We start from the raw sequence: 54,225 nt of genomic DNA, 5'->3' as shown, positions 1-54,225 counted from the left end.
TCCAACCTTCAAAGTCTCATCCTGTTTTTCTTTAAATAATTCAAAACAAAAGCATTTTCCATGGGAAAGGTTCTTATAATTAATTCCAAAACCTTAGTTCAAATCCAATTGGACACTTAGTCCATTTGTAACTTTCCAAAATCAAAGCTCTAACCACTCTTTTGCTCTTTATTCCAAAATAATTTTTTAAGTTCTTAAACTTGTATTTAAATTTTTTACTCCCAGTGCTGTAAAACCTGTCAATCTAAATCAGACATGTCAAACTCGTAATGTCATGTGACGTCGCACAACATATCAGGACGGTTTTGCCACTGCCGACAATGGGGTGGGCACGGCTTCCGCGTGATAAATCCGGCCCGCGTGCTGGCAGTTTGACACCTCTGATCTAAATAGCTTCTAATAGCTGAAAAGCAGTTAACAATTTACAAAAGTGATTAGAAAAGGAAATACAGACTGTTCTTGACTTATCGCCAGTTACTTAGTGACCAAAATCAAAGTTACGACACCCCTTCCCCGCAAAACTTATTTATAACCCAATTTCAAAATACCGATGTTGCCCTCTCACTATGATCACATGGCCACATTTTAGGGTCTCAGCAACTAGCCCACATTTACAACTGCTTGGAATGCCCCATGGTCGGCAAAGGACTTTGGATATAATGTAATTCTTGAACAATGGGAGAATATGTGGACAAAAGGTCTAAAGTTCACATTAAATTATAATTTAAAAGAAATCTTTTATAAGATGATATACCATTATAAATGCATTTCAAATGAAAATGCATTTGGAAATGTAAATGTAAAGAAGAAACTTTTTATCACTTATAGTGGGCATGTGACAAAACAAAGGAATACTGGAGTAGGATTTATATCTTAATAAAGAAATGCTTAAAGTAATTATAAAGATAAAACCAAAGAATTTTCTTCTAGGTTTAGTAGATAAAAAACTTGGTGAAAAAAATGGAATTTTGATGTTATATATGTTGAGAGCAGAAAGATTATGCACAAAAAGGGAAAGATACTTTGATTCCCACAATGAACAAATGGCTGTAAAAGTTGATGGAGTTCGCAGAGGTGGCTAAATTGACTGCTTTGACTAGAGAAAAGAACACAATTAATTTTGTTTCTACTTGGAAATGATTTTTGGACGTTGTACTTGAGGTGGAAAAAATGAAACTTTCATTTTGGGTTTTGCTGATTACATAGGCTTTTGTTATAGAAATAGCTAGTATATATTATCATGTACAGTTAAAAAGTTGAGGTTTTATGTTACTACCTAATTCTACTGCACCTAAAGGAGTCAGAGTTCAACGTTTTTCTTTTTCTCCTTTATCCTACACTTTTCTCTCTTCCCCTTCTCCTCCCTTATTTTCCCATTATCTTCATTTTTCTTTGTATTTCTGTATTTATATTTTGATAAACTAATAAAATATTTGAATCCCGCAATGCTCAATGGTTCACATAACTGTGATTTATGAGTTTTGCCCGAAACCCGTGTTTATTTCTAGTTTACGGAAAAATAGCCCCATAGGGAACAATGGGTTTGCTTAACGACCATTGTATTCACTCAATGTCCTCCATAAAAAAGTCATCAAATCAAGTTCGGTCACATGGTGACCCGCACATAGGACATAGGACCATAATTAACAGGGTCAATTATGGTTTTAACTCAAGGACTAACTGTATGCAAACCCAGTGTCCTTTGGAATGTGTTGACGACAGGTTGAGCAAAAAGATGATTTGTTCTCCACGCTTGTTTTAATATAATTTCTGAATGTTTCATTACAAAACTAGGTAACATCAGCAGCAGGATTTTTTTTTTGTCCTATTCTCCTTAGCTCATAAATGTCTTGTGTGCCAGTGTGATCAGTTGGTGGTGCAATAATATTAAAATAAGCTTGGAGAACAAACCACAGCCAAAATCTAAAACCCGAGCTACAAATATTTGAAAAAGATGATTATTCCTTCATTCCTCAGATTGCTTTCTTGCCAGATTGCTTTCTTGCAGTATCCTTGCAAGGAGCAATTCTGTGGAGTACTTATGGGCAAGCTCAATCCCTCTCTTTATCCAGAAAGAAATTATGAAGAGCCGATCTACTCGCCAGCTCTTCATTCCTCCAGGGTCATCGGCTCCACTTTTATCTGTCTTCAATTCTTCCATTTCTTTCCTAAGGAATTTGCAAAACTGGGGTCCAAGCATACTTGCACAGTACTGTCTGGCTACAATATCTCAAAAAGGATAGAAAACAGAAAACAAAAACCAGAGTGATCAAGGAATGGAATCCCCCTTGAAAAAAGACAGAGTAAAATATTTTGAGGTTTCCAGTTTCTGGAACATTTTTAAATGACCCATGGGAGAAGTTTAGAAAATTGCACTGACTTTGGGAACGATAGATGGAGGAATCTTTTCTCTTTCTTAGAATTTTAGATTTTCTGTATTGTCTAGGAAACTAATTGAAAGAAATCTAGACAAAAAAAAGGTTCTTTTTCTTGTAACATGAATTTCTCTCTGAGTGCCAGATGCTGCTGAATAACAGAAAGAAAAGGCTATTTGCCTTCATGTGCTGCCTGCAGATTTTCCAAAGGCATCTGATTGGCCAGTGTGCTTCATTCACACAACAGGCTTACCCACAGTTAACAATGCTTTATTCAATTCAATTGTCGGAGTGTGCTTGTTAGTGTGAATTAACAAATGTGTTGGGTACTTACAACGCAGAAGGTGTGTTTGACCAGTTTTGGATTGGTATATAACAAAAACCTAGCTTAAGGGAAATAAGATGCTGGGCAAGATATTCTCTTTGATCTTATCCAGAAGAGCCTTTTCTTCTGTTTAAAGGTCTGGTAATATGCTTCTGTCTCTGAAATCCCCTTTTATGATTACTTCACACTGGTTTAAAATTTCTTTTCTTAGTGCTGAAAGTAGAAACTGAAAGCTTTCCAAAATGTCTTTGTTAAAGATCTGCAGAAACCTAACAGCCAAGCACTCTCCCCCAACCAGGGCAGGGGGGGGGCTATTCTGTATATTTTTCAAGGATAAAAAAGTAACATTACAAAGGATGGTGTAGATGCCAATAAGCAACTGCCAACCTTCAATACAGTTGCCTTAGGAAATATTTTCATTCTACATGAAAGCTGACATTCAGCTTTTTGTCTCCAAAATCGGATTTCCCAAACCATCCAGGGGGAGGGGGGGGTTGTTCAAACAGCAGAGAGATTTTCGTTTATTTGAAAAGTAGAAATGCTTTTCAAAAATAAAACACAAAAATGCCTACTGGAAGAGAATGATGTGTCTTAAGTGACTGAGAACTTGAGGGGAAAAGAGAGAAAAAGAGACGAATTTGGCTTTCTTTAAGTTAGGAAAAACGGCGACTCCAAGTATTTGTCAAGGTTATGCCTACTCATATAAACATATTTATTTAATTCAAGTTAAGTTCAAATGCTGCTCCAAGTACTGTATGCCTGACTATGCGCGCAGCAAGGAGGTTAAGAATTAAAAACACAGCAATAAACACAACAGCATTCTGCACATGCCTAAAGTTATTCTCACCCCATTTTTCACATTTCCCAAAGCAGAACCTGGACCTGAAAATAGCCTTCGAGTGAAAGACTCGAAAGGAAGCCCGGATCCTTCCAAGCTCAGATAACCCCAGCGGCCGCAACCTCCTCCCTCTGAGTTTGCAGCCATTTCGTTTCCACAATAATGAGCAGGAGCAGCTGCTAGAGAAAATGTAACTCATGGGGCGCAAGGCACAGGCACAAAAGGGGGCCGTGCGGCTGCAACGCATACCTGCCACAAATGCAAATATTCTCAGCTTAAAAGCTGGGGGCACTGAAGCGGCAAATGTTTCAGCGGCCGCCTCGCTCTCCCCCGGGACCGCTCCTCATCCACAGCTTTGCGAGGACTCGAACCCGGCTCAGGACCGCCCAACTTAACAACCTTGAGGGCAGCGGCAGCCGGAGTTGCTAGGGGGCGCCTGCGCGCTGGGGGTCGCCCTTTTTCCACCCTGTCTCTGCCGGCGCCGTTGACCCCCGAAGCTGACGCCGCCCGCAGTTCGCCTGCTCCCTATTTTTAGGAAAAGCTTCGGCGTCTCCGCCTGAGCGGCGGTGGGGAAACTAGAGCGCCTCCCCGGTATTCGGCTGGCAAACTTCGCGCAAAGGACAGCTGGCGAAGGTAAGGGGAGCGGCAAAAGAGGGCGCTTCTTTTTCTGGGCCGTGGTGCAGAATTAACTTCAGTAGGGACGCGCGCTGTGGCTGCCGAGTTGTCCCTTTTCTCTCTCTCTCTCTCTCTGGGGACCCTGCTCAGCTTCGGGCTTCCCAGGGCTCGCAAGGCGCGAGACTCTGCAGAAGCCCCCTCCTTCCAAACTTTGCAGGGAGAGAAGCCCGGACGGCTCGATGCGATGTCTTTCACGGCGAGGACAAAAAGGAGAACAAAAATCCGGGGTGCCCGGCTTGGTCCGGGGCGGGGGTCGATGGGCTCTGGAGCCTTCCCGGTTACGACGTGCCCCGCATCTTTTCTGTTCCGCCGCTTCGTTTTTTTCTTCGCGCCAGTTGGAGGAAACCGCTCGGCATAGCTTGTGCACCAAATTACCCCGGTCTTCTGCCACAGCGCAGGAATGAAAGTGGGGCAGTAGGAAATTGCTCGCGGTTTTTTTCCGTCTGTTGAACGAGATAAACGAGGCTGGTAGCGCAAGGAAAGAAAGGGAACTGTGGCATGAAAGAGAAAAAGCAAATGAATCTTAGTGGCTATTTTTTTTAATCCACGTGGTAGCTAATAAACATAATTTTAATATGTTAGTTTATTAAATGATGCGTTTATATATACATAGGTTAGCTGGCCTTGACTAATCTTGAAAAATCAATGAGAGGTGGGTGGGATGTATGTATGTGTGTGTGTTCTATCTATCTTACACATACATTGTGTGTGTGTGTGTGTGTGTGTGTGTTGTATTTTGTTTGTTTTGTATTTGGATGGGAGACCATCAAGAATTTCCAGAACCTATTGGCTTACTAGGAAACTGTAACAGCATCCCAGAAAAAGGCAATGCCAAGCTTCTTAGGTATTGTTCTCAAGAAAACCAGTCACCAGTGGAGGAGCTTCACCTGAAGACATCATTACCTTATAGAAGAAAAGTAATTCAAATTCATGTTAAACGTATTAATAATATTTGAGTTAATACAGAATCATTTCCTTTTTTTCTTTTCAAATGAAAAGTTTGAAATATTGCATCCAACTTGGACTTTGTATCGTCTCTTTCTATGTGCTTTAAAGTTTCTATTTAGTAATCTTTTGATCTAAAATCTGTATTTTACTACTTTATTTACTTTTCTCTTTACAAATTTCAGAGGTATCAGTGTGAAAAACCCCAGTTTAAAGAAAGAATGAAGCAAAAGAAGATTATGAATGTGAGAATGTGAATTTAAGTACAAAAGAAAAGCTACACTGCATCAGACCAGAGCCCAGTCAGGTCCCTCATATCTTTCCTACAATAGCTGACCAGGTGTCCTGGAATGACACAAGCAGGACAGTTCTCATGTATAGCTTGGGCACCTCATATCTGGACCACAGCAATATGCTTTACATAGACCAGTCTTTGAAGACACCTTGGAAGTGTCACCTGATCCAGAATATAGTACCATAAGCAATTACTCCTACCATGGGTGTACCATGGTATGCCAACGTAGCACCTCTGCTGTATAGGGTACATCAGTAGCATGGGCCTCATTCTTCAGAGGGTGATCTTTCTCCTGATATTTATGCCTATGCTGCAATATGAGTATGCAATGGGTATTTTATAAGTCCCTTATAAAATACCCAGGTTATGTGCCTTCTCGTGTTCTGGTGTCTGACCTCTGGAACAGCGTTCCTCCAAAAATTCTAATGTCTCTATTTTAACCATGCCTTCCTCCAGGTTAAGATATGAAGGATTTTGCATGTTTTTTTGTAGGATATTGTTTCATCAAAATAATCTCCCTTTTCTGTTGTGTTTGGTGCTGTAGGTAGGTAGGTAGGTAAGTAGGTAGGTAGGTAGGTAGATAGATAGATAGATAGATAGATAGATAGATAGATAGATAGATAGATAGATAGATGATAGATAGATAGATAGATAGATAGATAGATAGATAGATAGATAGATAGATAGATAGATATCCACTCCAGGAGGGTTCCTCGTTTGACCCATGACATGACAGGGCTGTGACATGGTGATGTAACACTCTGGTTTATTTCTTTATGTATATTTTTATTTATTTATATTTCACATTTCTGAACTACCCATCTCCCTCAAAGAGGCATTCTTAATGGCGCTACAGTAGTAAGTCCAGTTGTAATTCTTATTCTAAAGCAGAGGTAGCAACCTCTTCATAGTCAAGGGCTATATACTTAACAAAATAACATGCATTTTGGGAAGTTATGGTCCTTAGTGTGAGTTGGGCCATATGACATATATGGGTTAAGTTGGGAGTGTGGGGGGAAAATTGAGGTTCATCTTTGTTTTTAAATCTGATCTGCCTATTTTAGGGCTTTTATTTATATTTATTGTCTACCTCAAAATGGCAGGACAACATGGCCTTGCTGTTCAGTAATTATGCTCCGAGAGAGTTCTGAGTGCTATGAAAGAGGGACTTGAGGGTTACAGATTGCCTGTCTGTTTTTCTAAGGGATGATTGGGCACATTTTTGCTATGTATATTTTATAATATTCTATTGGGTAACTGAAACAAGGTTAATAGATTTTCTTTTTATATTCTCCCTTTAAAATTATTTCATTTTGTGTGGGTTTTTTAATTAAATATCTTATTTTTTAATTTGGTACAGCGTTTCTACCTGTTTCCGTGTCATTGATTACTAAAAGAAAAACAAAACAGTTCTTAACATGTCCAAGAGAAAGGTTTTATTCATAATGAGGTTCACAGTGAGGATCTTTTGTCAAGGAATAATACGAATCAAAGTAAAAAGAAATGCGAAGTGTTTTTAAAAACCTATACTGATTTTTTCCATTTTGCCAATTGTACTGATATGCACAATCGGATGGGACTAAACCTCTTTATTGTATAGGAGTTTATACTGCACTGGGATGCTAACACTTTCTCAAATCCTACTTTTAACTATTGCTTTTGAGAAACCAATAATAGAATTTGAACCTGTCACCTGAGAAATGTGAATTTGACATTTTCCACGTTCTTTGAATTTCTGTTTCTATGAACTCTGGTGATAACACCTCTGAAGTGCTAAAACCTCTCAGCATTTGGATAACAATATTGGTGTCATGGTTCCGACTAATGAAACACTAATATTGAATATTCTTGCTTTGACAATTGGCATGAGTGGCTGTGAGAAAATAAGCCTCATGGGATACCAATGACATGCATTAGCTAGAACAGTGGTTCTCAACCTGTGGGTCGGGACCCCTTTTGGGGTCGAACGACCATTTCACGGGGGTCGCCAAACAAGGCTGTCCGCCATTTTTTCCCCCTTTTCTTTGGCCACGCTCCTGGCACCCGGTGATGTATAAGTGGTTGGGGGTCACCACAACATGGGGAACTGTATTATGGGGTCGCGGCATTAGAAAGGTTGAGAACCACTGAGCTAGAAGTTCGTTTTTTAAAAAAAAATGCAAAAAATAAGAGATACCCAGAACTGCTCTCTTTCTGAGGTATTTAAAATGGTAATTGTTCCAAAAGCAAATTGGAAGTTTTCTTCCCTACTGTGCCTTATGTCATTTTGCATACACTTTTTTTACTGTCAGAACTGAGATACAATGATAAGCTAGTGGGTTGTTGCATTTTTCATGGCATAAGGATAAAACCTGACAGTCAGCAATTATTTCTAGGAAATACAGTCCAAAAGAACTAGATAAACATTTCATGTGGGGCGGGGGAATTGTATCTATGTTAGAGCTCTATAATACTCAGTTATTATTTTGACTTGAAAGTTATCTTAGAGAGATTTATCCCAGCTGATTTTATTTAATTTCACTTATATAACAGAAGTTTTAAAAGCTAGTTTATTTTATTACTGTACTAACCTTTTCAGTATGACGTATTTTATTATTTTATATTTTATTATCCCATAACAATGTTCTGTTATACATAAGAATGCAAGAATGATTAGCACTCAGTGAAAATCAAGCCGAGTTCCTCTACTCTGCCATCAGTCTGGTTGAGGACCTGATTGTCAAGAGTTTCCACAAATGCATAATTCTCTCCTTGGCTAGATAAATAATAATAATAATAATAATAATAATAATAATAATAATAATAATAATAATAATAATAATAGTTGGAAGGGACCTTGGAGGTCATCTAGTCCAATCCCCTGCTCAGGCCGGAAACACTATACCATTTCAGACAAATGGCTGTCCAATCTCTTCTTTAAAACTTCCAGTGTTGGAGCATTCACCGCTTCTGGAGGCAGTTTGTTCCACTGGTTAATTGTTCTAACTGTCAGGAAGTTTCTCCTTAGTTCTAGGTTGCTTCTCTCCTTGCTTAGTTTCCATCCATTGCTTCTTCTCCTGCCTTCAGGTGCAGGACAAGAAAGAAAGATGGAAAACTGGCTTATTTTTATTTACATTATGTAAATAACATTATAAGATTATAACATTACATTATCTAAATAACTCGGAAGAATCTATCAGCAGGATTACTTTCCCAAAACCTGGGAGAACAAGACCAAATTTGGTACAGGAGAAGCCAATAAATGAAAAATGAGTTTTAAAATTTTAAAAAAGAAAACCCAATTTATCCCAGCTGGAGACAGAGTGGGCAATGAATGGCTTAGATAGATTATTGCTCCCCACTCCATTCTAACCAGTCTTCCTTCTGGTCACATGACTCAGAGTGGCGCTCCTATTGTGGAGCTGCAGACTATTCCAGAAGCCATACTCTGCATACTCTCCCTACCTAAATTATTCTACAATGTTTACTAATAGAATGGTTACTGATTGATCAAATGTCTTAGGAGGCACTTTGCCAAATTATCTCACAACAGCTTTTAGCTGCATATCCTGCAGATTTTTCTAATTCTGTTCTTGTCATTGCAAGTTAGCAGCTGATCACTTCTTTGTATAAAATATTGATTTTGATGGGTTAGAAATAAAAGTAACATCCAGAAAGACCTCAGTGGCTGGTCTAATGCTCTGCCCTTTTGTCATTTTTGGTCTCTGTTTTCACTAAAGTTCAAGATTCTATTTTCTTATTGTAATAATTTGAAGGAAGTCAAGATATCTAGTATTGAACTTGCCCCTAATCAAGATCCGCATAAGGTGTAGTGGCAAATTTGAGTGGCTCGTTCTAAATTTTATCATTTTTTTAAAAAAAAATCTATATAGGGATCACCAGATATAACATAAAGCTGAAATTCAGGAAAGCTAGTTTAGGTTTATTTTTAAAAATAACATACACAGTAGACTATTTATAATTAGAGCAGTTGTACTTATTTTGAATGCTAAACTGCAATATCACAAATTGTACTTGAAATTCTACTCAGTTTCAAAAAATGTTTTGCTATTCAATTAGAGGAATGTAAGCCCAAAACTATACAGTTCTATAAAACAGCAATCTGCATAATTCATTTAGCTATAGTACTATTTTCTGAAGACTTTGCATTTATATCCACATCCATGTTTATTTGAAAGAGTGATTCAGCTTGACATGCCTTACTTATGGATAAATCATATTTAGGACAGAACTGTGAAAATATTAGAAACATGAACCATAATAATATAAATATAAATTAAATTGCTATTAAAATTCTAATTTGCTTAGTCCTTGAAAATAGGAGGTTAGATGTACAAATTGTTATCTAGAACAGAGATGATATTTTGGTATATACAAGGCCCTGATCTAATGGAGGATTCTTTCTGATCAGATACCACGGTACTTATCAGTTCCTCTTTTCCTTGCAATATTTTATGCTCTTCAAAATATTTTTTATATAGTTGGAACAGTGGGGGATAGGGTGTGTAGCTCTAGAAGGAGGTGAACATTAGGAAAAAAATAGTATTCACCCCTTTTTCCATTATCAGTGTTGTTTGAGTAGAAAACTCTACAGAAGCATTCCTGTGAATATTAAAAATCTTCACTTTAAGCAAGCATTTGACAACTAGTTTGGTCTAGTGCAATGGTTCCTAACCCTGTTGAACGAATCACCCCCTTGAGCCAATGAGGAAGTTGTCATCCCCCCTCCCCCAACATAACCTCTCATAGGAAATAATTCTTCAATTTATGCAAACACTTTTTTTGTTTTCTTTAAAATTGTCATCAGAACATATCGATGTAAATAATTTATTTCCAGTCTTTTTCCCATATCTCAATTGTGTGAAAAATGTTGGTGCTACCCATCACTTTATTCCCAAACTTCGTGATACATGTATTTCACTATTATCTTATTTATTCAAGACACTTAAATGTAATGACCACTGAAAACAAAATTCAATTGTAAGAAAGTGAAATACTCAAAAAGAAAAACAGGAACATTTAATGATTGAATTACAAGTGAAATTTAAGACGCAAAAAGAAATATAAAAAGGGCATAGGAACAAATCGCAATGCAGGAACTAAGAATTTCAAGACGAAAACTCTGAAACTAAATTAAGATTTGAGGAAAGTATATATAATCACACGCACTGTAAAAAGGATTAAAAAGACACAAAGAAAATATAATATTGAACTGGAGCACACACTAAAAAAGTACAATACAAAGAGACACACAAAATGTTTTACAGAGCACAACAAAAATTTGAAAACGAAGCCGATGCGTATTCACATATGTATGGTGTTCTGTACTGAAGCTAGCTGGAGGAACATTTGAAAACACAATTCAATCCACTAATAGCGAGCGATCTGATGTTTTTGTACGACAGATATACAGCGATTCATTGTACGAAAAAGTCTCAAAAGTGTCCCCAAAACTTCTCGCTCCATCGCCCTCTTTTTGTTCCTTCACCCCCACGTTGCCCCTTTTCGTTCCATTGCCCCCCCTAAAAAATGAAATCGCCCAGGTTAAGAACCACTGGTCTAGTGGTTAAGGCACCAGGCTAGAAACCAGGAAACTGAGAATTCTAGTCCTGCCTTAGGCATGAAAGCCACCCAGGTGACTTTGAGCCAGTCACTCTCTCTCAGCCCACGATCTCAGGCACAGGTGACAAACTGGTTGGTCAACTTTGGTCACAACCAATGAATCAACATTCATTTGGTCTGAAAAGTGGATCCTGCACCTGTGAGAAAATACCAGGAAAATGCCTTTAAGTAACCAAATATATGGTTGGTATTATCTCCCCCTCTCCCCCATCTTAATGGTCTTGTACTTCTCTCACCCGCCTCTTTCTTTCTCCTAGGCAGACAGAGAAGATGTTAAAGTAACAAGAATCAATGTGGAAGAGTATGGATTTCTAAAAAGACAAACTACCCTAATGCCTGAATGTTTGCTATAGCAGCTCTTCAAGACCGAACATGCAATACCCTAACTACAGACACAGTGATTAATCTGATATTGCAGCCATGGAAGACAACTTAAGCTTTTGGGACAGCTTGATATTTTCACACCCAATCTGCATGAACTGGAAGTCAGAAGCCGAAGGATCGATCTATCATTTAGCTAGCATTTTGTTTGTGGTTGGCTTTATGGGCGGAAGTGGCTTCTTTGGCTTGCTCTATATTTTCTTTCTGCTAGGGCTGGGTTTTCTCTGCTCATCTATGTGGTCGTGGCTGGATGTCTGTGCAGCTGACATTTTCTCGTGGAATTTTATCCTGTTTGTGATCTGCTTCATACAGTTTATTTATGTAACCTACCAAATACGGAGTGTTGCTTTTGACAAAGAATTTCAGGAACTTTACAATGCTTTGTTCCAGCCTTTGGGGATCTCCTTGCCTGTTTTTAGAAAAATTGTCCTCTGCTGTGGTGAAGAAGTTATTACATTAGAGAAGGAACATTGTTATGAACATTGTTATGCAATGCAAGGCAAAACTCCAATTGACAAGCTCTCCTTGCTTTTGTCAGGAAGGTTTGTATTATGTTTATCCCTCCTTTCTTTAGAAACAAAAGGTCCAAGAATACCAGTTCTTTGGCTTCCTTGGCATTGTTTGGACCTGTTTAAAATGAACAGACTGGGTTTAATGCTTTGCCAGTTTAATACTAAGTGTAAACAATATTCCTAGGTCAACAAGCTACTTTAGTGGTTTAAAACAAATCAGGCCATGGAGGTGTGAGGAAGCATTAATTATGGCAGGATTTATCTTCTTGAGAAAAACTATATTTTCCTTTAGCATTGGAAAAGTTTAAGGATACTAAAAACAGAAAACTGAAAGAAAAAAGTTTGGATAGGTTTCCTAGGACTTAGAACAGGGGTCTTCAAACTTGGCCCTTTTATGACTTGTGGACTTCAACTCCCAGAATTCCTCAACCAGGCACGCTGGCTGAGGAATTCTGGGAGTTGAAGTCCACAAGTCATAAAAGGGCCAAGTTTGAAGAACCCTGACTTAGAATATTGTATTTTCAGTAGTTTTCTTTTTTCTGTGGCTAATCCCTTTTAAAATTGTTGTACTGTATCTGCCCACCCCCCAGCCCCTATTTCTACTATGTTTTCTGTTGTGTTACAACTTTTGTTTAATTTGCATAATTCTGAAAACAAAAAAAGAATGCCTTCTTAAAGTATACCTGGGACTTTGAGACCTGCACTTATCCTTGGAACATATTCAATATGTTTCATGTGAGGGCTGTATTCATTTTAATGTCCTAATTTTCATTAAACAGTGCTACATTGTCAAATCAGTTATTACAACAACATTTCATTTATCCCAGTTTCCCTTCTTTCTTCTGTCGTGTTCTGGAACATTGGAGAAACTACAGGTTGAACACAAAAGCTATATCCATGTCCCCTTCTTTTGTACCAAACTCAGAGTGCAGAACATCTTTGGACAGAATATTGAAGTCTTTTCAAATAATTGATTAATATTTTTTGTTTTTAATTTGTTCATAAAAGAGACAAAATAGTATAGAACGGAGGTCTCCAGAACCCTTCTAGGTTAGCGGACCAGAAGGAAAGGGACGGGAAGCATTTTATGCGCATCCACGCACACACACACAAACGGATCTGTGAGCATGCATGAAGCAAACGGCGGTGCTAGTGCCCGCATGACACTAGCACCGCCCCGTTTTCACCACGCGGTGCCCCTTTTTTGCCGTGCAGCACCCTATTTGCATAGCGGCACCCCATTTGCGTAGCGGCAGCAGTGCTAGTGTTAATGGCCAGCCTGTCCTGCAGACCAGTGGACAGGAGGCTACGGCCCGTTAATGGGCCGTGGCCCACAAGTCGGGAACCCCCGGTATAGAAGATAGACTAATAGACTGCTAGTTGATCTGAAATACATCTGCAAGGTTTTTTTATTCTGAATTTCTTAACCATGGCAATTATTTTTTTTAAAAAACCCTCACCTTTCCAAATTACATCATTACAATAAAAAAATGAAATGGCAAAAGGTATTCATTAGTTCACCTATTCAGTGCAATTGATATTCCCAACTTCACATTTTTTTGTATCAAAGTGGTGAACCTGATAATATTAAGCACAGGTCAGTTTATGTGTCATAAATACTGAAGGCTTACTCTGTCCATGCCAAGGGTAAAGGAACATTGAAACCTATAACGGAAGTGATTTATGTATGGCTGAAGAAGCTAAAGATCTTAATTTTCAAAATGGATTCAAGTTTGATGGGGCACAACTCAATCCTATGAACAGCTTATCAGTTTCATTGTACATAGTGAAAACAGGACCAAGGTGTAGTTCTGAAAGATCCATAGTCCAGCCATCTGTTTCCATAGTAGTCAGATAGAAACTTTTAGCAATTCCACAAGTATAATGAAAGGAACTTGACTTATTTCCAACATACAGGTATCTGGTTGCCAAACATTAATAATTCTATTTAGGATAATATCTAAAACCCTTAATAAGATTACTCTATGTGAATTTGAATTGTTGTAACCCCCCTTTTCTTATTCTCAGAAATTCTGCAAATTCCGGATAATGGATATATTATAATCCATGTAGCACATTCAGATAAAAAATCCTTGACAGCTTCCAGCCATTTTCATTGTTCCTCTATGGTATTTTTGTCTTTCTGGCACTGCAGTTACAAGCCAGGCTTATCTTGCAGAATGAATGTCTTTGAAAACTGCCTACTTATTTTTCTTTTCTTTTCTTTGTGCAGGATTTCTGTTTTATGCCTTTGTTATTGTTGTTTCTTTCTGGGTTTATGCTTTTCTTGAATACTTACTGGACTATTGCCAAGGAAATTCAAGAATATTAAGAAAGATGTGACTTGGAATTTTTTTTAGAGGGGCTTTGCGTCAGAAATTGCCATTTTCCATTTGACTGTTTTTGCTGAAAAATCTGTAAATAAATATATGTAGTTTATTAGTAAATGCATATAGATATTAGACCTAAAATAATAATCCTGAAAGCTAAGACATTATTTAATGCCGCTGACATGGCATAAATTACTCAGAATTTAAATATTATTCACCCTGGTCATAAACCTAGGCATTTTTTTCCTTTTCCTATGCTGGCAGTTATTAACACAAATTGATCTGTTTTGTTAAGAATTAGAGTGACGGTGGATGGGGAATTTCTGCATTATATTTTCCCTCTTCAATTTCTGGATTCACCTGAATGGGATTCACTAAGACCCACAGAAGATGGCATTTTTCAGGTAGGGAACTTCTGTGAATCTGTCAGATAAAATACTCCTTTTCCAGAACTGAACCACAGATACTCCAGGAAATATCTAATTTAAGATTAAGACCTATCTCTCTAAGAATTTGTATTGACAGCACTTTTTTTTTTTAAGAAAAAGGATCTAAATACTAGGATAATTAATGAAAATGCTGCTGGAGTAAAGTATGTGAAAGTTAAAGCAAAGTTCAGTGATTTTGAAAAAGAAACTCTTTTTCTGTAGGCTTTTCCATGCATCACACATTTTCTTTTCTACTTGCCACTGGAATGAATAGCTAATGCTGACAATCGAACTCATGGCTTTGTAATTAATGGAATATCCAGAGTCAGGAGTGGTTTCAACACCAGCAAAACTAGTTTTCTGGCATTAGGGCTCTTCGAGTTAGATCATTCATTTAGCAACCTTTTGAAGTTACCATAGCACTGAATGGACTTATGCTTAGTGCCCAAAGTTATGCTATTGCAATGTCCCTGCATTCTCATGATCAAAATTTGATGCTTGTTGGCCCACCCATACTTCAACTCCCCACTTATTTATCCCCCCATCTATGCCCTTTTGGCCCCTGCACTACACAACAGCTGATGCTTGCCATCTTGTTGCTTCTGTTGCTGACCGAGCATGCCTGGCTTGACCCTTAGTCAGGCATCTGCTGGCCGCAAAGGTTTTCTTCCCAATATTACCTATGACAGCTTCCTCACAAGCAGAATGGGCCAACTTGCTGCGGCCAACTTGCCACGGCACAATTCCACGCAGTGTAACAACTTAACATGATTAATGTTATTCACCACTGTTTCTTCTACATTATTTCCATTTTTGTCAGTGGAAATAATGTCAAAGAAACTGATGGATAACATTGATTGCATTGAGTTATCCTGAAGGATTGTCTGATGGCGACTTGTCCCATGGCAAGAGAGATGGCTGCACTGTGTTGGCTGTGGTGAGATGCCGTGGTAGTTGGCTGCAGCGAGATAGCCATGGTGAGTTGGCTGCGGTGAGTTGTCCTAGAGCCCTCACAAGACCTGAGGAAGATGAGTTCACATGGTTTCCTTGTGAAAGGCCAGGGTGGGCACACCTCAGCAGCAGCAGGAGCACGAAGATGGTGAAGGTCAGCTGGAGCAGCTGAGGGAGCAAGGGCTTGAGTCAGAGTGATGAGGGCTACCCAGGCTTTGAGCCATGCTGTTGCAGCTTCTTGGGGCACAGTAGCTTTGTGCTATGCTACTGACCAAGCTGGGTGGCTGAAGCTTTATGCTGTGGGTCAGGGACTTCTTGTAGCTACCTTGTGGCCACTGGCCCCAAAGCCATATGATTTTGGGACTGATGGCTGCTCCAAAGGCAGGTGCAGGGTGGCCAAAAGGATAGAAATGAGGGTGAGGAAGCAGTTGGGAAGAGTTGAAAGGGAGGCAGTCCCTTACCTATAAGAACTGAGGCTCAGAGCTGGTAGGGATCAAACCTAGAACGCCTTGGATTGGGGTAGGCCCTTGACTAACAACCGGTCGACTTTGCTTACTGAAGGCACTTTGATTACTGTTGCTAAATGATATGGTCATGTGATGATGTTCTTTGCTGTAATAGTATTCAGCAGTGGAAATTCCAGTCCAATTGTGGTCATAAATATCTACATGTAAATATAATGGATTCCAAAAAGAATATTTTGAAAGTTTTCCTTATTTATTCTTTTGACAATATTTCCTAATCTGATATAAATGGAAACAGGTCTATTATTTGCAGTCTCTCTATAACATATTCTCCTCATCACTGGCCCATACACAGCATGCTTTAGATTGTGGGGATGACTGTCACATTTCAGTTTATAGGACTGCAGGAGAAGATGTGAAATGTATGCATGTCAGGTAGTTCCTCGTTTGAATTTCTGTCTTGTTCTCTCTCTCTTGTTTTTCTCTCTCTTTCATTTTCTCTCTCTCTGTTTATATGTGTGTGCATGTGTGCATCACTGTGCAAGTCGCTGTTGATTCCTGTCAACCCCCTGGACTCATCTCAAGTTTTTATGCCATGATTTTCCTTAGTATTTTGCCATTGCCGTCTTCCTAGGACTGAGGGAAAGTGACTGGGTTATGGTCACTCAGCTGGCTTCAGGCCTAAGACAGGAATATAATTCAGTGTCTAGCTGGATGAATTGACCACTTTATCAGTCTCTGATTTGAATAGCAGTGTCTAATTCAAAAATGAAATGGTGAATCAGCTTCCAAGAGTTTAGAGCATCAGATCATTGTTTTGTCATGGTTTCATTCCTATTTGTAGGACTGTTTACAGAAATTTAAAATTGGTGATCATACCTCTCTTCCCTAATATCTATGTTGTGTCATGCAACAGTAGCATTTTGTTCCAGTGCCATTCAACAGGTATAATGAAGCCATCTAAGGTGGTTGTTAACTGGCATTCCTAATACTGATTTGGGAATAGGATAAGACTATAAGGAGAGACCTTATCAGGTATATCAGACCTGTTGATGGTCATATAGGAATTTCATAGAAGGGGCCCTTCTCTTGAGTGGCACCTATTCTTTAGAGTTTTCTTGTTCAAATGCTAACTGTGATAATGTTTTCAACTTCAGTCCATCCACCTAGGTTTTGTCTGGGTAAGTTTGAATATATTCATAGCTGTGCAGTACATATATACAGACATCCTTCAGGGGAATTAAAATGAATGTTTTTTATAAGTTTAATTGCTGATTTTTTTAATGTTTAATTTTCATTTTGTGTATATTTTTTTCTTGACATGGTAAAGAAAGTGGTATATATAACTAAAAAGATATATATGTAAAAATTAGTCTTCCACATGAGTGAACCAAGTACTCCTTTTTGCTGCTTCAGTTCGGCTCCAGCTGCCCATTGTTGCACCATATGCTTTAATGAAAAGCTTCCTGAGAATATTCCTTTAGATTCAAACTCAAAAACAACTTGGACTGTGAAAACTTTGGCACCTGGCCTAAGTTCTATATGCCATTCTGCCGAGGGTGGGCAATGTCCACTGACAGCACTTGTTATTGGGCATGAGGGAAAAAATAAGGGAGCCAAGGAAAAAATAAAACATTTACCAATAGAAAAAACAAAATTAAATAAAAATAAAATAATAAAAATAAAAATTTAAACAATGAACGTATTTTTCAGTATCTAGAGCAGTGGTTCTCAACCTTTTTAATACCACGACCTCCCCAACCGGTCGTAAGTCGAGGACTACTCAACTGGTGCAGCACCATTTGCAGAATGGGACTTTTGGCAGGCTCAGCAGGGCAGAGACAGCCTGGACAATTCATATTGGCTTTTGAAAGCCAATAGAATTAGACTCTATTCAAGAGAGTCTATTCTATTGGCTTTCAAAAGCCAATAGAATAAAAGGGAGTAGCACAGCTAAGGAAAAGGGGGGGGAAATGGCGGACTGTGTTGTTTGGCGACCCCCGTGAAATGGTTGTTCGACCCCAAATGGGGTCCCGACCCACAGGTTGAGAACCACTGATCTAGAGAGTATTTTGCCAATAATTTTCTGTATATGATCATATGGAATTTCTATAATGATTGATCAAGTAACTAAATCCATGTACTGTACATGAAACTGGAAAAATTGAATCTTCCTTCCTTCCTTCCTTCCTTCCTTCCTTCCTCTCTCTTCCTTGCTTGCATTTCCTTCCCTTCCTCTTTTGTTCTCATGTTTTGAATTTTTAGCTCTTTATGTCAGAAGCTTGTCCTCTGGTAGCATTGTTAAGTAGAACAAACAGAATAAACCCTCATTTTAATGGCTCATTTGAGGGGAAGAGGAGCCTGTAAAATGCAGCATGAATTCTGTGTTTACCAAAACCACTGTTCTTTTAATAGATCGCCCAAATTAATGATATACCTCTGCTGGATAAACTTGTCTTTCAAAAGAAATACAATAAAGATAGAGAGCTTTTGCACTTGAATAACTTATCCAGGAAGAGAAATATATTTGTAGCAGAGAATGCTAGTAAATGGAGAAGAGTTAGAATGAAAGTCAGGAATAAACCAATTTGCAATTTTGATTCTTAAGAGTACAATAAAAGAAAAGAGTCTTGTTTTTGTTTTGTTTTTAATTTTGGTTTTTTTAAGCATAATGATAAAATATCAATTTCTCTTTTTCCCCTTCCCATTCTCGGGAAATATATCTTTCAGGTAACCCTTACTGCTGAAACAGATTGTCATTATGTGACGTGGAGGAGAAAAAAATTATATTTACTCTTTGCAAAACACCGATTCATCTCACGTCTGTTTTCAATCCTGATTGGAAATGATATTGCTGATAAACTCTATGCATTGAACGACAGAGTGAGCCAAGGGAAAGGATTTCGATATGATATTCGGCTACCAAATTTCTATCATGTATCATCTCCTAACACACCAAAAAAAAAATCGGCAGACCATTTTCAGAACAATTCAAGACAACAATAAAATTAAAGACAACACCTCTTACTAGAAAATAATGTAATTTTGCCTTCTTACCACCATTAAATGATGAAATGTACTATGGTGGTATCATGTGAAGACTCTCAAAAAGGAAACTTTTAAAATAAAAATCATTTTCTTTCCTAGCAGACAATCTACGGTAGTGGAACTCTTCACACACTGTTTAGAACCAGCAGACTGTACACATAGATTGTGCATTATGATTCATTTCTGTTGACTTGTTCTGTTCATCTTATTACTTTGGGAGAATAGGGGCAGATATGAATCATTATTTGATACTTCTTGTAATTGTACTTGCTGTGTTGTGTTTTCAAAAGCATTATTTGCATAGAGTTTTTTTCCTGCTTATTAAGATCTCCTTGTCACATGAATTATGCAAGCTATTTTATCATAGAGAACAGCAACAAGCAAACCATCTTTTCAAAAGAACCTTGGTTCACTTGTGCATAATTATAATGCATAAACTTGGCCTACAGATTTACAGAAGACGACCCATATGACAAAGAATTGAACAACCTGTAAAGCTGAAAAAGACTTGGCACTTTCTTCATTTCTATCATAAAATGATGCTTTTGGATATACAACAAAAGGCATAAGTATTACTATTTAGAATTCAAAAAGTGCATCAATCACTGCAAATGTTGCGATTTATGTAGCGCAAAAAGGTTCCATTATTTAAATAGCACAGAAGGCAGCTACAGTACCTTGATGAATGGGACACTATATATTTTACGAACGGAAATGTGATGGGAAAGGAATTATTTCTTAAAGGGCAAATAGTGGGGGGGGTTGTTTCCCCTAGTCAAAGAGAAATGAGTTTCCAAGCACTCTTAAACTAATGCCACTCCAGTGAACTGAAACAAGGGCAATAAATGCACCAACTACTGTATATAAAAACTCAAAAACTCACATTTATATAAACAAATCAATCAGTCTCCTTTCCTTTGCTTCAACATATCGGACTAACCTCAGGAACATGGAAAACATGGAATCCCATAAATCACAATATTACTTGTATCACTTTGAGGAAGAGTCTGAGATTTATAGCAGGAATCATAAACATATTTTTCATCTCAGATTTTGAATCTAGGCAACACACCTGTATTTTTCAAGAGGTTATCACATAATAGATTCCTGTTATTTTAGAAACGTCTGGTGTTGCTAATCCCAGGTATTGACAGATAAGCACTCGAATGGAAAGATTATAATAACTTAAAATATTCCTCCTCATTACTTAAAATTCTGTATTTATTGAAACCTACTGGTACAACAAGAGCATAAGCGATAACTTGAAGTGTACGTAAGCACATAAGCACTGCCCTGCTTGATCAAACTATTGGCCCATTTAGTCCAACGGTCTATTTTCATAGTGGCAGCCCACTGCACAAAAATGTCCAATAGTCTTCCTGTAGATCAGATATGTCAAACTCGCGATGTCACATAATGTCGCATGACATATCGGAACTTTTTCCCCATTGCCAGCAATGGGGTGAGTGCGGTTTCCTCATGATGCAGCCCAAGCAATTGCCAACACATCTCACTGTAGCAAATTTCAAATTATGCTTTATATTAAAAAAAAATTGTCCCGATTCTTCCAGGACTCCAATTCATTGAATGACTAGAATTGGGGGGAAGGGAAAATAGCTTCTCCTTGTCTATTTTATCTGCACATGCATAATTGTGTATACCTCAATCATGTTGCCTCAGTTGGGACCAAAAATACCAGCTGAGATTTTAGATTCATTCAAAGCTTGGAGAGAATTAAAAAGTCTTTCGTTCTTCATAACTTGGCCAATGGTGATTTTTTTTTAGATATACTGGTTTATTATGCCATTTTACATGCAAAATCAATAAGAAAAATAATACTGTAACAATTGCAAACATATGGCCATTATATAGAAGATGACTTAATCTTATCCATTTTTCAGGTCTGAATAATGTCTCTGAGCCTGGTTGTTTTCTTGCAGATGTTTCATTACCCAAACTAGGTAACATCATCAATTCTAGTACTGATGATGTTACTAGTTTGGGTAATGAAATGTCTGCAACAAAACACCCAAGCTTAGAAAGTACCAAGGACTCCTCATTTCAACTCTGAGCTATAAATATTCTCCTTTCTTAATATCAACCATACTGTACAATCTTGGGGTTAACATCTCTTTAAAGGAAGAAAAGTATACATTCTTTCCTATCTCACTAACTGATATAAAACTTCTGTATTTTTAGAAATAGTATAAGGAAAATGTATACTTCTTTGCTTCTCAAAGTATAACCTATATTATAATGGTTATATTATAATGTTTCTGTGGAAGAAACAGTTAGGATAAATGCCATTATTTTTAAAATCATGTTCAAAAGTCAGAAATATTTGAGCAATATATTTTGATTTTGATCCATCTGATTCTTGGCTAACCACACATTGTGTTTTCCATTTATTTTATTTAGTAGATTAGTAATAAAGCTGTACTATTTCATTTTGGATTTATTCTGGTCTGTCACTATATTGTTTCTTTTTAGAAACAGAAATTCTAGGACAATTAATTCAAACCAAACTAAATATATTAGATTCAGTTAGGAGTAGCTGCAATATTGATAATAAAGAAACACAATGTATTTGGAGTTAAATATTAGTAGACTGTTGTCTTATATTTTTGTTGCTTATACTCAGGGGAAGCTTAGGAAATGATAATGATTTATATATAAAAACTTTAAAAGAATTGAAACAAATTATATTTTCTATGCTAAATGTACTTGTCCAATATTGTACAGATGTGTACTTTACAAATATTTAAATTTTAGTAGAAACCTGTATTTTCTTAGCATTTTAGAATAGTTTGACTTTATGGAATGGCAGAGGGTTCTAGAAATAGTTTTTAGCAATTTGAAAATGCATTAAATATGTTGCTACCAGCAGGCATATTTAGTAGTAAATTTATACATAAAAGCATTTATATGTTCAGCAGCCCTATAAATCCCTATTCTGCATCCACTCTGTTGCCCATGCATAAATACATGTATATGAGATTCTAAAATGTATGTGTATTAATTTCAAGGTAAAACTCATCATTTGTGAAGAACGTCTAATGTACTGACACTGACATCTAGCACATGTATATACATCTGTCTATAGATCTATCATGCATATAGATACGGAGCCATGTGGACAAGGGACTGCGGCCTGTTTAGTCCCCCCCCCCCAAGTGTAGCAATTGTGCTTGTAAATACACAGGGCAGGTGGGAGGAGAGACAGTCAAACACATTAGTGAGGCAAAAGAGTTAAGTGAAAAGACTGTGTTGTTACAAATTTGGTATTTTGTATAAAGTAAATTAACATTTTCATCTTTTACTAAAGGACAACACAAAAAAGATAAACAGCATGCTCAAAAGAAAACACCCGATAAACATTTCAATTTAATGGCTAAATGGCTTTGCATTAATAAAATGCAGTGATCATTCCTATAGACAAATTGTTATTTGTGATATGCAATGAATATTGTATTCCCTCTGATGCAGATTACCATTTTAGTAGGTTAATTCCCGACTATTATCTTTATAAGATTTGATAATTAATGGAAAAAATAGGAATAATTGCTAAATGTCTGTAAATAACAGATTACTATTAATGTTTATTCAGATAGATAGATAGATAGATAGATAGATAGATAGATAGATAGATAGATAGATAATAGTAATAAAGTTGGAAGGGACCTTGGAGGTCATCTAGTCCAACCCCCTGCTCAGATAGATAGATAGATCCTACGTTTTTATAAAATCTTCGAAGTTTGCTATTTTAATGCAAAAGGCATGATGGAAAATACAAACCAGCAGCTATGGTAATAGGCATCTACAGGAAGAATATGGAACACCTAGGCAGCACTCGGAACCCTCTCTGTGGGCACACGTGCTGTTGCCCCAGCCTCGCCTCCCCCCACAACCCCCGCATCAGCAGCCCCCTGGAGGAGAGTCGTCCCTGAGCGTGGCCCATATAGAGCAGCGCAGCCAAGGACATGGCAGCCAGGCAGCGTAAACAAGACTGCCCTCACACCCCATGGCAGGCCTGGAGGTGGTGAGTGGTCCTGCAGGCAGGTGGGGTGGGGGATGGGGCGGAGCAGAGGCAAGGCCAGTTGTTGGGCTCTCGGTCTCTAAAAGGTTCGCCATCACTGATCTAGATTTTGTTATATAATCAAATTGGAGAGATATGGGAAAAAAAGTATAATAACCAGGAATGTATCCGTCAGCCAAGATCTGGTCTGAATTCAAAATATGAAAAGCATGATTCAGTTTGATTTGAATCTATTGGAAGAGAATATATGTAATTCAGAATTGAACTGTGAGTCTTTGCTGCTCTCTGAGCTTTGTCGTTTGTTTGCAGATGTTTCATTACTCAGCTAGATAACAACATCAATGTGAATGAGTGTGGGGTTTGCACCCTGTTTATATACAGCAGTTTGCCCTGAAACTTCTAAGGAGCAGATTTGAATCTATTAGAGTTTCAGTTCAATAAAGATAATCTATAAAGGATAACACTGAAAGTCTACAGCTGGTTCATTCTGAGGCCAAAATAGGATGAATGTACCAGCAAAGCAATGACCAGCTTAAAGAAAAATAACGCTTCAACCAGTAGTGGGATTCAAATATGTAAACAACCGGTTCTCTGTGTGGATGCCACTTCCGGAAGTCCATTCTGGGCCTGGGCAACAAAAAATTAGCTACCGGTTCTGCTGAAATAGTGCAAACCGGCTGAATCCCACCATTGGCTTCAACTAGATAGATTCCGGGATTTCTATGTGCTAATTTTTTTTGAAGTATTCTGTAATCTTTCAAGGCAGAGATAGAAGGAATGAAGAATGTTTTTTCAAAAATGTAAGAAGCAGATCACTGCTCTTGTGTGCCTAATATATTACAGTATTATAGTATTACTATACTAGCATGATTCTGTATCACATTAATATGTTTCACACTCATAATTACTCAGCAGCAAGCACACTACTGCAAACTTGTTCAGGCAATAAACAAGTAATCTGTCCCTAGCTAAAAGGAGATATGCAAATAGCAGACAACCTTTTTATCTTAATGCTGTAGTAGTGTTTGCAGAAGTGATGAAAATCATTTCATCAGATGCTAATAAGACCCGATCACACCATTCAACATCTCCATTCAGCTATGTAAATATAGAAAAGCTGCAATCGTGCTTAAGACTGCAGAAAATCTATCAAATCTCTAAGTCACCTTCAAATAACTGAACTGATTCAAATGCCCTCGATTAGATACAGACATCAGATCTATGCAAATAAATAAACTGATTGAATCGCCTTTCAGTTCTGTCTTCTCATAAAAACTTTGTACAGCTATAGAAAAGATATCTGTAGAAACTAATATTTATGTGACACCGAAGACTTCAGAGAGGTGGCAAACGATTATATATAATTTAAACAGTGTACCTGCAACATACTCTTGGAATCCCAATGTATCTTAGACTAGAAAGTTGCTAGCTTTCTCACTAAAGGGGAAGAATTGAAAATGATAAATGAATTTAATAAATAACCTTATCAGTGGCTTGTCTGGAGCAGAAAATATTCCATTTTAATAAAATATTTCTCACATCCTCACTGATGACAGCCCATGGATTGTTCCTAGGATTGTGACAAGTGATAACCATTCTTGTTTAAACTGTGAAGTGGATAGAGGACTTTAAGTTAGAGGTAAACCAACAGACCAAATTAATATTTATTGCTTGGGGAATGCATTAAAAATTCTTATGCTTTGGGGAAATAATTATTTTTATACATTAAAAGCATGGGGCCTTCAGGTTCTGTTACATAAATCTTCATGACAGTCCCCTCCATATGGCCAAACTGAAACATAAACAAGTTTAAATTTGTTTTGAGAAGCCTATATGCATATAAATAAGAGAGATTTGGAACTTGATTGCATGGATTCTAAACATTCCACATTCTTTTAAATGTACAGCTATAGGTTCTACCACTGCAATCAGCAATCATCTGATCTTTGCACTCCTGCATATGAAGTCAAGGATAGTATTTTCGTTCATTGAGTCAGATTTGCTTCTTTAACTTTTACTACTGCATCAGTCCTTTTCTTAATCAAGCTTACCTCCTGCATCTTTAATCTTTTGATCAATACAGTATCCTGATTCTTGGTACACATGTTAATTTTATTCACTCATCTGAAGTGGAATACCTTAGGCCTACCTGGAATGGGTTCGCTCTGGTGTCCAGTTCCAGGCCTATGTCTGTCTGTGTATGCTTGTGCATATTAAGAAGAAAGATCTCAGTACTGGGACTGTGCACTTGCTTTAATTGGGAAGAAGTGTTTCAGAACTGCAGGAGCACAGGAAGACACTATTACTCATAAAAGCAGCAGCCACCCTTTTGTTAAACTTTTTTTAGCCAAAGATGCAGCTGATTTCCAAGTCTTGTTCATTTAAATGAATGACACTTTAAAGTAGTTGCAAGATTTTTTTTTCTCTTTTAGGGTTGGATTTAGACATGGGAAGGCCTGGGAAGCTATGGAGGCTGTATTTGGAAAATGTTCATAAACCATCAGACTGTTAGAATGCCACTGAGATGCATGACAAACCTATGACCGGATTAAGAAAAACCCTCTTTGAACAAAAGATGTGAATGCAAGCAAAAACAACCCACATGTAAAATTAGTGGAGGTCATATGAGGGATAATAATAATAATAATAATAGTAATAGTAATAATAATAATAATAATAATAATAATAATAATAATAATAATAATAATAATAATAATATGAAAGGGACCTTGGAGGTCTTCTAGTCCAAACCCCTGCTCAGGCAGGAAACCCTACAATGAGGGGAAAAATATATGATCCCCTGCTGATTTTGTACGTTTGCCCACTGACAAAGAAATGATCAGTCTATCATTTTAATGGTAGGTTTACTTTAACAGTGAGAGACAGAATACCAACAAAAAAATCCAGAAAAACACATTTCAAAAAAGTTATAAATAGATTTGCATTTTAATGAGTGAAGTAAATATTTGACCCCTTCGCAAAACATGACTTAGTACTTGGTGGCAAAACCCTTATTGACAATCACAGAGGTCAGACGTTTCTTGTAACTGGCCACCAGGCTAGTATACATTTCAGAAGGGATTTTGTTCCACTCCTCTTTGCAGATCCTCTCCAAGTCATTAAGGCTGACATTTGGCAGCTCGAACCTTCAGCTCCCTCCATAGATTTTCTACCAGATTAAGGTCTGGAAACCGGCTAGGCCACTCCAGGACCTTAATGTGCTTCTTACTGAGCCACTCCTTTGTTGCCCTGGCTGTGTGTTTTGGGTCATCGTCATGCTGGAATACCCATCCACTATCCATTTTCAATGCCCTGGCTGAGGGAAGGAGGCTCTCACCCAAGATTTGACAGTACGTGGTCTCGTCCATCGTCCCTTTGATGCGGTGAAGTTGTTTTGTCCCCTTAGCAGAAAAACATCCCCAAAGCATAATGTTTCCCCTCCATGTTTGATGGTGGGGATGGTATTCTTGGGGTCATAGGCAGCATTCCTTCTCCTCCAAACACAGCGAGTTGAGTTGATGCCAAAAAGCTCAATTTTGGTTTCACCTGACCACACTTTCACCCAGTTCTCCTCTGAATCATCAGATGTTCATTGGCATACTTCAGAGAGGCCTGTACGTGTACTTTCTTGAGCAGGGGGACCTTGTGGGTGCTGCAGGATTTCAGGCCTTCATGGCATAGTGTGTTACCAATTGTTTTCTTGGTGACTATGGTCCCATCTGCCTTGAGATCATTGACAATATCCTCCCATGTAGTTCTGGGCTGAGTCCTCACCATTCTCATGATCACTGCAACTCCACGAGGTAAGATCTTGCATGGAGCCCCAGACGGAGGGAGATTGGCAGTTATTTTGTGTTTCTTCCATTTGCGAGTAATCGCACCAACTGGTGTCACCTCTCACTGTCTCTCTCTGTTAAAATAAACCTACCATTAAAATTATAAACTGATCATTTGTCAGTGGGCAAATGTACAAAATCAGCAGGGGATCAAATATTTTTTTCCTTCACTGTATACCATTTCAAACAAATTTAAGAGACTCTCATGTTTGAAATCCAAATCAACCTGTAACAAATAATAATTAGAAAAAACCTTGAAAATTGGAGAAGTTCCTTCAGACTGTAAATTCCTCAGCTGTAGGCCTTTAAATTCTAGGCAACTATTTCAATGAGCCAGAAATGTCCCCCCCCCAATAGTATAATTTGGAAGAAAGTTCGCAGAGCCCTCCTTAGGCATTTAATCCTACCGTCGCTAGCGAGCTGTCGTTGACATTCCGAATAGTTTCAGGGGCCGCTGGTCATCACCAACCTTCCCCTCCCCCCCCCACACACCCGACGGGCAGTCAAGTCCCACCGTCCGGCAGCCGAACTTTTACGCGGGTGGGACGGGAAGAGCAAAGTGTACCCAAAAAAAGAGCGCCTGCGCGCTTCCCCACGCTATTCCTTTCTGAGGGCTGCAAGCGTGGGGAGGGAGCTAGCGCCGCCCGCAAGTTACTGGTGGCGGCTGCTCGATGCCTATTTTAGTCAAAACCTCCGCTCCGCCGATGGCGAGCGCTTCCTGCAGGCTCCTCTAGCAGGCGCAGCGGAGCCACAGGGCGCTCCCGTAAGGAGTCCGCCGGGTGCTGGCAGTCACCTTTGGGTATAGAAACTCTGGAGAAGGCGCCTGGCAGCGGCGACGCCGTCAGGTAAGGCTGGGACTAGGAGGAGCGAAGCAGGTGGGAGAAGATTCCGGGGCAGCCAGAACAAGCTGCGGGACTAATCAGTTGTGATATGCAGAATTGAAGCAGCTGGGAGGACGTGCAGGGCTGGGCGACATTTTCCGCAACCCGGTCTACTCACGAGCCGCCCTTAGGCGCGGGGGGGGGGGAAGGTTCCCGTGCAAATCTACTCAGTGTGAATGAGTTTGGGCCAGTTACAGCCTTTAACGCGGGCGCACTGCCTCCCAGAGCTGATACTTTGTCAGCCTCGCCCGCCGGGTGCCTTCAGTCCTGCCTATCTGCTGCCTTAGCCTACCCTTGGTACATGCCCTCTGAACCGTCTTGGTTAGATTCTCACGTCGGGACGTGAGAAAGAGCTGCAGGGACTCACGCTAATAACCCGCGGGATGACTGGAGTTGTAAAGTTCAGTTTGCAGGAGCTGAAAAACCGCTCCTTCGCTCAAAAGACCCCCAAAGCACGTTACAGAGGTTTCTTAGGTTCTCATCTGCTTTGAAACTAGAGATGCCCTACCTTCCTGTCATCCACAGGGCTGAAGTCTAATTGCAAAATGCAATGTAATAATACTGCCCTCTTCTCATTCTTCTGAGCCCTACCTTAAAGGGGGTGTGAGCATGGGCCAGGTATTCAATCATCCCTGTGCCACCATCTTTGAATGAGTCTTTATACCTGAAACAGAAGGCAAGGCTAATCAAAGCCTTGCCCAGGCCTGGCTCAGTATGTGCAGATAATTAGACCTCATTATTCAGCACAAGCCATACCACCCTCATTATTACTTTGAAGCTGAAGTAATTTTCTGAAAGGAAGAAAAAGTGCAGCCTTATACAATCTCCATCCATGTTGGGAGAGGCTGGAATATAGTGTATGTTTGTGTGTGTACAGTATGATGGAAACTTGCAATAAATTGGCAGTCCTGATATGGCCAGATATGGCCCTAAGTCTTCCAATTATATCCCCCCTCCAAGATTCCTGAAGTTACTGTCTAAGAAGAATGTGATGTCTTTCCCTGTTATCCTGTTTCCTTGCTCATGTGGACAATATGTTTGAAATACCAGATTTAATAGCAAGTAAATATGCTATGTTTAATAGTGTATAGATTTCAAGTAATTCCTTTGCCTAGAATCTAGAATGAATATTATAATATAAAATAATATATCTGAGAGAGCTGGTTTGGTACGATGGTTAGGGTACCAGGCTGAGACTGTGAGCCTGTAGTCCTGCTTTAGGCATGTAAGAGGTGACCCTGGGCCACAAGGAAATGTACTGAAAATGTTCTCAAGAAAATTGCATACTGACTTGAAAATGCACACGTACACACATATTGTATACACTAATTTGTTTTAACCGGCTATACATTAAAACACCCATTAAATGCCCACATACAAATGCACACGTAGATAATTTTAGGAAAATCTTGGACAATGTTGTATCATACCACAAAAAAAAGTAAAATGCAGATTACCTTTTTAGTATAGAATTCTTGAGTTCTTCATAGGGACATTTGCTTTAAACAACCAAGACCACATTGATATAAACCAGGCTATGATATCCAGTGGAGATTTTTCTAACTGCCTGTATATCTGTGAAGTTGGGGATCAATATTTCATGATGCATGGAAGTTCACTGATTCCCTCTCTCTCTCTCTCTGTCTCTCTCTCTCTCTCTGTCTCTCTCTCTCTCTCTCTCTCTCTCTCTCTCTCTCTCTCTCTCTCTCGTTTCTATTTGAAAATAGCACCCTACACATGTAGAGAAAGGTTAACTATATCAAAAATTAACATAAAATGAAGTTCAGACGGCAGATATTTTGCATTCTGCTAGAGTATCCAGCGTATATTGAGTACAAGTCACAGATACATGTGTGTGGATGCATAAACTAAAGAACTATTGAGAGAATCACTATCAAATTTATTGCATATAGAAAAAATATCAAAGGCTAGATGGATATTGAATCCCTTTGCTGATATTCATAAGTGGATAGTTTTCTGAAAAATCAAATGTTTGGTCTGTAATATTATGTTTGAAAATTAAATATTTTTTTTGTTGCCCTTAAAACTTGGCTGTTAAAATATTGTGTACTCTTTTGCTTCTTATCTTCTATTCAGCATTGCATTAGGTACTATATTTAGTAGTGCTGCCTAATGTCATAGCTACATGGCAGTTGGATAGGTGTGGGAGAGATAAGCAGAACTCTAACTTTATTTTAAGTATTCTCTGCTAACAAGTTATTTGAGTGCCAAAGCTATACCCATTACTTTGTTGAACACACTTTATGTACACAGAATGACATAGATAAGGGCATACAGTTCATGGTGATTGAGTTAATTTTGATAAATACAAGGACTGGTTTTCTTTTTAAAAATTATTAAGTGAACATTCAATATGTTCCATGTATAACTTTTCAAGCTCTCAGGATATTCAACCCTCTTGCAAAAAGACATCTATTCAGTCACACTGCAAGTGCAACCTACCATATGTTTCTTTTTAACAGGCTACTTCAAGATGAATGCCGTAGAAGCCAGTTCAATTACCATAACCCCACTGAACTTCAGCCTGGACTTCAAAAATGCCACTTCTGTGCCTTTAAATGAAACTGTATGTGAAAATTGGAGAGAGATCCATCACCTGGTTTTTCATATGGCCAATATTTGTTTTGCAGTTGGGTTGGCTATTCCAACCACTTTTAATCTCCATATGATTGTCCTAAGAGCTATGCTGACAATGGGTAAGCAAGGTTTTATTAGACTCAAACATTGCACCCTTGAGAATCTATTGTAATGATAACCCACTATAATATAGTTGTAAAACTTATTTCTCTATTCCTGCTGCTTGATTTTGTTTGATTTGGGGGGGGGGGTTGCTTTGGAATATGTATGGAAAATTAATCCATAAGTACTTTTAAAAAATAAATGAACAATTTCATTTTCTGACTGTGCTTCATGACAAATATGGGTGGTATTCTTCTGTAATGCTATAACTTCTATTCTTTTCCTGGCATAGTCTTCATTGTTCTTACTACCATTAGTCTTTTCTTGGTAGATTGTTCTACGGAAGATAAATACGTTTGATCACAACATTGTGCTGTACTTAGTTTTCTGGATTAGGGATGGCAGAGTTATATGCCTAATAGTTTTGCACTTTTACTTTTGACAGGATGTGTACTTTTTATCATCTGGGCAGCCCTTTTTCGTTGTGCTGTGGATATGGTAATCTGGAATGCGGCATTCCTTGTTGTCAATCTTCTGCATTTTATGTACTTGCTGTACAAGAGGAGGCCGGTACGTTCATCACCACTAAGTCAATGATAGATACATAAGGAAATTATTTAAAAGAATTGGTCTTGCTTCTAAATGGGCTCGTTTGGCTAATTATTGATGTATATACTTACTATACCACAAGGTATTTTTGTTTTCTATTTTTTGTCACTGCCAAAAAAAGTATAAGAGGTTATTAATCTTTATTAAGATTAATAAAGTTTTCATTTACATAGCCTGTAGTCCTAGTGTAAGATGAATATAAAATGTGCAAATATTGAATGCCAAGAGTTTTGCATTTGTAATTTAATTATATCATGTTTTGTTTGCTTTTAATCTTCTTGAGGGCTCCTAAGCCACTTACAGTTCTTTGGGAATGGAGCAGCATATAAATCCTAATAAGTAAGTAAGAATAAACAATCAGGATTTCAGCGCAGTACTATATTATGATATTATATGTTATTTGTTCTAAGTCCATAACTTGGTGGTTATATTTTGAACTTATTCTTTTGGTAATTATGTAATTATGGTATTGTTGGTCTTAACTGCATCAATAAACATTCTTAGTAAATACTATTACTAATAGTAATAATACTATTATCATATATCCAATAATACTATTTTTAATAAGAGCATTATGATACATTGGTTCTATTTTCAGCACTATTCATAATTCTCAGTAGGGTACAATTTGTTTTTCTTCTTTCTCTTCTTCCTCTTCTTTTTCCTCGTCGTCTCTCCACTGCAATGAAGGTTTCCTTTTCATTTATTTTCATTTATTTATAGCACTTGTATCTCTTCCTCCCACTGAGGTGGGAGGGGTGAAGCTCATGACCATTGAAAGTCATGCTATTAAAGTTTAATAAAAATAAGAAATAAATTATTTTCAGGAGAAATATCTTTACAAGTTTCTCTAATATATTTCACATTTGGACAACAAAAAGTCATCACTGTCTACCAGAATGACTTATATATCTTGATTTATATGTGGAAAATATTCTTTACATATCTTTATTTTATCTTTATATTAAAATCTTTCATCGTGTATAGTGCTGAAGTAGTACATTTTTAAAATATGCAATTGTCTTTTATTTGATAAACATGTATATAGATAAATTTTACATATGTATATAAAATAAGAATGATAAGATATAATTATAAAAATATTTAGATATATAATTTCACAAACTGGGTCATATCCAGTGAGTAAAAGGAGGCTCATTGAGTCATTGGAAGCTTCCCTTGGTGAAACAGAAAGAAACATGAAGTTTTACAAAATTGATATTTAGGTTCTTTGACCACTCTATATTAGATTGTTAAGTGAGGAGGAATTATATGCCAATATTATTTCTATCCCTGTTCTCTGACAAAAGTTTTTACTGCTTTAAAAATAATTCTGTCAACAGAAAGACACTGATCATTCACAATTTGTCAGGGCTGTTTTCCACTATGCAATACAATTACGATACCCTTTTTCTTGAAATAGCCAGGTAAACCCTAAAGGTAAAAATGAGTGGGATTGCCTGTCTCCTGACTAGACATTTGACATTTGAACCTTATTGCAAACTTCTCTAGCTCTCAGCCTTTTTTTTACCTATAAGAACCCATATGTGCAGTAGGCGTTTGTATGACTTAATGGTTCATCTGCATTCCAGTATCCTTTGCAGTAAGGTTTTTTTTGTTTGTTATCAGTACCAAATATCCAACTAGAAATTTTACAATGTTATCTTTTCATTCAGTACAGCTTGATTGAAATAAAATTAAATGGGCTATCATACAACATCCTCTAAGTTTTTCTCTTCCTCATAGATGAATCTGCTATCAAAAGAGCAATAAAGTGGGTTGAAAGGGAAGTTGTCCATTTGCCTAGTCATATATTGCGAGCTGCATCATTATAATCTTAGAAATGGAGAGGGGGAAGAGGTTTTACTGGCTGGTCAATGGTTTAAAGAAGTAATCCTGTCCTTGTCACTTCCAGAGCTTTGCTTATCAGGTACTGCAGAGGAAATGCTGCTATCGGAAAAGGTGCAGATGCTTTTGCAGTTGATTGAGGCATAGGCCTGGTTTATCACAGGCAGAGATGCATGATATTTGCTCCATTCATCACTGAAAAGATTTCCTCTGTGGTCAGCAGAGCTGTCCTTTTACATCACTTCTGTATAAGCGCAGCTGCTCTGAGGCACCATTCCTAGAAGAGCCAGTTCACAATAGAAACCACAGTTATCTGGCACAGGGTTTATTTCAATCTCCCAGACAAATCCTATTGTCGGGGGAGGGATGGGCTGCCTGAAAGATCTTATATTGATAAAAAAACAGCTTCACATTACTCTTTAATCCCAAGGACAAAGCTCTATTTTCCCCTACAGAGCACACATCTCCATTTTACCCAGTTTCCTTTCTTAAATTCAGATTATTTCTTGTTGATATAGAAGTAAATTAATTAAGAATAGGCCCAAGACTGCCTGCTCCACTTGAAGCTCTGTGTGCCTCCATTTGAGCTTCCATCATTATTTATCTGGCTCAATGCGATATTATCTTTGCTTTCTTTTCTGCCCATTTTCTGCTTCTGGTAAAAATTAATTGATCTCTCCTCTGCTCACCTACAGTATGTTTTCAGATAAGACAAGGCATAGTGTTCTGGGTATTGACTCTATTGAATTAGAAGACTAAGTGTTGTCAGTTTGGCCTTCCTCTCACACACTTCACTGTTTTAATGTACTATGTGAAATTGGACATCCTTTCCATTCCATCACAACAACATTTTGTGATACAGGCTGTTGTGCAGCTGAGGCAAACAGGGCCTCCAAGTAGGGCAGGCAATCTGAGAAGCTTCAGTGTGCCCACAGGGATCTCCTTTGTGCCCACCAATCTAGCTACCCCACCTGGCTTTTTAAGCACACTATTTTAATTATGTAGATTTAAGCTGGCATGGGCCAAGACAGAGCACCAGGGCCTGAAAAAGATTTCTACAAATTTATCAGCATTAAGGAAACTCAAGTAATTCAATGCAGAGATATATAAAATATTGCCTATTTCAGACAAAGCATCCCAGGTTCTTTGCTGAAGTGTATATATGAGGGAATAACACAATAAAAATATAAGCCCCAATCTATACATCCCACTTGGAATTTTTTTTCTTAGATTTCTATCCCACTTTCCTTTAGGAGCTTAGGATGACATACATGACACTCACATCTCCAGCTTCTCCACACAACTTTTCCTCACAGCAAGAACACTGTGAGGTAGGTTAGACTGAGTGAGAATAACTGTCCCCAAATTATACACTACAGCTTCAGTAGTTGAGAATGAATTTGCCGTGGATATCCCCATTTCTAATGCATCATTGCAATAATTTTTCTGTGCTGGTACATTGTATAGTGACCTTCCCAAAGATTGTGCAGTTGGCAAAGATGTTCACCCCACCCGCCCCAAGTAGCTGCATTTGTACAAACTCTGTAGCTTCTTTTATCTTAATCATGCCTTGGTTTTGGCTTTCAGTAGTTTAAGCACAGCCATTGAGTTACTTTACACTTTAATGCATTGGGTGAAATAATGAACTGGACTCATCTAGTAACCAGATTAAGCATATTATCTGAATCCAGTCTGCAAGGGCCAAGTTTTCATTGGTTTGCAAAAGAAATCTGAGTAAAGGGAAATGTATGGCAGAGAAGTATACAAATCATGCCTGGATCAAGAAAGCAGATAATTAGAAATTGGGATCATGCAAAGTTTGGGGGTGGATGATTCATGAAACGCTACTTCAGAAAGTGAATAATGAATATAATGAATGTAAGATGCAGATATCATCAATATATTGAAAATTAAAAACAAACAAATAGAAACGATTGCTATGTAGCAGTCAAGAAGGATGGAGCTATCAGTGGCTGGTAATAGTGGTGATATGTTGCATTGTGTTTCAAGAGTAATGTGTGTTTTAGCAGGATTACTAGAGAACATGAGTGGGAAGATACTGATATACTCAGGTCCTACTCAGACTTCTCAGAAGCATTTGGTGGATCATTGTAAAAGTCAAGTATTGGGCTAGACAAAGTTTGGTCTTTAATTGGTTTCAGGGATTTTAATTACTTTAAATAAAGGACAAAAAGAATGGAGTAATAATATACAATACTACATAGAACTAACTTATGTTCATGCACACTATTGTCTTACAACAATCTGAGAGGCAAGAGATTTATTATTCCCAGATGGGAAGGTGATGATGCTAATAAGGTAATGCAGAATGTATAAGGCCAGATTTCACAGCAAAGGCAAGATTTGAACTGAATATTTCCTGATTTATAGCTCAGACTTTTTTGATACTGTCCTTTGTCATCCATACTTCTGGGATGCTTGATAATCTATATGATTAGAAAAGAAATTTATGTGAATTTGTATCTGCTTAACTGTATCAATATTTTCTGCTCACAGCTGTGGCTGCAGTATCAGATTGGAACACTTATTTTTGAAAATATAATTGTTTTGAGTAATTTTTGACCTATAACTTCACACAATTAACCAAAACAGAACTGCAATTTTCAGCAACAACATTGGTTGACAAAAGGGAACTAGCATTTCTCCCCTTTGCCATTAAAGTCCATGCAGCTTAGAGTCTACACACATATGGAAAAAGAAATTATTTTTAAGCAAGATTGGATTTTCTAATGTAGTCTCTTGTCTTTTTTAAATTTCCTTATTTTTCTATAGGTTTTGTTTTTCTATCATGAAAATAGTCTTAACTTTATGTGCTAAAGGGCAGGTTAAAGAAGGATAATATTGGTTGGATGAGCCATGACATAATCCTCCATTGTGAAAAAAGGATTGTCATCACAAAGCTGTTTGTAAATATAATAATTTGTGAAAACTAGATGGCTGTCAGTTGGTAATTATAGACAACTGAACAGATCAGAATGAATTTTGAATGAATCCTGAACTTAACGTGGTGTGTAACTGCCATATTCTGTATTTGTTTGTTTGTTTGTTTGTTTAAATTATTGACTGCCCATCTTTCCACAGGGCAACGCTAGGTGGCTATATAGAATGGGCAGCCTCTATAGAACTGGGTTACATGTTACCATGAAAATAGGAAAGATTTATGGCAATTGTATTGTTCTTTGGGAGCCACTGACATGTAGCAATGATGGTATAACAATTTTGTGAGAGGAAAATTAAGGAGGACAACTTTTTGACTCTTAGCTACTCTTGATAGTTTTGGCCATGATATTTCCCCTAGACTGCTCCTGTGAGTTGAAAATTGAAGGCATTGCATTACAATAGTTCCAATCAATCTGAAACACGGTTATGTACCTTGGAAGTTGGTTGTGACTTCTAAAAATGCACTTTTTTGTCCCAATGCTCTTTAAAGCTATATGAAGTCCCTAGGGATGAACATAAGGGAGTATTGGGATAATATTTTTTTTGCCCATAATATTTTACTCAGGAAAGCTTATTCATATTCTGAATCAACACTTGGATGCTGTTATGGGTTAGATGAAAGTCAATAATTCAATGTTGAATCCTGAAATGACAGAAATCTAACTGTGATTCCTATGTACAGGAATTTGAGGATCTTTATTTCAATAGAAGAGAATATATGTATTCAGAGTTCAACTGTGGGATCTTTGGTGTCTCTGATTTTAGTTGTTTACTTGCAGATACTTCATTACCAAACTAGGTAACATTATCAATACTAGATAGGTAATGAAACATCTGCAAGCAACCAACCAAGTTCCAACAGCACCAAGGACTCCAGAATGAATTTTGTGTTCAGAATGGAATCGCGATGCTCCAGAAAGAACAGGAACGTACTTTAGGGAAGCCTCTAGTTATTATAGATTTCAGAGGTCCAAGTAATCTTGTGCACAGGAGAATTCATTAACAAAATTAGTTGGAATGCTAATTACATAGTCTCTTTGATATAATAACAGATGTTCTGTTATTGAACACACACTGATGACTTCATTAGATTAGATAACATTCTATGTGGAGCGTCTTTGTGCTTGCCTAGAAAATGCAGAATGTAAAGTAGAATCCTTCCAACATTCTGAGTGGGATATCTCATCATACACACAATGAATGTCAATTTATCAAGCCAAGTTCATGCTTCCGACACTAAACAGATCAGCACCAGGATATTTAATATCCTGTTACAAATCTGAACAATCACTATGCTCACCAGAAAGTGTGTATATTGTGACTGACATGTCATCTTGCAGTTACAGAAACAACTAGTAGCAGCTGTGCTCTAGAAAGCTCCTTTTCTTCCTTTCCCCCCATCCCCAATCTGTGACACCTGTCAATATGCCCTTTAGTTGCCTGTTGAAGACTTAATTCTTCCCCTGGGATTTCTTTGAATGAAAACATCATGATTAGCTAGTTTTATTTATTTTTATATTCTATTTTACCATGCAGTTCTGATTTTTACTCATAAACAGTTTTAACTTTGATAGCATAAAAAGCAGTATTAAATAAACAAATCAACTGTAAACTTTTACTGATTTTTTTTTTTTTGCCAGCAATGATATTTTTGGAGAGTCCTTTTAACTGAAATGATCATGTCTTAAAACCACTTCTGCATTTTTAATGTTGATAATATTTCTTCATTATTGTCTTCCAGATAAAAATAAATAAAGAGCTCAGTAGCCTATACAAGAGAATGTTTGAACCACTCCATGTTCCTCCAGAGCTATTCCAAAGATTGACAGGACAGTTCTGCAATATTCAGAGTCTAAAAACAGGACAAGCATATGCTGCAGAAGATAAAACATCAGTGGATGATCGATTAAGTATTCTACTAAAAGGAAAGTATGTACCTGAAATAATTGGATCTGGATCTCCCCTTTATATAGTTGAACTGTGTGAAAAATGCACACTCAATCTGAAAGAGATACCGTAGGTGAGGCTACTAGATCTGGTCTGCACAAATCCAGACAACCACTAGATGGCAGCAAATAATTTTCAATATTGCTTTGCTGCCAATGTATACTCATCTGGAATTTTGCAGCTCAGGTCTAATAGACCTAAAGATAAGATGATTAGATTAAAAAAATCTGTCTCCCATGGACAGGAGAGCTCTTTCTAGCCAATAGAAGAATTCTGCTATAAAAGTTGCCTCATTAAATCTCTTTTCATTTAGGTTCATCCAAAATCTAATCCAAAAATTTGAGGAATTCTCTGAATAATGAACCTGGCACTAGACGCTAAAGGAGATAAATAGAATTAGTGATGATTCTTTCCTTTCCCATTTATTCTGGCATATATTTATAGAAAAATAGTCTGCTTAGGGCATGCCTAAGGATAGTTTATTTTGTCAGAGCATGCACAGTCTTATTGCTCTGAGATAACCCAGGAATAAACACAGTAAACAGTGGTCTCTATTATATGGCGGTTTATCTTACACAATCTACAATATCATACACCAGAAAAAAATATATATACACATGTTAATACAGCAGGCTCCATCACACCACAGTTACAGCAGGAAATGGAAGAGAAGAGAATACAGCAGCAGAGCCTTCCTTTTATACAAAGGCTCTTAAAGAGACACAGACCCAGCTGGCTGTTAAAGGGACATAGACCCTGCTGAGTCATTCCCATCATTACATCATACATTACATCAGCTGGTTAGCTTGTAAATCATTACCTTGTCATTATCTTTTTAGGGAAACAAAGCAAAGTTAGATCCAGTCCTGTACCTTTTTTTACTTTATCAAGTTTGGCCTTGGAATTTTCTGGTGATCTACAGTACTAACAGATCTTAATGTTTTGGAAGATCAGCCCTTACAAGTTGCTACCTTCCGTAGCTTCTGTTTAAGGTTTTGTTTTTATCTTTTAGTTATCATACATTTGTAACTTATTTCAAACAGTGTGGTTCTAGGAAGAGTTGATTGTTAATAAATGCTCAGCTAAATGTCCACGCTTTTGGGAATTGTGTGTTTAAGAAATGTATTTCTTTAAACCTCAAAAATGTTTGTGACAATGCTCAAGTCACTTGGTTCATGATTCATTTCCTCTTATTACAGTGAGCCAGAGGGTTATCTTATGCTTTCCTAAATTCTTGGTAGCTTATTTATTTACTTACTTCATGTAGAGAAATTGCCTTAATTATTAGGTAACAGAACAGTTTCAATTAATCCCATCACTGTTGGTAACATCAAGACTGAGAAACTAATGTTGGGAACATCACTACTTCTCCCAACCCCAACACCACGGTCTTTTCCTCCAGCAGGAGTAAGGAATAAACCCTGCCTCAAATTAAAAACTGAATAGAAGCTTGGCAAGGACCTTAAAGTCCAAACTGAAGTTAACAAAGCAGAACAATACAGATTCCTTCTTCTTTCTTCTGCTCTTGATGTGCCAATTTATAATTCTTCCTCATTTGCTCTTTCTCCCAATGTAGCTATCCATAATGCTACATTACATCTGCACTGATGTTAATGCATCATTAATTGTAACAGGGAGTTGCAAATTATATTTTCACTGTGCTTAGCTTACTATTGGTTAGTAATGATTCATAATGAAATATAGTGAACATTGTACATATAAATGTACCATGCACCAAGAGGGAATTAATGCAAGTAAGAGGGAAGGACGTGGGAAGGAATATCTAAGTGTAGGATATGATTCAACAACAGATTGCGTTTGTATTGTGCCTCTTGGAGAATGGCTTCACTGCAGGGGTTCCAGAATTTTAACTAGTAAAAGTCAATTAAATTTTTTCTATGATGACAGAAGTTGTGTGAATTGATCTGTTTGCAAATAATTTTACTCTATTAGAAATTAAGCTGCTGTATTGCCTATATTATCAGTTGTTTTAATACTTATTTTCATCATCAGAATGAAGGTCTCCTACCGAGGGCATTTTCTGCATAATATTTACCCATGTGCCTTTATAGATTCTCCTGAATATCGATCAACTCAGATGAATCGGGGTGAGAAATTCCAGGTATGGAATCAACAGTTTCTTTAGGAATAAATATAATTATCATGGAGATTCCCCAGTGAAGAAAAATTGAGGAGCTATGAATTTGCAATCTTTCGTCTGATGCATTATATAGCTTTTAAAACTGTTGTTGTTGGAACATAAAATAATTCCCAAGGTTATGTTATTGGGGAGATTTAAAATGATATTTTTTTTCATTCACCAGATAAGTGGTTGAAGATTAACAATCACTTTGCTATACTTTATTGAGAAAAATCAAATTGTATTTGCATTTATCTAATAGTTATTGTACTATTGGAACTATAATTTGAAAATAATCACTTTCACCTGATCAACTAGAGTCTTGTTTGCTGTTGGGAGAAGATCCATTAAAGGTAGTTCTTGTCTTATGACCACAATTGAGCCCAAAATTTATGTTGCTAAGTGAGAAATTTGTTAAGTGAGTTTTGCCCCATTTTACGACTTTTCTTGCCACTTTTGTTAAGCGAATCACTGCAGTTGTTAAATTAGTAACACGATTGTTAAGTGAATCTGGCATTCCCCATTGACTTTGCATGTCAGAAGGTTGCAAAAAATGATCACATGACCCCACAATGCAACCGTTGTAAATATGAACCAATTATCAAACATCCGAATGTAAATCACATGATCATGGGGATGCTACAAAAGTCGTTAACTGTGAAAAATGGTCATAAGTCACATTTTTAGTGCCATTGTAATTCGAACGGTCACTAAAGGAACTGTTGTAAGTCAAGGACTATCTGTAATAATTCAAGCTATTCTGTAACAAACTTGAAAACAGGACAATGTGGAGAACAATTCAGAAAAAGCTGATAGATACTTTGTTCAAAGATCTTTTTCTTCAATGCAAGGGATTCTAAGAGAAAGAAGCCCTTTTTTTCACTACAGGTTAAAGAATCATTGTGAGAGGAATAAATTAGTTATAATACAGCCTCCCTGTGCTGCAGATAGACTAAGGGATAGAATGAGCTGTGGAAAAGAGTTCAGAAAATACCAGAATCTAAGATGGTGACAGATGGCAGTTTTAGTGTCCTTTCAAAAATCTGCCAGATCTTTTTGGCAATTGATAAAAGCAATCAAGGAAATATGGGTATGTGTATATTCAAAAGGAAGTGATGACTTCCAGGTCTCTTTATTTGCAATTAGCCAAATTTCTTAAGTCCTTTTTCAAAAGAAAAAAAAAGGTTGAAAATGATTGCTTGTCCATAGTACAGTGTTTCTCAACCTTGACAATTTTAAGGCATGTGGACTTCAATTCTCAGAATTCCACAGCCAGCAATGCTGGCTGTGGAATTCTGGGAGTTAAAGTCCACGTGCCTTAAAATTGTCAAGGTTGAGAAACATTGCCATAGTATGACTTAAAGCAGTGGTTCTCAACCTGTGGGTCGGGACCCCATTTGGGGTCGAACGACCATTTCACGGGGGTCGCCAAACAACGCAGTCCACCATTTTTTTCCCCTTTTCCTTAGGTGTGCTACTCCCTTTTATTCTATTGGCTTTTGAAAGCCAATAGAATAGACTCTCTTGAATAGAGTCTAATTCTATTGGCTTTCAAAAGCCAATAGGAATTGTCCAGGCTGTCTCTGCCCTGCTGGCCCGCCAAAAGTCCCATTCTGCAAATGGTGCTGCACCAGTTGAGTAGTCCTCGACTTACTACCGGTTGAGTAGTCCTTGACTTATGACCGGTTGGGAGTCGCGGCATTAAAAAGGTTGAGAACCACTGACTTAAAGAGACTTGGAAAAATAAGGCCTACTACTTCAGCAAGTATCCAGCAAGGAAATCAAGAGAAAACAGGCTACAGTGGTGAGAGATCCTAGATGCCAAAAGTGATGCTCCAGCAAGCATGTTTCAGATATTCGTTGGAACCAATTAGCCAAATCTTTCTTATGCAGTTGCCTAGAGCTGCTTATAATTTTTTCTTTTCTTGTTTTTTTCAAAATATGTGAGGGAGAAAAAGATGGACTCATTGCTGTGTCTTTCAATAGTAAAGGGCAATCTCTATCTGGAAGCTTGGCTCCTATGTCTGATCAGGAATGACTATGCAGTTGTTAGTTAACTTGATAGTAAAAGTGAAACTGAGCCTGGTACAGAATCTAAAATCAGTGACTTAGCGTAATATGTTCCACTCAAGAACTGGGCTTAATGCCATAGAAAGTTTGTTGTCATAATATAGTAATCGAAAGGCAAGTACTAGATACTTGTGCTCTTTCTGTCATATTATCTTCTTTGGGTTTTGCACACTGATTTATTCAGACTTGGAGAAAATACCATTTCTACCAGACACTGAAAGAAAATATCTCAGCCTTCCTATTCTGCAACTTAGTTTAAATTCAGTCAAAGCAAGAACAAGGTAAGAGTACTGAGTACTGAATTTATTTGCCAAGGGGGTTGAAATCCACACATCGGTTTGAGGTCAACCTGTACATTTTTGACAAGTTGACTAGAATTCTAATTATTTAACATTTATTCAGTCCACGTGTGCTTTTTTGATGAATGGAAAATGTTATTTTTTAATTCACATTTCTAAAACGTTTCTTAAAAAAATGTAAATATGCATTTAATGATACGTAGACAATATTTTCATAACAATAGTGTATGGAGGTCCCCATATGTTTAGATATTGCTTTAATTTTGTTCTTTTGTTTATGGATCATTGCATGAGAGTATTTGGCTCCCTTTTGTTCTTGTTAATACACTGGTGCCATCTGCTGGATTCGGATTTATGGAGATGCCCTGAAGTCAATCACTGATAGCCAGCTCGCATATATAAACAGTGCTTAGATTGAATTTTATTCCGAGGCTGTAATCCTTGAAGCATTTATCTGAACGTAGTCTGCTGATCACATGATATTGTTTCTTCTAGTTAGATAATTAGAGCTTATGTTGGATGAGACAGAGGAAGAGCAATATTCCTCTTAAAGAAAAAATCTGAGTTGCATATCATCAGAGTACAGTTAGTGCTCGGCTTACAACCACAATTGAGCCCAACATTTCTGTTATTAAGTGAGACGTTTGTTAAGTGAGTTTTGCCCCATTTTACAACCTTTCTTTCCATAGTTGGTAAGTGAATCACTGCAGTTGGAAAGCTAGTATATATATAAACCAGTTGCCAAGCATCTGAATTTTGATCACATGATCATGGGGATGCTACAAAGGTCTTATGTGAAAAATGGTCATAAGTCACCTTTTTTTAGTACCATTGTAATTTGAATGGTCACTAAACGAATTGTTGTAAGTCGAGGACTATCTTTATATGGCTATTTCAGAATTGGTCCATCAGAAATGGGCTGCATCAATCCAGACAAGGGCAGTAAAGAGATACAAACATCTTAACACTCTGCTGACAGATGGTAGTGATATGGATTTTGGCAGTATAAATATGGCTATATTTCAGAACTATGAAATGATACAGGACATTTTGTAATATCCCCAAAAGTAAGGAATGATGGAATTGTTTAACATCCTTGCCTTATATCAGTGGTGGCGAACCTATGGCAGGCGTGCCAAAGGTGGCACTCGGAGCCCTCTCTGTGGGCACACGTGCCGTTGCTCCAGCTTGCCTCCCCCCACGACCCCCTCACCAGCAGCCCCTCTGGAGGAGAGTCGCCCCCAAGCGTGGCCCATGTGGAGCAGCGCAGCCAAGGACATGGCAGCCAGGCAGTGTAGATAAGACTCTGCCCTCACACTCCATCACGCAGCTGATGCTGCGGAGTGCGGGCAGAGGGTGTAGCTGCCATGGCGCTGCTGGGCTGCCTGGGTGATCTGTGGCGAGCCCTGGAGGTGGTGAGTGGCCCTGCAGGCAGGCGGGGTGGGGGCAAGGCAGGGGGTGGAGTGGGGGTGGGGCCAGTTTTTGTGTACTCTGTCTCTAAAAGGTTCGCCATCACTGCCTTATATTATTTTTAGAATAATTAGAGGACAAATATGGTTATTATTCTGCTTCTGATTCAACTTTTCCATTTTCTTTGACTTTGACTACAATCAGGTAAATTTTACCTGCAAATATGATTTTCAGCACTGAAGTGTTGGACCAGCTGTGCAATATTACATTCTGTTATTAAAGCTTAGCTGTTTGAATTCTTGATACTGACTCTCATGTTTCTTTAAATTCGTCCTTTCCAATGTCTTTGTTCACAGGATTTTAAAAATCCAAATGAAGTGGAATAGAAAGCAAGGCTCTCAGTATAGTCAGAATACCATTTTCATCCTTGCTGACATGAGAAATTTCATAGAACAAAGAATTTTTAATATGCTGACTTTGTAAACCACTTAGAAAGTGCTCTAAAGCACCGTAAAATGGTATATATATCTACATACTATTGCTATTAACCATTGGTGAGATCTGAATTAAATATGCTGTAGTTATTGGGACAATTAAAATGCTGTATTAATTATTAACTACATTTTCATTATAGGTGTCAATTACTGCTGATGATAACTGCAAGTTCTTATGTTGGTCCAGAGAGAGACTTGTGTATTTTCTAGAATCAGAGCCATTTCTTTTTGAAATATTTAAATATCTTATTGGAAAGGATATTACAAACAAGTTATACTCATTAAATGATCCAACCCTAAGTGATAAGGTAAGTATTTCCCTTTTGACTTCCATGCATTATAGAACTGTTTTATAGATGAGCTAAGTTGTGCTCCCTTCTAAAACGCACAACATCCTTTCCCACACAGCTTCTTAAAACACAGTTGATTCAGGATGCCTATTTATAACTTTCTATTGAATGTGGTTTCTGTCAATTATCTTATATTAAATCTAAGAGAAGATAAATATGGCCACTGGATGATGGCAATTAAAAGTTTTCTGAGGGAACTAAATAACAACTACTAATAGTTGGAATGCTGAATTTTATGTAATTCTATTGTCATGCAGAACAGTGGCTCCCAACCTTTTGGGCACCAGGGATCGGTTCCATGGAGATAGGTTTTTCCACAGACCGGAGGGGGCGTGGTTTCGTGTGCTGCCTGCAGTACACGGATGGGGCTTCACTTGTTTGGGCAGACCAGTTTCTGGCATGCCACGGAACGGTGCAGGTCTGTGGCCCTGGAGTTGGGAACCCCTGATGCAGAACAACACTTAACAGTTATATTTTTGATACTGTTTAATTATCAAGCATCATTTGATTTTGGAGATTTTATCAAGAACTCATCAAAACTCTGGAAGATTTTAAACTGTTTTGACATTTCACCTTTGTTCTGTGTTCATTAATACCTATATGGCCCTTTCCATCACAGGATATTTAGAGACACGGAAAACATACTTCTGCATGACATTGGAACTCACTTGTATAAATTGAATGGAATAAGTTTTACCATTTTTCCCCTTGGATAGCAGATTAGATATCCTAATGCAGCAATTCTCTTTTGAAAATAAAGGCTTTCTTCACTATCAAAGAATTTGCAACTGGATTTTAAAGCAATGCTTCAAAGGAAAGTTATAAAGAAACCACTTCTGCATAGCTGTGAAGAAAGCTACATGGACAGATCCATGAAGTCACATGTTCTTTACTTTTATAGCTCCATTGGGACAGATTTTTATACTTGATTGGGCCGTACAAAGTAACACAATGCCACAGTTAATCAAACTCTATGGCTCTCCACATGCAATTTGTCTCTTTCTAAACACACACTGTTATCATAAGTGTCTACTTGCTGTTATTAATCTTACTCCTGATTTATATGTGAAAAGAAGAGCATGAAATAGAGAGCAGCAGATTACCTAAAGCATAAAACAGACTGGCTAAATCTAAAATGTGTATTTTAAAGTCTTCTCCCTCCTATATGATTGTTTTTAAATACTATCCATCAGAATGATCCTGCCCCTTGATTTATCCTTGAACACTGTTTAAGTAGCTGCTTCTTTTCTCTTTTTTCTTCTTCCCGATAGTGACATGGTCGAACACTTGCTTATATATGTAAACAATCTAGGGGTCTGAGACTGATAAAGTGGTTATTTCTGTGCTGCACATCAAGAGATATGTGGATGAGTCCTTATTCTGTCACATCCGGCTTATAGGTCTTCCCCACTCTAGATGCCCTTGCTCTGGCCTATGAATCTGTGGCAAAACTGGAATTCTTCTATTGAAAATCTTCTGTCCTACTGAGTCTGTTTCCAATAATGTAATATCTTAGCTCTGGGGAATTATATAGCATCAATATCTAGAATTCTTCTATTGAAAATCTTCTGTCCTACTGAGTCTGTTTCCAATAATGTAATATCTTAGCTCTGGGGAATTATATAGCATCAATATCTGTCTTTCTAGTTTTTGCTGAGCATGACCAATAGTGAGGGAAGCTGTCAGTATAGCGGGAGACGCCAGGTTTCTACCCTGTTATATGTAAATTGCCACATAGTTCTTATTTTTTTCTCATAATTTAGTTGTCCAAGTTATAATTAGACATTCTTTCATTCCATTCTACTTCTCGTGGGGTTGTTGTGATGGTAACTGAGAAAACGTGCTCTGTGCAACTTAGAAGAAGTGATGGCAGGATATAAACATAAGAGATAAATATTTATTAGCATTTAGGACTAATGGAGAATTGTGTATTTTTTTTTTCTGTGCAGACATCCCAAAAAATAGATCGCCAGCCCAGTCTGTGTTCCCAGCTGTCTGTGATGCAAATGAGGAATAGCATGGCAAGTTCAAGTGATGGTGAAGATGGATTACAACAGTTTCTCCGTGGAACTTCTACTGCATCCACCCTTCGTGAGTCATTAACTAGTCAGTCAACATTTCTAGGCATCACTAAACATTGTAGTCAGTGGCCAAAATCATGTTGCTTTTGGCGAGAAGAGTTGGGAAGGGGAAAAGGGAATCATAAAACAAGGTGCATCTGAATGCATCACTGTAACTGCTTATATTAGGGCCAGTATATGCATTCCTATCACTCAATGGTGACAATCAAAGAGTTCCTTTTCCATGTCTGACTAATTATCATAAACCAAACATTACAGACCGATTTTTCATTTGAATGTTTCTTCATATATATTTCTTAATGTGGGGTGGATGTATCCCCTTTCTGCTGTGAAAAGTTCAGAGAAACCATCCTGTTCATGGTAAGAGAGCATGAACATACTAACAGGTTATTTGGACATTTTTATTTAAAAAAAACTACAGCAGGTGTATTTTGCACTAGTATAGGTCTAAGAGTTTGGATATCTGCTAAACATTGTGACCTGCCTACAAAGCAAGAATTTGCTCTCTGCATTTATTTTTGAAAATATGAATTTTGGTATCTCATAGATTTTATGGAAATTAAACCTCATCTAATATTCTCATTGTAAATCAGTGGTGCATAATCTTAGGCCTTGGGATAGTGTGAGACTGAAACACCTTTAACTACCACTCTCTGGCAAAGCCTTGGAGGTAGCTCATAGAAATCTCCAAATTTGTTACCAAATTTTAATTTTTAATGTGAGAGAAGAGGGGAGACTAAAGATGTAATTGGGGAACTCTACTCAATTTTAATTAAATGTAAAAGCCAATGAATTAAAATGAGAATCTACATAGGTTTTTTTTTTGGAGTGCAGTGCCCAGAAAATCCCTGAAAAGCTAGGATGGTCTGTGACCAGAAAAAAGGTGGGCTTCTCCCTTATAGAAATTAGGCCCCCTTTTTCTTTCTAACCAATCGTGATGTCTTAAATTGCAAAAAAAAAAAAAAAGTTATTATGTACGATATGATCTTATGCATTTTTACAGAAGTTGATCTCTTTATTTTGTGCACTAAGGAACTAATTCCATACTAAGAATATATAGGACTAAAACTACTATTAATAAAAGCATGTGTGTATTTAATATTTATTGATATAAATCTGACTCTTGTGTTTTTAAAAATAAACCAACAAGGATTCCCTTATGGAATGAATCCTTATGGACTGAATTTAAAGTATGTTTTTGGTCAACAGCATGAGGAATTCATCAACATTTTCAAAAATGGTATGAAATGCACTGAATGTCACATACTTGAGTGAAATAATAGTTTGGGTTCTGCAGAATTAAAGACTGTATCAGCATACAAAAGCTGTATCCATCCTTCCAAGGTTAGTAAAAGAAGGGCCCAGATTGTTGGGGGCAATATACTGACTCTGTAAACAGCTTAGAGAGGGCTGTAAAGCACTGTGAAGCGGTATGTAAGTAAGTGTTGTTGCTAAGTACTATGTAAACCTGTATTCAATTGTAGAAATTCATAGAACAATTTATGCCGATTCCATACATGGTTTTAGAGCAGTGGTTCTCAACCTTTTTAATGCCGCGACCCCCAACCGGTCGTAAGTCGAGGACTACTCAACCGGTCGTAGTCGAGGACTACTCAACTGGTGCAGCACCATTTGCAGAATGGGACTTTTGGCGGGCTCAGCAGGGCAGAGACAGCCTGGACAATTCCTATTGGCTTTTGAAAGCCAATAGAATCAGACTCTATTCAAGAGAGTCTATTCTATCGGCTTTCAAAAGCCAATAGAATAAAAGGGAGTAGCACAGCTAAGGAAAAGGGGGGGGGGGGAATGGCGGACTGCATTGTTTGGCGACCCCCGTGAAATGGTCGTTCGACCCCAAATGGGTCCCGACCCACAGGTTGAGAACCACTGTTTTAGAGTCACCATATCATGCTTATTTGCAATGTTAATTTTAGATTTGAAGGAATGATGTACCGGTAACTACTTATATTAACTGTAACTACATTACATTCCTTGAAAAAAAAACCACTAGCTTTTCCCCATCTTGGGGACTGCAATTCCTAAAATTTACAGGCAGGAAAATATTGGAGAAGTATCCTAGAATATGTTGTCCATGCCTTACCAGACCTTCTAAAATAGATCGTGTTTATTTCTGCTGCTGGTGCTTAAATTGTACTTCCAAGGTCCACAAATGTAACCCATGTGTGGCATGTAGCCCATTAGCACCCCTTTGGTGGTATCTGGTGTGCCACAGAGTGATTGATTCTTAAGCTTTTGAAACATTTTTCCAGTTTTGGAATTTTGAAGTATTTCAAGGGGGAAAAAATGAAGCTTCAGGGACCCATCTATTGCACTACAAACATGCTGAAGTTTAGAAGTGAAAGAATGCTTCAGTTATGGACACACTCATTGTCTCCTGCAGCTTGCCACATCTTTATGGTGCTTCCTGAACTCAAAACATGTATATTTTTCTGAGATCATATAACTACTCTATGTTAGGCCAAAAAAATAAGCAGATTCTTTAAGGAAGGACTCATAGGTGTGATGTGCACGCCCACTCCAAAACACCCTTTGAGCATAACCCTGAATTGCAGCACATTACATTCCTTGGGGGGGGGGGAACCTAGCTTCTCAAAAAATTGAGCTGACTTTCTTTGCTTTTTTGATACTTGACTTAAACTATTCTGTAATCTTCCATCTTCTGTTAAAAAAAAATCACATATCTTGTACACATACAGAGGTATGCAGGCACATATTAATAGAAGGACTTGCAATGTTGAAGGTTGTCAGGGTAATGCGAACTCTTGTGGTGATAAGAAAAAAATGAAGCTTGAAAATCTTAAAATAGAAAACTTTTAAAAAATTACAAGAAAAATTGACCCAGCTGATTTTTTGAATGAAGTCTTTGCATAGCATGCAAAACTTGGGTCAGTCCTCCTAAAGCTGGGCAGCCCTGCTCTAGTTGATGCCAGAAAGAAACAGAATACTGTATTTTATTTTGAGTGTTATGGAGGCATAGACGCCTGCCTTTATATACATATCTGCCAAACCATTCTTGTTACTTAGTGTATCCATGCCACAAGGCATATGTAGATAGGAATATCTATTTATTGTACTGTATTCATTGTGCGCTTCATGACCTACTCATAGGAGGGGAAGGTGAAACATCTTTTCCAGACTTGGTGCTTCAGAAAAGTATTAGCAAAGGATTATATCTGGCTAGCAAAGCAGGAAGCATCTTAATGAGGCTGACTCCAGTTTTTGCAGGAAGAGAGGAAGTGCATCATGTACAGACCTTCTTCATGCACAGCTATGCAGTTATCGGCATGTGAAGTTATCCCCACAGGGGAACGGTTGAACATTTCCTTCCATCAAACAGATACACTTTATGTAATTACTGTGAAGATGTGTTCCTTCTCAACCCTGTATGGCTCCAGGGTCAAAAATGCCCTGACATTGCATGCTCTTTGCAAGCCCTGTGGAAAGCATTTATATGCAGAAAGTCTAACACTGCAATCCTATATGCATTTACCTGAGCTGAACTCAGTTGAATTTACTTTTGAATAAATAGGCATAGGATTATGATGAGATAGTATTTTATCAAATATCCATTCATTCGTTCATTCATTCATTCATTCATTCATTCATTTGATTTTATAACCTGCGTTTCTACTAATATTGAATGTTTCCAGTAACTAGCATTTTTTTAAAAAAAAGTTAATAACAATTAACTGATTCTGAGCATGTATTGTGCAAGTAGTTGAAATGTAAATAAAAGTTAACTACTACATTTCCTATCTGTTTCTCTTGAATCTTTACTTCTTAAAAAAAAATGATCAGAAAGTACAGTATACCATTCAGTATACTAACTCAGGACAAGTTCTTATGCTATTTCACTGAATCTTGATATGTATTTGTAATAGTTACCAAATGCTGATCTGTGCAGAAAATGTTGAAAACAGTATTTTTCTTTTAAATACCAAGGGGAATGGAAGCTGGAATACTTGTTGCAGATTTGCCTTGTTATGTTTCTTTTTTATTTTATAAAATAAAAAATAAATGTAAACACATAACGTTCCCAAGCTAGCCCTGTGTCACATAGCAGAATTCCATTGTTTAAATTAAATCTTTTACTTCATGTACTTTAAATATAATATACATTTTATATTATAATATAAAAATAATTCAGAACATTGGTTTTTTCAACCTTTCTCAACTTGATGTCATGTTGGGTTGGAATACTAAGAGCTATAATTCCATTACATTTGGATTGACACTAGATTGTGGAAGTGTGGTCTACTCTGGAACTCAAGAAGAGCTGTTCAGAATGAATTGTAGGTGAAATTTTATGTTTTAATTTTCTTTTTCTATTTCTGGCATTTGATAGACTGTCTGACCCAAATCATTCAATTACTGCAGGATATTTTTAAAGATATTAGGAATATTTGGAATATCTCATTACTGTTATACTGTTTTAAGTATTGTATTGTTTTTAAATGATTGCCTTTTGAAAATGTTGGCAGGCCAACCATCTCCTTATTTAAGAACATCAGCCAAAATGAAACCAATTGAAGAAAGTGTGGAAGACGATGTCTTTGAAGGTCCATCTGCCACACCATTTAAAGGTCATGAATGACTTCACAGGACATTCATGCATTTGTTCAGAAGAATTGCAACTGTAGATGAGATTTTTCAAAATGATGGCGTTATTATTTGTGTTTTAATTTTATCCGCCTTTGACTTTATAGTATGTATGAGCAAACTTTTACTGATCACTCAAACTGTACTAACCTCCACCCCAAAGATCTTGTTTGTTTCAGTACATCTATAAGACTTGTTTGGGCCCTCTTTATGCTTGAATGAATGGAATATGAGGAACTATATGAGGAATGGAGGAATTATATATACATAGGGCATTTGTGCACACATCTGTCCTAAAGTAAATGACAGCCTTTACAGCAGTGGTTCTCAACCTTTCTAATGCCGTGACCCCATAATATAGTTCCCCATGTTGTGGTGACCCCCAACCACTTATACATCACCGGGTGCCAGGGGCGTGGCTAAAGAAAAGGGAGGAAAAATGGCAGACAGCCTTGTTTGGCGACCCCCGTGAAATGGTCGTTCGACCCCAAATGGGGTCCCGACCCACAGATTGAGAACCACTGCTTTACAGCATCTGGAGTGCCACATGTGTATTAGCCTAGGCACATAAGAACATTAACATTCAATTATATTGTAATGAATTACATGGATTATATGGAAAGTAGTCCCACTAAAAGATATCTTTATTTTAGCTTTTTAGGCAATCAGTAGGACATGATTCATAAAAAAACTTAGTGCATAGTATCCGATTTGCACAATATAGAAAATGAAGGTTTACTACAGTATTGACATGTATCTCCTGAATATCAAAATTCTGGCAGCAATAACTTACTTGTTAAATTGGCAAGGGAGAAGATGGTTTCTGGCATCCTTTTCTCTCTTGAATTGGAAAATGATTACTACTGTCAAGGACAAAAGTTCTAATTAGATATTGTGTAGTGTGCCACTCACATTCTGGCATATGTATAAGTTAACAGTTCTCATCTTTCCTTACTTTCTTTCGGTGTAAATAGGGTTGATTCCAGGCAGAAGTTTAAGTTATTAGTAACTTTAAAACAGTCGACACCTTTCAGTGTCATTTATTTATTGAATTTATTGGGGGATTGTTTTTATTATATTTATTTAGTGAAAATTTGACACTAACATCACAGAATTATAAACTAAACCTATCTTATATATAAATAAGCAAGCATGCTTCCTAAAAACAGAAACCATCCACGCCTACTGTTATTTTAAAGTTTATATTAATGTAGGACTATTGGCACCAAGGATAAACTGAATTATGTAGCATAAAAATAATAGAAATATTGAGATGGTCTCTTAATTCATCTAAAACATATTGAAGTAAATGGGCCATCTAGAAACACGAAATACAAATAAATAAAATAAATAAAGAAGTACTGTCATAAATGATAAACACTTCTATTCCCATTTTCTTAAAATTTACAATTTCATGCTTAATTTTTTCACTGAAGTTGGTGACAGAGAACAGTGTTTAATTTTATTGTAATTATAGCTGATTCAGAAAATAACTAGAAACAGTCATCTTGTACTGACAAGCATCTTATGGAAAAAGCTCTAAGGTAAAAGAAAATACATTTGTCATGACAGATGGCTCTAACATCAGCAATTATTTATGTGATAGCTATCTTTGAAGATCTTTGTATACTGCACAGTTTTTGAAAACTGAAGTTTAGTATTAAAAATCCAATGGTCAGTTTGTGACATGGAACAAGTTTATTTTTCTACGTATTTAATTCTTTTGATAAGAGACTGCCATAATTTATCGCGGATAGAATTATTATTATTATGGAAAAACTTTACAGTTATACAATTCAGACTTAGAAAGTACTAGACTGGATAAACCAAAGCAATTTTTAAAAACTGAATTTACTATGTGCCATTATAAGTCACTGTTATGTTGCATCATTTCTAATCAGCTTGAACTGAATTGACTATTTCAAACCTGGACATAGGAGAAAAAATTAATTAACTTTCTGGTACAAGAAAACTGTTAAAAGAAAAGCATGTGGTTTCAAAAGAAAGCATTTCTCTATATAAGCTTCTATTTTAACAGCCAAGCAATAGTTTTCATGGCCTGTATGAGTGATTCTTATGGTACTGTGGCTATATTTTTAACCATTTAGTGAAATATACCTTTGTGACTGTAATGGATTTTTCCAATGAATTCAGTCCAAGTTACATTCTTGACAGGTTTGCCATTAACATTACCAAATTATATCTTAACGTTAACTCCACAGATAATTGATTAGTCATAAGGTACCAACATAGCTCTTTTGCCTCTTTCCTTTTCAAATTTTGCTGGCTACATTTATGGATTTCTCTGCAACAATAAATAAAGTAATAAAGTTTTTCAATAAGCCTCATATTGGTATTTTATTATTGCAAAACTTTCATGTTTCCATTAACATGAATCTTAAAATCAGTCTTACTGTAACTGGATTCTAGTACATAGTCATAGAAATGATACTGCTGTTAGATACAAATGAATAAGATGATGAAAATTGTGGTCATCTTTCAGGGAAATATTTCTGTGACATAAGGTGACATTTTTCAAAAGATGGGACAAACTTGTTTAAGGGTAAGTTTAGAATTTAGGAAGAGCCCTTTTAGTGCAGATCAAAAGCTTGTCTATCCCTGATTCTATTTCAATCAGGTCCAATCAGTAGAAGTCTATAAACATAAGTTTGCAACAATTCTAGTAGTTACTGCTGGTGCTACCCTTTCCAAATTAATGTAAACTCTTTTCTAAAGTTGATGGCTGGCATTACT

General features: G+C 37.3%; 2 protein-coding genes across 7 annotated transcripts; both read left to right on the top strand.

Annotated features, from left to right (window-relative positions):
- The first annotated feature begins 3,262 nt into the window (after positions 1-3,262).
- Positions 3,263-22,758, top strand: POPDC3 (popeye domain containing 3). Of its 3 annotated transcripts, none has more exons than XM_039351084.1 (4): positions 3,263-4,171; positions 11,337-11,998; positions 14,594-14,702; positions 18,872-22,758. In XM_039351084.1, exons 2-4 carry the CDS (start codon positions 11,496-11,498, stop codon positions 19,145-19,147), a joined length of 888 nt encoding a protein of 295 aa, XP_039207018.1. In that variant the 5' UTR covers positions 3,263-4,171; positions 11,337-11,495; the 3' UTR covers positions 19,148-22,758. The 3 variants fall into 3 exon arrangements, with proteins under 3 accessions (XP_039207018.1, XP_039207017.1, XP_039207019.1); XM_039351083.1 differs by having other exon boundaries at positions 11,333-11,998; XM_039351085.1 differs by lacking the exon at positions 3,263-4,171 and adding an exon at positions 11,210-11,258.
- A 5,011-nt stretch (positions 22,759-27,769) lies between these two features.
- Positions 27,770-53,813, top strand: BVES (blood vessel epicardial substance). Of its 4 annotated transcripts, XR_005557640.1 has the most exons (9): positions 27,770-27,906; positions 30,426-30,659; positions 31,088-31,212; positions 37,802-37,989; positions 40,021-40,129; positions 44,561-44,728; positions 46,720-46,861; positions 48,061-48,195; positions 51,354-53,813. XR_005557640.1 is itself a non-coding variant. In XM_039351081.1 (8 exons), exons 2-8 carry the CDS (start codon positions 30,437-30,439, stop codon positions 51,464-51,466), a joined length of 1,068 nt encoding a protein of 355 aa, XP_039207015.1. In that variant the 5' UTR covers positions 27,770-27,906; positions 30,426-30,436; the 3' UTR covers positions 51,467-53,813. The 4 variants fall into 4 exon arrangements, 3 of the variants coding, with proteins under 3 accessions (XP_039207015.1, XP_039207016.1, XP_039207014.1); XM_039351081.1 differs by lacking the exon at positions 48,061-48,195; XM_039351082.1 differs by lacking the exon at positions 51,354-53,813 and having other exon boundaries at positions 48,061-48,489.
- The last annotated feature ends 412 nt before the right edge of the window (positions 53,814-54,225 follow it).

The sequence above is a fragment of the Crotalus tigris genome, unplaced genomic scaffold, assembly GCF_016545835.1.
Source record: "Crotalus tigris isolate CLP2741 ecotype Arizona unplaced genomic scaffold, ASM1654583v1 scf7180000018371.15429387391:27106975, whole genome shotgun sequence".
NCBI classification, from domain to species: domain Eukaryota; kingdom Metazoa; phylum Chordata; class Lepidosauria; order Squamata; family Viperidae; genus Crotalus; species Crotalus tigris.
This window is presented reverse-complemented; position numbering and strand designations above follow the sequence as displayed.

Coding starts and splice junctions, on each gene's coding strand:
- BVES (XM_039351080.1), top strand. CDS start 30,437: ATGAATGCCGTAGAAGCCAGTTCAATTACCATAACCCCACTGAACTTC. Junction 30,660..31,087: donor AAGAGCTATGCTGACAATGG/GTAAGCAAGGTT, acceptor TACTTTTGACAG/GATGTGTACTTTTTATCATC. Junction 44,729..46,719: donor ATCCAACCCTAAGTGATAAG/GTAAGTATTTCC, acceptor TTTTCTGTGCAG/ACATCCCAAAAAATAGATCG.
- POPDC3 (XM_039351084.1), top strand. CDS start 11,496: ATGGAAGACAACTTAAGCTTTTGGGACAGCTTGATATTTTCACACCCA. Junction 11,999..14,593: donor TCCTTGCTTTTGTCAGGAAG/GTTTGTATTATG, acceptor TGTTTTGTTAAG/AATTAGAGTGACGGTGGATG. Junction 14,703..18,871: donor CAGAAGATGGCATTTTTCAG/GTAGGGAACTTC, acceptor TATATCTTTCAG/GTAACCCTTACTGCTGAAAC.